Source organism: Phyllobates terribilis, unplaced genomic scaffold (assembly GCF_046119375.1).
Source record: "Phyllobates terribilis strain yellow unplaced genomic scaffold, ASM4611937v1 Scaffold_119__1_contigs__length_5224398, whole genome shotgun sequence".
In the NCBI taxonomy this organism is placed as follows: Eukaryota; Metazoa; Chordata; class Amphibia; order Anura; family Dendrobatidae; genus Phyllobates; species Phyllobates terribilis.
In genome coordinates this window covers 2,266,631-2,338,719 of record NW_027362879.1, presented here as the reverse complement: position 1 = coordinate 2,338,719, position 72,089 = coordinate 2,266,631, and the positions used below count along the sequence as shown (strand labels likewise).

The 72,089-nt window shown below is 47.2% G+C and overlaps 1 protein-coding gene across 1 annotated transcript; it reads left to right on the top strand.

Annotated features, from left to right (window-relative positions):
• The first annotated feature begins 44,421 nt into the window (after positions 1-44,421).
• Positions 44,422-71,261, top strand: LOC141201593 (uncharacterized). Its single transcript, XM_073663590.1, has 7 exons — positions 44,422-44,484; positions 60,456-60,605; positions 60,735-60,914; positions 60,998-61,121; positions 61,205-61,302; positions 61,501-61,591; positions 66,412-71,261. The coding sequence occupies exons 2-7, from the start codon at positions 60,528-60,530 to the stop codon at positions 67,800-67,802; spliced, it is 1,962 nt and encodes a 653-aa protein (XP_073519691.1). The 5' UTR covers positions 44,422-44,484; positions 60,456-60,527; the 3' UTR covers positions 67,803-71,261.
• Positions 71,262-72,089: the final 828 nt, after the last annotated feature.

Genomic DNA, 72,089 nt, shown 5'->3' with positions numbered 1-72,089 from the left:
ACTGGCTCTTGTACCTTCTGCTACCCATCCAGGTTCCAGTACCATCAGCTGGTTCTCGGCAGTTCCTCAGCCTACTTGTACCTTCTGCTACATTTCCAAGTTCAAGCTTTTTGAAATGGTACTTGGCAATCACACTGGATCTCCCTGATGAGGACCCTGAAGACCACCCCGAAGAAGACGAGGACCCTGAAGACCAACCCGAAGAAAACGAGGACCCCGAAGACGACGACCCTGAAGATGAGGACCCTGAAGACCACCCCGAAGAAGACAAGGACCCTGAAGAGATGAGAACCCTGAAGACGAGGACCCTGAAGACCACCCCAAACAAAACGAGGACCCCGAAGACGACGACCCTGAAGACCACCCCAAAGAAGACGAGAACCCTGAAGACGAGGACCCTGAAGACGAGGACCCTGAAGACCACCCCGAAGAAGACGAGGACCCTGAAGAGATGAGGACCCTGAAGACGAGGACCCTGAAGACCACCCCGAAGAAAACGAGGACCCTGAAGACGAGGACCCTGAAGACGACGACCCTGAAGACCACCCCAAAGAAGACGAGGACCCCGAAGACGAGGACCCTGAAGACGAGGACCCCGAAGACGACGACCCCGAAAACGACGACCCTGAAGACGACGACCCTGAAGACCACCCCGAAGAAGACCAAGAAGATGACCCTGAAGAAGTTGACCAAGAGGACAAAGAACAAGAAGACAACCACCAAGATACAGAAGAACAAGAGACAGAAAACCAAGAAGCAGAAGTACAAGAATCTGCAGAACAAAAAGCGGAAGAACATTAAGCATAAGACTAAAAATCAGAGAAAAAGATATTATCTAAATTATAAGCAGAAGATGACTAAGCAGTGTATGGGGATGAGTCCGTTCCTCCTCGTGGTGCCCCTGGAAAATACCTGCTGCTGCAGGCCAAACTGAACGCGGACAAATCCTGTTGTAAATCTTTTGTGACGGGCAGAACGAATGATGTAATGTTCAAACTTTTATAGATAACAACTACAGGAATGCCTGTCACAAATAAGAATATGATGAAGAAGAATATGAAGAAGAAGAAGAAGTAGAATATGAAGAAGAATAATAGTTGAATAAGAAGAATATGAAGAATGTAAAAAAAAAAATAATACGAAGAAGGTGAAGAAGAAGAAGATGAAGAAGGTGAAGAAGAAGTTAATGAAAAAGATGCTGATGCTGAGGATGATGAAGGAGAAAGTGAGGGAGAAGTAAAAAAGAAGGTGAAGAGCATGTGTAGCACCCCAGGGGTCTGGTTGCCACAGTAATAGAAATATTATGTCTGAGAGCAAGTGGGAGGTTTCTCTGGTCAGGAGACCTAAGCATGCAACACTGCCCGCCCAGACCTGGGAGGGAAGGAATCTGCCCTTATAAACTGGGTCTGGGGCGGGATTAGGTAGTGAAGTCCCAAACAGAGACGCAGTCGGGTCTGGAGGACAGCAGACACAGGGAAAGGAAGACCTAGGAGCTCTGTAGGAGCAGAAGCAGAAGACCAGTGGCTGTGAGCAGAGATATAGCTCATCCTGGCAGAAGAACTTAGTAACCGGACACCGGAGTCCGATGCTTTGGGGACTGATATATACCCAGCAGAAGAAACCAGCCGGCAGGGGATTCCAGGTCCTCTGGCCACAGAAGCCCGGAGGCTCAGTCACAAAGAAGAGACCAGCGCCGCCATCCAGGAGCGGAGGCTAACAGAAGGCCCCAAGTCACCAGCCATACGGGTGAGCACCACACGGTATACTCAGGGACGTGGGCTACTTGTAACCGCTGACAGCAAGGTAGCCAGGAAGAGTGCAGATAAACGGGGAGGCCTACAACTCCACCTGGCCAGGGGAACTCCTGCTTGCTCGCAGACTGACCAGGCCCCTTATACTAGCCAGTACTCCCGGGAGGGTCTGCCTTATAACACCAGTAAAGACCCTGAACTGCAACCACACGTCTCTGTGTTTCATCGCCGCACCAGCACCATTAGTATTGGGACGCTCACACCATCACTCCCATCATCCACACCAGCTGCCCTGAGGCAATACTTCTCCCGTGGGGAGTTATCCCATTCTTGGCTGCGCATACAACATCAGCCTCAGCGGTCTGCAGCGCAGCGGCGGTCCCCACTGACCGCAACCCACGGGTGGCGTAGTCGGACAATTACAATACAAATAGACTGCCACTGGTTTGACCACCCTGAGCCACGGAACGGGTCACCGCCACACGGAGACTACAACCCCCCAGCATCTTACAAAAGGCCCGGCTCCGGGTTCCCCACGGCCCAGGGGGCGAGTCAACTTTGGCGTAGTCGGCAGGATTTCGTGCCCGCAACCACCGGGTACTGCGTGCCTGAAAAAAAAGACTTTTGAATTTACCTGTGGCGAAGTTTCCCGCCGTCCGGAGTCGTTTTTCGCCATCGGACGCCATCTTGGACCGTTTCCCGCCATCTTCCCGCCATCCACAGCTGCTTCCCGCCTTCGGATGCCATCTTCAGGACGCCGCACGGGAAGAAGAGGGGCGTGGACGCCGAAAGCGCGCGAGATCCGAAGCTCCGCCCCACGCTCTGACGCTGCGCAAGGTCCTGGAAGGGAGGAAGAGCGACGCTGACGTCATCGGAGCGCGACGCCAGGTCCTCTACCCCGACGATTGACTGCGGAGCCGCGGCCTACGGAAGAAGAGCATCGCAAGGTAGGCCACGGTCCACTAGGGGGGAGGAGGATGTCGGATACCGAGGGGAGCTCCACCACCACAGTCACCGCCAGCACAAGCGCTGCAGCGGTCATGCCATTCACCATGCCCTATATCCCGGGGGCAACCTGGCTACCCCAGTACTCAGGGGAGTCACATACCCTCTATGACTTTAGGGAAAGACTGGATAGCCTCTTCCAGGTATATCCCCTCACGGAAGAGCAAAAAGTGAGCATCCTGGTGGCCCAATTAATCGGGGCAGCCCAAAGGGAGGTAAAGTCCTGGCCACCTAGGAGGAAGAGAACTGTCAGAGAAATACTAGCCCGGCTGAAAGACACATTTGACACCCGCACCTCAGCCGAAATAAAGCTCAGATTTTACGGGTGCAAACAGCGGGCACATGAAAGTATAAGAGACTATGCTCTAAACCTACAAGAGGCCCTGAGAGCCATTAAGCAGTCAGACCCTGACAGCGTGGGGAATGAAGACAAGCTGTTGACCGAACAATTTATTGAGGGTCTACTGTGCAATGCCCACCAAACCCAGTTGCTGGCAATGGCCTTACAGGACCCTGACCTGGACTTTGCACAGTTCAAGGACAGAGCCATCCGGGTGCTCCGAGAACCAGCACCAGGTGGCGCGGTGACCCACAGGCGCCCTGCTATCACTTACAACCAGGAGACGGCGCCTTTGTCTGCAGGGCCTGTGGGAGCTGATGCGCAGGCTTTAAACAGTGACCCGGCTACAGACCTGCACCATCAGGTCCAAGAGCTGACTAAGAGCGTTGCCGCGCTAACCAGAACTGTGCAGTCTTTACAGTTCTCTTCTCCAGGAAAGATCCAGCTGGCATCCGGACCGGAGGACGTCCCGTGGCGCCGACTGAGGAGGACCCCACCGGCCAGAGGAAGGCCCAGCGACAGGTACAACGAGGACGGACGACCCATCTGCCGCCGCTGCAATCAACCCGGACATATGGCAAGGTACTGTCATTTAAACGGGCACAACCTGGGGTAGAGGACCAACCCCCAGGCATAAGATCATCAGGCCCATCAAACTGGCATGATAAATACGTAGGGGGACGTCCAATCTTGCCTGTGGTACTGGATGGCATTCCTATGAGTGCCCTACTAGACACTGAGTCACAGGTGACCACCATCCCGTACGTGCTCTTTAAGCAGTACTGGAATGACTCGGACATAACCCGCTACCCAGATGACGACCTGAGTATCATCGCCAGCAATGGTCAGCCCGTGCCGCAGGTGGGATTCAAGGAGGTGACCATTAAGATCGGAAAAGTCGAACTGGTGGCACAAGGACTGATTATAGTGGACATAGACCGTCATGAGAGTCACCCTAGAATAACCTTGGGAGCTAATGTGATTGAAAATTGTCTTGCAGAGGTGATTCTCATTTTACAGCAGGTTGCCAAGAACGCCAGTTCCAGCCAGCAGCGTGTCCTCCAAAAGGAGATCCGGGCGCTGATGAAGCGGCAACAAGTGGAATTATCTGGTGGTGAGATAGGTAGCGTGAGAATGTGTGACCCGTTCCCTATTGCCATGCCCCCGAAAAGTGAGATGATGATTTGGTGTCGGGCAGCAATGGTAGAACCCGTCTACTCAGACAATAGGCCCACCATTTTGACAGCACGGGGGGTGGTCGATGTACGCCATGGGAGGGTGCCCGTTCGCATCATAAACATCGGGAAGAGAGAAGTACACCTGCCCCGGTATGCCACGCTAGCCAAATTGTTCACCATCAACCAGAGTTCTGTAAAGGCCGTGGAACCCTTACCTCCATCTCAACCAGAGGAAGGTAACGGCTCTAAGAAACCAATGGAGGACTGGTGTCAGCAACTGCATTTGGGTACTGACTCCACTCCCTCACACCAGAAACAGGGAGTCTATCGGGTGGTTCAAGAGTACAAGAGAGTGTTTAGTAAACACCCGCTAGACTTCGGGCGAGTAAAGGGGGTAGAACATCACATCCCCACGGGAGACCATCCTCCTATAAAGGAGAGATACCGGCCCGTACCCCCTGCACACTATCAACACGCCAAGGGGATGCTAAGAGACATGAAGGAGGCTGGGGTAATCAGGGACAGCTGTAGCCCCTGGGCAGCTCCACTAGTCTTAGTGAAAAAGAAAGACAACACCATGAGAATGTGTGTAGACTACAGGAAGGTCAACCGTATCACAGACAAAGATGCGTACCCGTTACCAAGGATAGAAGAGTCCTTAGCTGCATTAAAATCTCCTAACTTCTTCTCCACTTTGGATCTCACTAGCGGGTACTGGCAGGTTCCTGTAGCAGAGGCGGACCGGGAGAAGACCGCATTCACCACCCCAATGGGCCTCAGCGAATTTAACTGTATGCCGTTCAGGCTCTGCAACGCACCAGGAACCTTCCAACGGTTGATGGAATGCTGTCTGGGACACCGGAATTTCGAGACGGTCCTGTTATACCTGGACGATATCATCGTGTATTCCAAGACCTACGAGGACCACCTGAAACACCTGGCCGAAGTGTTTGAAGCTCTGGCAAATTACGGCTTAAAGGTGAAACCCTCCAAGTGTCACCTCCTGAAACCAAAGGTGCAATACCTGGGACACGTGGTGATTGCTGACGGAGTGGCTCCTGACCCCGATAAGATCACCGTGATTAAAGACTGGCCAAGACCCTCCAGCATAAAGGAAGTGCGGCAGTTCCTCGGATTGGTAGGCTACTACCGAAGATTCATTCCTGTTTTCACCAAACTGGCAGCCCCTATGCAAGACCTCCTGATAGGTCAATCACGGAAAGCCAAAAACCAGAAGCCGCCCTTCAGGTGGGAAAAGCTGGAAGAGGAGTCCTTCTGCCAGCTAAAGATGGCCCTCACGGGGGATGAAATCCTGGCATACCCTGATTACAGCCAGCCCTTTATCCTCCACACGGACGCAAGCAACATCAGGCTAGGAGCCGTACTGTCCCAGATCCAGCAGGGGAAAGAACGGGTAATCGCTTACGCCAGCCGAAAGCTACGGCCCATGGAGAGGAACCCTGAGAATTACAGCTTATTCAAACTGGAGTTCCTGGCAGTGGTGTGGGCAGTGACCGAGCGTTTCAAGCATTACCTTGCCTCTTCCAAGTTCACCGTGTACACGGATAACAACCTGTTGACACACCTGGACACTGCAAGGCTCGGTGCCCTGGAGCAGAGATGGATGGCCCGCCTGTCCAACTTTGAATTCACCATCAAATACCGGGCGGGACGCTCAAATGCCAACGCGGATGCCCTGTCTAGAATGCCGAACTTACCGGACGTAGGGGAAGATCCAGAAGATCTGGAAGAAGTCGAGCTTCCTGCGTTCCACCGTCATGGGATTACCCTGTATTCTCACCGTGTGAAGGACAGGCGCTCCGTGACGTTCAATCCCTTGCCCCACTACAACTGGGCGAAAACGCAAGACAGTGATCCCGCAGTCCGTTTGGTGAAGGAAATGCTGACCGAGGCCGATGCCTGTCTTGACCCAGACGCTCCGGAGGAGACCAAGCAACTGTGGAAGGAGAAAAGTAAGCTGTTCCTCTACAGGGAGAAGCTGTGCCGGAGAATGGTTAACTCTCGAACACATGAGTTGACCTGGCAGGTAGTGGTCCCAAGACGAGACGCGGCTATGGTTCTGGAGTCATACCACAACGGAGCAGGACACTTCGGATGGAAGAAGCTGGAGTTCTTGTTGCGTGAACGGTTCTACTGGGTAGGCATGAGAGGAGCCATCGAGAGGTGGTGCAGAGACTGTGGCCCGTGCAACCTAAGAAGAAAGGATCGTGCCAGCCAGAAGACTCCCCTGCAGCCCATCATCACCAGGCAGCCACTGGAACTGGTAGCCCTGGACCATGTGAAGCTGGCTTCAAGCAGATCTGGGTATGTCTACGCCCTCACAATTGTAGATCACTGCTTCCGGTTCCTGGTGGTAGTCCCTGTTAAGGACTTAACGACTCAAACAGCAGCTAGAGCCTTCCAGCAGCACTTCTGCCATCCACACGGGTATCCCGAGCAAGTGTTGACAGACCAAGGACCAGCCTTCGAAGCGGAGGTCTTCCAGGAGTTCTGTAGCCTGTATGGCTGCAAGAAGATAAGAACAATGCCCTATCACCCGCAGACCAACGGACTATGTGAGAAGATGAACCAGGTGGTGATAGACTTGTTAAAAATGTTGCCCCTGGAAGAACGCAGTCTGTGGCCTGAGAGACTGCCCGATTTGGTGGACTTGTACAATCACATCCCTGTAGGTTCCACCAACTGTACCCCGGCTTACCTAATGAGAGCAAGACCTGGTAAGCTGCCTATTGACCTGGATATGGGAGTCCTGACACCTGTGGACACCTCGCCAGAGGCAGACTGGGATACAGAACGGCAGCAGCAGTATCGGAAAGTACAGGAGAGCGTCGAGCGAAGTCTGTCTCAAGCTAGAGAAAGGCAAGAGAAGGCTTATAACCAGTATGCTCCCGCTGTTCCCCTGGTACCTGGAGAGCAGGTCTTGAAGAGGAAGAGGCGGCTCCACAAGTTGGACGACCAGTGGGAGAAGGACCCGTACACCGTACTGCCTTCAAGCCATGAGAACCCAAAAGTCTGCGTAATCAGTAAGGATGGAGGAGAGACCACAGCCATTGTCTCCAGAGACCACCTGAAGAAGTGTCCCGAGCAGCTGCAAAGCCCTGAAGAAGATCAAGAAAACCCTCAACCCGCAGAGGAAAGGGAAGAAATGATCAGTACCGTACTTGTAGACTTCCCCCGGTCTTGGACACAAGTAAACGGCGCTGTCGTGGTAACTGTCCTCACCTTTCTCCAGCCAGCCCCTCAAGTGCCTACAGAGGACCAGGTAGAGCAGGAAGAGCAGCCGGCCCAGGAGGCAGAAGAATCCATACCAGCAGCCCAGGAGAATCAACCCTCTGCTAGTAGTGAGCCTGCCGTGCCCCTAGTGAGCCAAAGAGTGCGCAGACAGCTGCCCAGCCTACCCATAACACCTCCTACACCCTGTAGTGCAGAACCAGTTAGTGAGCTCCGTAGGTCCACTAGAGTCACTAGAGGACAGATGCCCGCTCGCTGGAGAATTTAAACCAATGCACTGTGAATTCATCTGTTTAACTGTTTATGTTTTTTGTTGTTGCCTGTTATTAATTATGTTTCTCAGTTACCCTGCAGATTTCTTTGGACTGACAGGTTATGGACACTGGATAACCGGAACAGTTTTGTAGATAGTTGCACCTTGGTGCCTCTTGCGAAGATGGCCGCGGAAGAGAAAACCTGTCTGGCGTGGCCTCCTTGCAGCCCAAAGTAGTTAGTCTAGGCTTGCAGCCACGCCCAAGGCCAACGCAAGGGGTTTGCTGTGGACAGGTCCCCTACTTCGCTTAAAGTTTCACCTTGGGTGACATGGACACCCCCTTGTTTCACAAACTTCACCTTGGGTGATATGGACACCCGATTACGGACACGCCGTGACCTCTACAGACTAAAGCTTCTTGTATATATGTTATTGTGTTATTGTTATACCTTGCATTTATGTTTCTTTAAAAATGTGTTTAGTCCCGGAGTACTAAAATATACTAGGGGGGAATGTGGCACCCCAGGGGTCTGGTTGCCACAGTAATAGAAATATTATGTCTGAGAGCAAGTGGGAGGTTTCTCTGGTCAGGAGCCCTAAGCATGCAACACTGCCCGCCCAGACCTGGGAGGGAAGGAATCTGCCCTTATAAACTGGGTCTGGGGCGGGATTAGGTAGTGAAGTCCCAGACAGAGACGCAGTCGGGTCTGGAGGACAGCAGACACAGGGAAAGGAAGACCTAGGAGCTCTGTAGGAGAAGACGCAGAAGACCAGGGGCTGTGAGCAGAGATATAGCTCATCCTGGCAGAGGAACTTAGTAACCGGACACCGGAGTCCGAGGCTGTGGGGACTGATATATACCCAGCAGCAGAAACCAGCCGGCAGGGGATTCCAGGTCCTCTGGCCACAGAAGCCCGGAGGCTCAGTCACAAAGAAGGGACCAGCGCCGCCATCCAGGAGCGGAGGCTAACAGAAGGCCCCAAGTCACCAGCCATACGGGTGAGCACCACACGGTATACTCAGGGACGTGGGCTACTTGTAACCGCTAACAGCAAGGTAGCCAGGAAGAGTGCAGATAAACGGGGAGGCCTACAACTCCACCTGGCCAGGGGAACTCCTGCTTGCTCGCAGACTGACCAGGCCCCTTATACTAGCCAGTACTCCCGGGAGGTTCTGCCTTATAACACCAGTAAAAACCCTGAACTGCAACCACACGTTTCTGTGTTTCATCGCCGCACCAGCACTATTAGTATTGGGACGCTCACACCATCACTCCCATCATCCACACCAGCTGCCCTGAGGCAATATTTCTCCTGTGGGGAGTTATCCCATTCTAGGCTGCGCATACAACATCAGCCTCAGCGGTCTGCAGCGCAGCGGCGGTCCCCACTGACCGCAACCCACGGGTGGCGTAGTCGGACAATTACAATACAAATAGACTGCCACTGGTTTGACCACCCTGAGCCATGGACCGGGTCACCGCCACATGGAGACTACAACCCCCCAGCATCTTACAAAAGGCCCGGCTCCGGGTTCCCCACGGCCCAGGGGGCGAGTCACATAGAAGTAGTGAAACATAAATATCTGACAAAATATAAAAAAGCTTAACATAGTCAATATTTCCGCAACTCAGAATGTCTTAAAAAAAATATTAATTCCTGCTATTCCATTTGATTTGGCTAAACCTCTATGCCTTTATTGTCTCCCACACCTCCCCCAATACATTCTACATTATTCTTAGTTGCTTTCCTTCATGTAGAATTAACCTACAAGGAAAGAAAGGGTTTATTTTCATTCCGATATTTCTGTCCCATTGACTTGCATTGGTTTCCGGTATCGGAATCGGCGATATCCGATACTTTTTCGGTATCGGTCCGATCCAATCCGATCCGATATTTCCCGATATCGGAAGGTATCGCTCAACACTAGCCCTTAAATCAGAGAGATATGTCACACAAAATAGTTAATAAATAACATTTCCCACATGTCTACTTTACATCAGCACAATTTTGAAACCAAAATTTTTTTTTGTTAGGAAGCTATAAGGGTTAAAAGTTGACCAGCGATTTCTCATTTTTACAACAAAATTTACAAAAACATTTTTTTAGGGACCACATCTTATTTGAAGTGACTTTGAGGGGCCTTTATGACAGAAAATACCCAAAAGTGACACCATTCAAAAAACTGCACCCCTCAAGGTGCTCAAAACCATATTCAAGAAGTTTATTAACCCTTCAGGTGTTTCACGGGAATTTTTGGAACGTGGAAGAAAACAATGAACATTTAACTTTTTTTCACAAAAATGTTACTTTAGACCCAATTTTTTTTATTTTTACAAGGGTAACAGGAAAAAATGGAATATGCAATTTGTAGTGCAATTTCTCATGAGCGCGCTGATACCCCATATGTGAGGGAAAACCACTGTTTGGGCGCACTGCAGGGTTCGGAAGGGAAGGAGCGCCATTAGACTTTTTGAATGTAAAATTTGTTTGAATAATTAGCAGACGCCATGTTGCATTTGGAGAGCCCCTGATGTGCCTAAACAGTGGAAACCCCCCACAAGTGACACCATTTTGGAAACTAGACTCCGTAGGGAACTTATCTAGATGTGTGGTGAGCACCTTGAACCCCAAGGTGCTTCACAGAAGTTTATAATATTGAGCTGTAAAAATAAAATTTTCACATTTTTCCCACAAAAACGTTTTTCATCCCTTAATTTTGCATTATCATAAGGGTAATAGGATAAATTGCACCATGAAATTTGTTGTGCAATTTCTCGTGAACACGCTGATACCCCATATGTGGTGGCAAACCACTGTTTAGGCGCACGGCAGGGTTTGAAAGGGAAGGAGCAACATTTGACTTTTTGATTGTAAAATTTGTTTGAATAACTAGCGGACGCCATGTTGCATTTGGGGAGCCCCTGATGTTGCTAAACAGTGGAAACCCCCCACAAGTGACACCATTTTGGAAACTAGACCCCTTAGGGAACTTATCTAGGTCTGTGGTGAGCACCTTGAACCCCAAGGTGCTTCACAGAAGTTTATAATAATGAGCTGTAAAAATAAAATGTTCACATTTTTCCCACAAAAACGTTTTTCATCCCTTAATTTTGCATTATCATAAGGGTAATAGGATAAATTGCACCATGAAATTTGTTGTGTAATTTCTCCTGAACACGCTAATACCCCATATGTGGAAGCAAACCACTGTTTGGGCGCACGGCAGGGTTTGAAAGGGAAGGAGCGCCATTTGACTTTTTGAATGTAAAATTTGTTTGAATAATTAGCAGACACCATGTTGCATTTGGGGAGCCCCTAATGTGCCTAAACAGTGAAAAAAAACCACAAGTGCCACCATTTTGGAAACTAGACCCCTTAGGGAACTTATTTAGATGTGTGGTGAGCACCTTGCACCCCCAGCTGCTTCACAGACGTTTATAATATTGAGCTGTAAAAATAAAATTTTCACATTTTTCCCACAAAAAATGTTTTTCATTCCCTAATTTTGCATTATCATAAGGGTAACATGAGAAATTGCACCATGAAATTTGTTGTGCAATTTCTCCTGAGTACGTCGATACCCAATATGTGGGGGAAAACCACTGCTTCCGTGTACGGCAGGGTTCGGAAGAGAAAGGAGCGCTATGTTGGCTGGGATAGGTTGCAGACACCATGTCACATTTGAAGAGTTGATGACATGCCGAAACAGCAGAAACCCCCACAAGTGACCCCATTTTGTAAACTACACCTCTCAAGGAATTCATCTAGGGAAGTAGTGAGTATTTTTTAATTTTTAAATTTATACCATTGGGCAGTGAAAAAAGCATAATTATATTTTTACCACAAAAAAATGTTTTACCCTCAGATTTTACATTTTCACACAGGGCAATGGGTAAAAATGGTGCCGAAATGTGTCACACAATTTCTTCCAAAAGTGGCAATACCCCATATGTGGCTATATCATACGGCGAGATCTGGGGGGGATGGAGTGCTATTTGACAATTGGAGAACAAATTATTGTAGAATAGGCATTTGGATTTGAGAGCACAAAATTTTCTGAATTTCTTTTGGGGGGCAAGGGCCATTTCGCTTTTCCAGAGCCTTTCTGCTACCAGTAACTTGGAAGTCCCTTATATTTTTAACAGATGACGGACCTGAGTGGGGACTAGCTTTTTTGAGGATTGAGTTGAAGCTTTTACTGGGAACATTTTACGTAACATTTATCCGGCGCTCTAGGCTGAGCACTTACATCGGGGTTTCCATCTAAATTTCCAAGTGATGTAATTCAGATGAAACCCCTGCAGGATCCATTCACTGTAATGAGGCAGCAGAGTTACTCTGGACTCCGTCTGGCCTCTGTTTAGCGGTATCCTTTTTTTCAGAAGTGCACAAAACTGTGGCCAACCACACTTTTATGCACACCTAAAACAAATGACACCGTGGGATCACAGGCCAGACGGCATCCACAGTGGCCTATATCTGCCTCATTACAGGGAATCTTCCGTCATGGGTTCTGTCTGAATCACGTATTTCAGAGATTTACACGGAAACTCTGGTGTAAGTGCTCAGAGCAGAGCGCAGGATAAATGTGAGCAGAGCCTTACTGCGATCTTTGGGAGACATAATAAACAAATCAGTAGCAGGTGAAGAATTGGTTTTATTTATTTTTTACGCTGTTCCTCATGCAGCATAAGTGATGAGATTACTTTATTCTTCAGGTCGGTGCGATTACAGAGATACCAGATTTATATGGGGTTTTTATGACTGACAGCTGTCACACACTAAGAGACGCTTTTTTTTGCAAAAATCTAGTTTTTGCATCGCCATATTTTGAGAGCTATAATTTTTCCATATTTCGGCCGACAGAGTCATGTGATGGCTTGTTTTTTGCGGGACGAGTTGACATTTTTACTTGTACCATTTTTGGGTACGTGATATTTTTTGATCGCTTTCTATTCCATTTTTTGGCAGGTAAAGTTAACAAAAACCAACAATTCAGGAATTGTTTTTTGAGGTTTTTTTTATGCCGTTCTGCGTGTGGTAAAAGTGATAAGGCAGCATTATTTTTCAGGTCAGTACGTTTACAGCGATACTACACTTACTGTATATTTTTTTATGTTTTGGCGCTTTTACACAATAAAACAATTTTATAGAAAAAATATTTTTTTGCATCGCTTTATTCTGAGCGCTATAACTTTTTTATTTTTCGGCTGATGGAGCTGTATGGCAGATTTTTTTTTGCGGAACAAGATGACGTTTTCAGCGGTACAATTTTTATTTCCATTTTGCTTTTTTATCACATTTTTTTCCCCTTTTTGTTTGGCGATATGATGAAAAAGCATAGTTTTTGCTCCGCTTTTTATTTATTTTTATTACGGTGTGCACAGAAGGAGTTAATTCGTGTGACAGTTTTATAGATCGGGTTGTTTCGGACACGGCAATACCAAATATGTGTACTTTTTTTGTTTTTGCATAAATATACGGATTTATTGGTTTAAAATTTTATTTATTTATTTTTATTTATTTCGTGATTTTTTTTAACAGTTTAAAAACATTTTTTTTTTACTTTTTTTTTACATTTTTACTTAGTCCCTGTAAGGGACATTAATTTTTATTTTTCTAATCACTGATCTCATCCAATGTAATAGACATGTATTACATTGGATGAGATCTTTGCTGACTGTTTCACAGTCAGTGTGTCCTGCCAGGCTTCAGCGGCAGGCTGAGCCTAGCAGGACACCATATATGGCAGATCTGGAGGCGGTCATGTGACCTCCAGCTGCCATAACAATGGAAGGTCCTGGAAGCTATCAGGGGGCCGTCGGAGAGGTAAGTTGACGACCCCCTCTCCTCTCACTATATTCTATATGCCGCGATCACTATAGATTGCGGCATATAGAAGATAGCAAAGGCTTAACATCATTGGGACCTGATCCAATCAGGTCCCGATGATGTCCCCTGTCAGAGCTAACTCTCTGCACCGGAATCGCAGCACTTGCAGGACCCTGGGGGTCCTGAGCGCTGCGGGACCACCCACCGTTTTTAAACGTCGGCGCTGCACAGAGCCCAGGCAGCGCCGACGTTTATCTATAGTGGGCGGTCGGGAACAGGTTAAAAACATCTGGTGCTCTCATAATGGGCATTGAAAACAGTAAATGCATTGAGGATGATGACACTTTGTTATAATAAATATAAGAACATATGTAGGATGAGCGACAAATAATAATGGCGTGGTGAAGTGAGGCAAGGGTGTGCCACATAATGAAATGAGGCAGCATGGAGAGAGGGTGAGGGGAAGGGATATGCATGAGAGGCCACGTGAATTGCCAATGTGCATGATTGCCATGGCATGAGGGCAACCCTCTCACCATGCTGGATCCTTTTATTATCTGGTTCAGCATAGGCCGAAATCCAACTTCAATATGATCTCCTTATTTGTCTCTCCTCAGGTTTTTTATTATTTTTGGTAATTTTAATACATTATGTGGTTACATCCTGTTTTTTAGGTAACCCAAAATACATATTATGATGTTATTTTAATCTTGGTTGTAGACCATATTTTAGCACACACATTTGCATGTATGCTGTCATGGTTGTGTCGCCACGAAGATCGTCACGATTGCACAGCCTGACTTATCGCAGCTGAGTTTTTGGTGTTTTGTGCTTTTCGGCAGTGAGGGAGTTAACTCTCTCTCTCTGTGCTAGACAAGGTCCAGCCTCGCCCATCTGCAATCAATTCTGCAGTAGTGAGATTCCTTCATATGTCTGCTGCTCTGTTAGGGAAGTTGTCGGTGAAAGCATTTCATGCAGACTAACAGAGCGGATCGTGGTATTTGGAGTTTCAGAGCTAAGTGTATTTGGAGTGTTTTTTACCTTCCTCGCTTTATCATTTATCTCCTTTCCCATTGGTGTTCCCTCTGTTGTTGTTGTGTAGTTTTTGTATGCAAGGTGGTTTTGGTTTTACCCTTGTACTGTCTCGTTCGTCTAAGTACTGAGTGTGGGCATATTATTACCTGTCCCCTTTTGGTGTGATCGGGGTCCTTCTCAGGACTAGATTACTTAGGTGCAGGGATCCTCAGGAGGTAGGGGTTACGCTGGCGGCCTGGACCTCTGTACCTTTAACAGTACCTCCAGGTAGAGGGATTAGTCAGGGCCCCAGCTTAGGGTCAGCTTAGGCCCCCTACCTCCAGTACACAGAGACAGCGTGACATATGCTTACTGTACCACTGTTACCCCACAATTCTTAGGATTGTTGCTTATGTTGTCAGTGATAACACAAACTTGATGTACACAGTCTCTATACAACATCACACGCATTGTGTTGTGATTATCATTATACATGCGTATGCTCACTCTGGTCCCATGAATGTACCGTATTTCCTGGCATTAGGTGCAATGTCATGTAATCCGATGAGCATGTGAGTTGTTTGGCCACCCATGGAACGTTAATGAAACCTTATGTTTTATTAATAAAATGTTCTGGGTGTCATTATGTGAGCCATAAGCACAACACAAACACACTGTCATCGATGATATTTGAAGTTGAAAATGAGATTTTAGTTTCCTTGTTAATGTATGTATGAAAATAAAAAACAGCCATCTGAACACACAACCACCGTCTTTTATTACACATGTCATCCTCTTATTGGTGCAAGAAAATCAATAAATATATTTAAAAATAAATAAATAAATTTTGATAATTATTGACATTATTTATAAATCCACAAAATCTCCCTGACTCGACAATGATTCCTCTTTGGGGTTTGGTTGCTTCCCCATTCAGGGCTGGGTTTTTTTTTTGTCTCTTTGCCACAAGTCCAAGATCAATTCATCACACTCTCTGTTTTGATTATGCAAAATTCATTTATTTATACAGATAAGAAATAGACAAACCAAACGTGGGAGGCGACATTAATAGAAGACGTTTCGGCCTATTTTGGCCTTATTAATTTCTGTCGCTACTGTAAAGAAAGAACAAATCCATCAGTACATTGATAGTAGTATGGAACAAAATAAGTAAAACAAATATAGTGATTACCAATGGTTTACAGAGGAATATGACGGAGGAGGGGGCAGGAAAGTATGGTGGAAGAGGAGGGAGGCAGGGTAAGAGAGAAGAGGGAGAGGGAAAGGTAGAACAAAAGATCTATTTAAAATATACACATACAGTATATACATATGTACTGTGAATACCATAGATAAGTGTAAGTTCCTTACTTGTTGCCTGGTTTGTGTGCAAGTTAGGTTCAAGAGTGAAGGCAACGGAAGATCCACAACTCTGGGGGGCTGTAATGTAGGGAGAATGTAATGAGAATAAATCCTGTGTTTTAGAGGCGAGGGAGCAAAAGGTGTGGCACAAATACCTTACATGGGTCCCAGTGATGCGTAGGGTTGATCAAACCTATAACACAGATTAGGGGAAGTTAATAAATGGGGTAGTTATGTGGTCTGTGCAAGTGCATCAGCAGGTGTCCTATGTGGCCTGACATAGCTTCTCATGAAAGTGCTCCTGGGCTCGGCTGGGTGCCGGTATCCTGGTGCAGGAGTGAATAGAGCGGCGCTCCCGTACCTTGCTGCTTCGGCATGGGGTGTACTAGCGGGGAGAGGGCTTCTTAAGCTGTCCAGGCCGCTAGGCCGGAAGTGCGTCACTGAAGGGGGTGTGGCGCCGGAAGTGATGCTTCTTCACCACCATTAATTCTATTAGACCCGAGCTGCAATTTACTCTCTACCATGACCTAGAACGTATTTCATTCCTGGACACTGTTTATTTCTAAAAGTAATGATGGCCACTCGTTTTTCTTTACTTAGCTGCTTTTTTCTTGCCATAATACAAATTCTAACAGTCTATTCAGTAGGACTATCAGCTGTGTATCCACCAGACTTCTGCACAACACAACTGATGGTCCCAACCCCATTTATAAGGCAAGTAATCCCACTTATTAAACCTGACAGGGCACACCTGTGAAGTGAAAACCATTTCCGGTGACTACCTCTTGAAGCTCATCAAGAGAATGCAAAGAGTGTGCAAAGCAGTCATCAAAGCAAAAGGTGGCTACTTTGAAGAACCTAGAATATAAGACATATTTTCAGTTGTTTCGCACTTTTTTGTTAAGTATATAATTCCACATGTGTTAATTCATAGTTTTGATGCCTTCAGTGTGAATGTACAATTTTCAAAGTCATGAAAATACAGAAAAATCTTTAAATGAGAAGGTGTGTCCAAACTTTTGGTCTGTACTGTATATGTGTGTACATTTTATATAGATCTTTTGTTTTACCTTTCCCTCTCCCTCTTCTCTCTTACCCTGCCCCCCTCCTCTTCCACCACACTTTCCTGCCGCCTCCTCCGTCATATTCCTCTGTAAAACATTGGGAATCACTATATTTGTTTTACTTATTTTGTTCCGTACTATTATCAATGTTCTGATGGATTTGTTCTTTTCTTTATAGTAGCGACAGAAATGAGTAAGGCCAAAATAGGCCGAAACGTCTTCTATTAATGTTGCCTTCCACGTTTGGTTTGTCTATTTCTTATGTGTGTAAATGAATTTTGCATAATCAAAACAGAGAGTGCGATGAATTGATCTTGGCCTTGTGGCAAAGAGGCAAAAAACCTTGTTTGTTCTGTTGTTTGTGTGTGATGTCTGAAATTTTGTTTGGCTGCGTATTGGTGAGCTGGCACACCAGCTTGTGGGTAATTTTTTGGTGCTGTAATCTGGCTGACATATGTTTGTGATGGATTATTTTATTGGGATCTTGCCAGAGGATTGTGATGGCCAAATTGTTGTGTCCCAGGTATCTGATGCCTTGCAGACATAGCGTAGGGCTGAGGCTCACAAAATGTTGGCCCACCAGTATCCCTCATAGACATGAGGGTAGACATATGTGGATATTGTTGGTTGGATGGTGGTGTTGGACGGACAGAAGAAGGGCCAGGCATGTGTTGATAATGATGGCTGTAGGCAGGGTTTTGAGGAACAGAAGAGGGACCGGGCATGTGCTGATAAAGATGGGTGTATCCGGGGTTTTGTGGGACAACAGATGGTGCAGGCATGTGCTGATAGGATTGTGCTGCAGTTTGATATACCGGCACAAAAGACAGTGTAACAACATTATGACTATGTGTAAGGATCTGAATCATGTACCTGTGCTGCCTTTATCCAAGATGGAGCTGCATGTACCTGTTCTGTTTGGTTCTGCCCTTATCCAAAATGGAGTTGACAGCCTCGGGGGCCATCTTGTTTCCTGTCTGATATCTCCTGTTTCCTGTTTGCTATATATATAAAGAGACTCTGGCCAACTATACTTTGCTTGTGTATCTTGTATCTTACCTGCTGCCAAGCTTGAAGGACTTGCCTCGTGCCTGTTGCTTCTCTACATTGGGATTCCCCACCTGTTACTTGCCTGCCGTTTATCCGGACTTTCATCTGTGTGCAAAGACCCGCTCTGCATCCACCTGCAGTTCAGCCTGCTCTCTGCAAGGAGCCTGGTCCGGGCTCAGGATCTCGTGGACTGTGCGTCTCTGGACCTGGGACATCTATCGGTTGGTACTGACATCACAACCATTTCCAGAGACTGTGTACTGATCACTTATTGCCTATACCTGCCTGCTATAATATATGCTTGTCTGCTTCAATATATCCTGTTAATACGATATATCGTGTTTGTCTTCACTCTGACCCACGCTATCGATCTCCTTAAGTATAAACTATATAGTTGACAGAATACACAAGCCTCAAAAGAATGGAGTTCGCTGGGTCAGATACTGTGGAGGTGCGTCTAAAGAAAATATGCACATATATCACAGGACTTCATGGGGACCTGCAGGCTACTAAAACAAAACTAGCGGCATTAGAGACTCAAATTCATCATAATGCTAATGTGGCTGACTCGTCCATTCACGCATTAGCAAATCGCCTGTGAACTCAAGAGACTACAGCCGCAGCTCCGGTTCCAGTATCAATGCCAACTCCGGCTCCGACTTTTCCTAAACTCCCGCCATTCAGGTTTGGTGGAGAAAGAGAAAAATTCCGTGGGTTTTTGAATCAGTGTCAACTTTTTTTTTCTACACAGGCAGCTCACTTCCCAACTGAACGAGCGAAAGTATTAACCATGATAATGCTGTTAACTAACAAAGCTCTTGCCTGGGCAAATCCTCTGATTGAAACCAATGATACGTGTTTAAATTCACTGAAAGACTGTAACATACCTGGCGACGTCCTTGCATAGTGGTCCATCTCCCACTGTGCAAGAGCGCGCACTTGATCTCCAGTCCAGTCTGCTAGCCTGGCTTCCCTCCATACTGTCTGTTTGCCTCTACTGCTTAAGGGCGGCGCCCGATCACTTCCTGTTTTTTGTACCTGCTGCAGGCACACCCCTTGTGTGTCCTCAGCCTATTGCTGTCTGTCACCTGGTATTTAAACCAGCTGCTCCAATTAACCCATGCCTGAGCATTGTGTTCTGTCAGTTGGCTTCTGTCACTGATATGCCAGGTCCCGTTTATGTTTCCTGCCTTCGGTATCAGTTCCTGTGTCTGAACTGTGTCCTGTCTGTATTATCTTCTAGCCTGTTGTCTTCTGCCTATCCTGGAGGCTGTATTTCCAGGCCTGTGTGAACACGCTTCTGCCTGTTCGTTCCGCCTTCTAGGGGCCGCATACCTAGACCAGCTCCTGTATCTTGCTGCTGTGTCTGTTCTTGTCTGAATACTCTCCTAGCCTGTTTTGTTTTTCTCTATGTCCGTACCTTCCCTTTTTCTGCAGAGTCTGAACTCGTACCTAACTCCTGCTCGTTGTCACTGTACTTCCGTTTGTGAGTTTGTGGTCCACTCGCTACTTCTCTGCAAGTACCCTGTGGGTATCTGGTTCTGCCTTTTCCTTCCTGTCTGTTCTGTGTGAACAGAGCCCTGTCCCCTCCGCTCTGCCTTGCTTGCCGCTTCGGCGGTTCTTGCCTGCTCAGCTCTGTCCACCGCGTCTGCGGTTTCGCTTTGCTCAGCCCTGTCCACCACGTCTGCGGTATCGCTTTGCTCAGCCCTGTCCACCGCGTCTGCAGTTTCGCTTTGCTCAGCCCTGTCCACCGCGTCTGCAGTTTCGCTTTGCTCAGCCCTGTCCACCGCGTCTGCGGTTTCGCTTTGCTCAGCCCTGTCCACCGCGTCTGCAGTTTCGCTTTGCTCAGCCCTGTCCACCGCGTCTGCAGTTTCGCTTTGCTCAGCCCTGTCAACCGCGTCTGCGGTTTCGCTTTGCTCAGCCCTGTCCACCGCGTCTGCGGTTTCGAATTTGTCTCCCAGTCTGTACTGGACCCTACCCAGCCTGTGCTCTATTCTGCCTGTTCCTGTATTCCCCGGTGTGGGTCAACAGCCGTGTCCGAAGTCTGACCTGGAGAAGACCCTGGTCCCTCTGCTCGGTTCCTCCCTGGTGCACTGGCGTCGTATGCCGTCGTGCGACCTTGGTCGGATCGGGCAGATACTTAGCTACGCCCCTCCAGGCATTCTCCGGTTCATGGCACAGTGGAATCACTACATACACACGCACACACCACTGAGCCCGGGCGTGTGCATTACAGCATGCTCAGGCCATGGTTCCCGTTAAGCCCCACGGCCTTCGCTCTCTGAGACGTTTTCCAGCGAATACGTGCATTAAAAATAATAATAAAAAAAAAATATATATATATATATATATATATATATATATATATATATATATATATATATATATTTTTTTTTTTCTTTAGCTAAGTTCCAGGCGAATTACGCATCCGTCCAGATGGATTTATCAGCACTCGTTCCTGCGGATCCGCCACGGTACTATGGGGATCCAAGACTGTGTCGTGCATTTGTGGAGCAATGCATGCTACACTTCCAGGTCTACACTCTCTATTTTCCTTCCGATTGGGCTAAAGTGGCCTTTATGATTGACTACCTAGCGGGTGATGCCTTGAAATGGGTCACCCCCCTATGGGAAGCATGGGATCCTGTCGTCCTTGACCTGCAGTCCTTCCTTGTGGCCTTTCGTATGGTCTTCGAGGACCCTAACCCTGAAGCCCCTGCTGAAGCTTCACTTCCTAATATCCCGGAGCAGCCCCGACGGGTAATGTGTGTGGGTAGCGCACTAGTCCTCCTGCCCGAAGAGACTACTACCCACCCAGAATCCACACAGGATGACTACGCTCTCTGGAATACTTCTCACGACCTCAAGAGGCAGTCCAGACGTGCTAGGCATAGAGGCAAGCCGTCACGCCTGGGTCTGTCCTCCCAAAGACCTCCTGATCCCAACCTTGAATTCCCTGCTGAAACTTCATTTCCCTGTATCCCGGAGCAGCCCCTATGGGTAATATGCGTGGGTAGCGCACCTGTTCTCCTGCCCGAAGAGACTTCTGCCCACCTAGAATCTTCCGGGATACCACCTGATGACAAATGGAGAGAGACTTCCCTACACCCGGTACCCGATACTTCGTCCGCTCCGTCCTGTGAGCCTGACAATGGGTACCTCAAAGCGGTAGTTAACCCTGAGTCTCTACACCCCTCCGACCAGGCGGAGGACCTCCAGTTGTCTCCAGAACCCTTCGGGGTGCTACCTGATAGCGAATGGACAGAGACTCTCCTATACTCGGTACCTGATACCTCGCTCGCTTCGTCCAGTGAGTCCAACCTAGTGTACTCCGAAGCAGAGGTTACTCCCGAGTCTCTACACCCCTCCAACCAGGCGGAGGACCTCCAGTTGTCTCCAGAACCCTTCGGGGTGCCACCTGGTGGTGAATGGACAGAGACTTTCCTATATCCTGGATCTGATACCTCGCTCGCTTCTCCTAGTGAGTCTAACCTAGTGTACTCCGAAGCAGAGGTTATTCCCGAGTCTCTACACTCCTCCGACCAGGCCGAGGACCTCCAGTTGTCTCCAGAACCCTTCGGGGTGCTACTTGATAGCGAATGGACAGAGACTCTCCTATACTCGGTACCTGATACCTCGCCTGCTTCATCCAGTGAGTCTGAACAAGTGTGCTCCGAAGCGGAGGTTACCCCCGAGTCTCTGCCCCCCTCCAACCCGGCGGAGGACTTCCAGTTGTCTTCTGTACCCTCTGGGGTGCCACCTGAAAATATGTGGAGAGAGACTTCCTTGTGTGCTGTTCCTGGTACTCCACCCATTTCGTCTGTTCCTGAGGATGGCTGGATAGGAGGTAGCATCCTAGCTAACCTGATGAGACCAGTTTTTCCTGTGGACAGTGGAAGTGATCGCCTCGAAGTGAAGGATTGGTCCTCAAATTCCCTGCTGAACATTCTGGCAGGCCTGAAGAAGAGGGGGCGTAAGGGGGGGGTACTGTAACATACCTGGCGGCGTCCTTGCATAGTGGTCCATCTCCCACTGTGCAAGAGCGCGCACTTGATCTCCAGTCCAGTCTGCTAGCCTGGCTTCCCTCCATGCTGTCTGTTTGCCTCTACTTCTGCTGCTTAAGGGCGGCGCCCGATCACTTCATGTCTTTTGTACCTGCTGCAGGCACACCCCTTGTGTGTCCTCAGCCTATTGCTGTCTGTCACCTGGTATTTAAACCAGCTGCTCCAATTAACCCATGCCTGAGCATTGTGTTCTGTCAGTTGGCTTCTGTCACTGATATGCCAGGTCCCGTTTATGTTTCCTGCCTTCGGTATCATTTCCCGTGTCTGAACTGTGTCCTGTCTGTATTATCTTCTAGCCTGTTGTCTTCTGCCTATCCTGGAGGCTGTATTTCCAGGCCTGTGTGAACACGCTTCTGCCTGTTCGTTCCGCCTTCTAGGGGCCGCATACCTAGACCCGCTCCTGTATCTTGCTGCTGTGTCTGTTCTTGTCTGAATGCTCTCCTAGCCTGTTTTGTTTTTCTCTATGTCCGTACCTTCCCTTTTTCTGCAGAGTCTGAACTCGTACCTAACTCCTGCTCGTTGTCACTGTACTTCCGTTTGTGAGTTTGTGGTCCACTCGCTACTTCTCTGCAAGTACCCTGTGGGTATCTGGTTCTGCCTTTTCCTTCCTGTCTGTTCCGTGTGAACAGAGCCCTGTCCCCTCTGCCCTGCCTTGCTTGCCACTTCGGCGGTTCTTGCCTGCTCAGCTCTGTCCACCGCGTCTGCGGTTTCGCTTTGCTCAGCTCTGTCCACCGCGTCTGCGGTTTCGCTTTGCTCAGCCCTGTCCACCGCGTCTGCGGTTTCGCTTTGCTCAGCCCTGTCCACCGCGTCTGCGTTTTCGCTTTGCTCTGCTCTGTCCACCGCGTCTGCGGTTTCGCTTTGCTCTGCTCTGTCCACCGTGTCTGCGGTTTCGCTTTGCTCAGCCCTGTCCACCGCGTCTGCGGTTTCGCTTTGCTCGGCCCTGTCCACCGCGTCTGCGGTTTCGCTTTGCTCAGCCCTGTCCACCGCGTCTGCGGTTTCGCTTTGCTCAGCCCTGTCCACCGCGTCTGCGGTTTCGCTTTGCTCTGCTCTGTCCTCCGCGTCTGCGGTTTCGCTTTACTCAGCCCTGTCCACCGCGTCTGCGGTTTCGCTTTGCTCAGCCCTGTCCACCGCGTCTGCGGTTTCGCTTTGCTCAGCCCTGTCCACCGCGTCTGCGGTTTCGCTTTGCTCAGCCCTGTCCACCACGTCTGCGGTTTCGCTTTGCTCAGCCCTGTCCACCGTGTCTGCGGTTTCGCTTTGCTCAGCCCTGTCCACCACGTCTGTACTGGACCCTACCCAGCCTGCGCTCTATTCTGCCTGTTAATGTATTCCCCGGTGTGGGTCAACAGCCGTGTCCGAAGTCTGACCTGGAGTAGACCCTGGTCCCTCTGCTCGGTTCCTCCCTGGTGCACTGGCGTCGTATGCCGTCGTGCGACCTTGGTCGGATAAGGCAGATACTTAGTTACGCCCCTCCAGGCATTCTCCGGTTCATGGCACAGTGGAATCACTACATACACACGCACACGCCACTCAGCCCAGGCGTGTGCATTACAAAGACTTTATTTCTGCAATGGGCCAAATGTTTGGTGACCCCAATCGGAGTGCCACAGCAGAAGCCGCACTATTGACACTCCAACAGGGAAAGCGCTCTGTTGTAGAATATGCAATGGAGTTTCGGAGGTGGGTGCTGGACACTACGTGGTGCGATTCGGCAAGACATGCAGTGTTTAGGAGGGGTTTATCTGCCGTAATTAAGGATGACCTGGCACGAGGGGAGTCACCTGTTGCCCTGGGAGACTTTATCAACCATTGTGTTCGGATAGATGTTCGTCTCACAGAACATCGGCAAGAGAGATGGGCAGATGCTAATCGTAACAACTTGCTATCTTTTTCTCCTCCCTCCAGAGAAACTCAGGATAAGTCCTCTCTTCAGGTGGAGTCAGAACCTATGCAGGTGGATGCAATTCAAAGAACTCGCCCTGATGCACGCAAGGAACATTGTTTCAGAGAAAATTTATGTTTCTATTGCGGAAAATCTGGTCACTATATTTCAAATTGTCCCAGTAAAATTCGCAGGACTACGGCTGCAGTGATCGAATACGACGTCTCAGACGAAGCCTCAGTAATTTCTCATCAAATTCCTCCTCGGGATAAAGAAACCGACCAGGATTACGATTTTTCCGACTCTGCTTCAGAAATATCTTCACCCGTGAATGCAGCCGTTCTTTCAGTAGGCTCCACTACTTCGGCCTCGGAGAGCTCAAAGAAAAATTCACACTGCTACATTCCTCTCAAGATAAAGATTCAGTCCGGCTGGGTTACTAGTTCTGCTATGGTTGACTCTGGAGCCAGTGGTAATTTTATGGACATCGCATTCGCTAAAAAACACGGTATACGTCCACAGAGGAGAATCGCACCGGTATTAATGGAGACCGTGGATGAGTCCCCATTAGCATCCGGGCCTGTTGACCTTGAAACAGCAGCATTGAAGGTTCGTATGGGGGCGGACCATGCAGAAAGACTGTCGTTTTTGCTGATCTCTTCTCCCCAATTTCCTGTAATCTTAGGCTTACCGTGGCTACAATTACAAAACCCTACTGTCAACTGGGCAACAAAGGAATTGCAGTTTCCAGAACGGCAGATGTCTTCCAGGGAATCAGCTTTAATCGGGTCAGCATGTGTAAGTGATCTAAAACTACCAATGGAATATCAAGATTTTGCAGATGTATGTGATAAAAAGAACGCGGACAAGCTGCCACCACACCGGCAGTATGATTGCCCCATAGAACTCTTACCTGGCGCCGCGATTCCGTTCAGTAGCATTTATCCTCTGGCCGGACCTGAACTAAAAGCTCTCAAAGAGTATATCGATGAGAATTTAGCTAAGGGGTTTATATGACCATCTTCCTCTCCAGCCGATGCCCCAATCTTCTTCGTGAAAAAGAAGGATGGCTCACTTCGACCATGTATTGATTATCGTGAGCTCAACAAAATTAAGGTTAGAAATTCTTACCCACTTCCACTAATTCCTGAATTACTTGAGAGGATACGACATGCCAAAATCTTCACAAAATTAGACCTTCGTGGAGCATACAATTTAGTACGGATTCGCCCTGGTGACGAATGGAAAACAGCTTTCCGGTCACGTTACGGACATTTTGAGTACCTTGTTATGCCTTTCGGACTTCGTAACGCACCGGCTACCTTTCAATACTTGGCAAATGATATATTTAGAGACATACTCGATATTTTTGTTGTCGTTTATTTGGATGACATTTTAATTTTTTTCCAGCAACTTTGAGGATCATCAGCGGCATGTGAGAATGGTGTTGGATCGTCTACGGCAAAATCAGTTGTACATCAAGTTGGAGAAATGCGAGTTTCACAAGTCGGAAATTCAATTTTTGGGGTATGTTATTTCTCCCCAGGGTCTCAGCATGGATACAAGCAAGACTCAAGCCATTCAGGAGTGGCCAATTCCCAACACACTAAAGGAGGTGCAAAGATTTATTGGATTCGCCAATTTCTACAGACGGTTCATTAAAAATTTCTCGGAGATTGTCTCACCCATTACCCAATTGACACGGAAAAAGACGCCGTTGGTCTGGTCGCCACAAGCGCAGACAGCATTTGACAGGTTGAAGTCTAAATTCACGTCAGCTCCCATTCTCATACATCCGGACCCGGATCGGGCCTTCATAGTGGAAGTGGATGCCTTGGACTGTGCTATAGGGGCTATATTTTCGCAGCGAACAGGTGAGAAAGATCTTTTGCATCCCTGTGCTTTTCTTTCACAGAAGTTATCACCTGCAGAAAGGAACTACGACGTTGGAAACAAAGAATTGTTGGCCATTATAACAGCATTCAAAGAATGGAGACACTTACTACAGGGGGCATCCCAACAAGTTGTCGTACTTGCGGACCATCGTAACCTTGAATTCATGAGGTCGGCTAGGTGTCTAAAACCCAGACAGGCTCGGTGGAGTCTTTTTCTTAATCAGTTTGATTTTGTTATCTCCTTTAGGCCGGGTTCTCGTAATGGGAAAGCAGATGCATTATCCAGAATTTATTCGGTTGATATAAACCCGGCTGCACCTCCAAGAACCATACTGTCGGAAAACAACTTTATAGGTCTGTTACACAATTAAGATCTTTTAACGGCTATCAGGGAGGCATACGCTGCAGACCCGTTCCTGATTCAACCGTCCAGCCTGGTAAATCTAACCTTGAAAAATAGACTTTGGTTCCAGGGACAACGCCTGTATATTCCGGAAATGGTTACATTAAGGGTGCTAAAATTAATGCATGACTCTAAGATCACTGGTTATAGAGGAGTTCAGAAGACTCAGGAATTCTTATCTCGCTTCTTCTGGTGGCCAACTTATCGGAAAGACGTTCAGCAGTACGTTTCATCTAGTGAGGTATGTGCAAGATCAAAGGTTCCTCGCTCCTCACCTACCGGACTGTAGCAACCCCTTTCTATTCCATCCCGTCCCTGGGGGTCTATTTCTATGGATTTTATTGTTGAGTTGCCTATGTCAAAAGGAAAGAACACTATCCTAGTAGTAGTTGACCGCTTAACCAAGGCAGCTCATTTCATTCCCTGTACCGGCTTACCAACAGCAAAACAGACAGCTGATCTTATTGTACAAGAGGTTTTTCGCCTACATGGAGTTCCTGATGAAGTGATATCAGATCGAGGGGTCCAATTTACTTCAAGATTTTGGCGAAGCGTTTGTGCTGCTCTGGATATTAAGGTAAAGCCGTCATCTGCTTTTCATCCGCAGTCTAACGGCCAAACCGAACGGACAAACCAGACTTTGGAGCAGTACCTGCATTGTTGCGTGTGTCATTTGCAGGATGATTGGGTAAACTTACTTCCGTTGGCTGAATTCACGTATAATAATTCGCAGAGTGCGTCCACCAAACAGTCTCAGTTCTTTGCTAACAAGGGGTATCATCCCAGCATTCTTCCACGGTTTCCAATAGATACATCCGTACCCGCAGTAGCCAATCGGATTACCCTGCTTCAAAAGAATCTAGAGGTCTTTAAAAGAAACTCTGGCCACAGCTCAAGAAAGATATAAGAAGGCGGTAGATAGGTTCCGCAAGCCAGCACCAACATACAAGGTAGGAGACATGGTTTGGCTTTTAACAAAGAACTTAAAACTAAGAACTCCAACGTCTAAATTAGCGCAGAAGTATGTTGGGCCATACAAAATGGGCAAATTGGTAAGCCCTGTAGCCTGCCAACTCAAGTTGCCAAAATCCTTGAAAGTACACCCTGTTTTTCATGTCTCTCTGCTCAAACCGGTAGTACCAAATCCTTTTCCCAGACGCATACCTGTTCCACCCGATCCAGTTCTTATTGACGGGCAAGAGGAATTCATTGTGGAGGGGATCATCAATTCTCGGATTCATAGAGGACGGCTCCAGTACCTGGTGAAATGGCAAGGCTATCCATCGGAGGAGAATTCTTGGGAACCTCGGGAGAACATCCACCCTGCTCGTTTGATTGAACTGTTCCACAGCAGATACCCAAACAAACCAGCTCCAAGGTTGTCTGGAGGACACCCTTTAAGGGGGGAGTAATGTAAGGATCTGAATCATGTACCTGTACTGCCTTTATCCAAGATGGAGCTGCATGTACCTGTTCTGTTTGGTTCTGCCCTTATCCAAAATGGAGTTGACAGCCTCGGGGGCCATCTTGTTTCCTGTCTGATATCTCCTGTTTCCTGTTTGCTATATATATAAAGAGACTCTGGCCAACTATAATTTGCTTGTGTATCTTGTATCTTACCTGCTGCCAAGCTTGAAGGACTTGCCTCGTGCCTGTTGCTTCTCTACATTGGGATTCCCCACCTGTTACTTGCCTGCCGTTTATCCGGACTTTCATCTGTGTGCAAAGACCCGCTCTGCATCCACCTGCAGTTCAGCCTGCTCTCTGCAAGGAGCCTGGTCCGGGCTCAGGATCTCGTGGACTGTGCGTCTCTGGACCTGGGACATCTATCGGTTGGTACTGACATCACAACCATTTCCAGAGACTGTGTACTGATCACTTATTGCCTATACCTGCCTGCTATAATATATGCTTGCCTGCTTCAATATATCCTGTTAATACGATATATCGTGTGTAACGGGTCTGGGAGGCGGAACCTCTGAGCTACTATACAAGGGGGCGGTCCTTGTAAGGGAGCAGGTGGCGACCAGGCAGGCAGTCACAGCAGGTGACCGGGACAGTCTCTGGAAGAACGGGCAGGAGATCACGACAAGTGACTGGGGCAGTCTCTGGGTGAACGGGCAGATGGTCACGGCAAGTGACCGGGACAGTCTCTGGAAGAACGGGCAGGAGATCACGGCAAGTGACTGGAGCAGTCTCTGGGTGAACGGGCAGATGGTCACGGCAAGTGACCGGGACAGTCTCTGGAAGAACGGGCAGATGGTCACGGCAAGTGACCGGGGCAGTCTCTGGGTAAAGGGTTGGTACGACCTGTGGCGGCTGATGGTAGACTTGAGCTCCCAGGTGAGCAGGCGAGAGTCTCTGGATAAACGGGTGGTCACAGCATGTGACGGCGGAGCCTCCAGGAAGACCAACAGACAGGCGGTAGATGAGCGCTCCCAGATGAGCGGGCGAGAGTCTCTGGATAAGCGGGTGGTCACAGCACGTGACGGCAGAGCCTCCAGGTAGGCTAACGGACAGGCAGCAGATGAGCGCTCCCAGGTGAGCGGACAGGAGTCACTGGACAGGCAGGTGGTCACAGCACGTGACGGCGGAGCCTCCAGGTAGGCTAGCAGACAGGTAGCAGATGTGCGCTCCCAGGTGTGCGGGCAAGCTGGTCCATAGACAGACTGACAGGAGTTGGAAGGCAGACCGTCGGACCTCAGGCAAGCAGGCAGGTAGCTGAAGTGCGCTCCCAGGTGAGCGGGCAAGCTGGTCCTTAGACAGACTGACAGGAGTTGTAAAGCAGACCGTCGGACCTCAGGCTAGCAGGCAGGTAGCGGAATATCAGGCAGGAATAAGACAGCAAGCTGGCAGGAATCTGGCAGGTATCTGGCAGGTAACTGGCAGGTAACTGGCAACGGGACCTGAGGGCTGAAGCAGAGTAGTGAACAGTGCAACAACATTGCTCGGGCACCTCCATTTTGGAGGAGGTGCCTTATATATGGTGAAGTCCTCCGGCCATTGGCCGGGGACTCCTTAGGACGGCGCGCGCGGCCCCTTTAAGAGGGAGGGAGAGCGCGCGCGCCCTAAGCACAGTGGCTGGGAAGGAGCGCGCGCTGCCAGCAGAGCGGGAGGAGGATGCCGGGCACGGAGCAGGGAGGTGAGGGGAACAGCGTCCCTGCCTAGCAGAGGGCAGGGACGCCGGCGCTACATCGTGTTTGTCTTCACTCCGACCCATGCTATCGATTTCCTTAAGTATAAACTATATAGTTGGCACTATGTGTATTTGACGTGGCAGATGGTAGCTGAGTTTCATGGTGGCCAGCTCGCCATTGTTCATTTGGTGCAAGAACCTGGTTTGGCTCCTGCGGTCCCTGGCTTGCATCAATGAGTGTCAGTATTGTAGCCCATACCCATTCCTGTCATTCCTCTGGAACTTTTACAAGACGGAGAAAGTGACCTACAAAAGCAGACAACTGATGTTTCTGGTTTGAGGGTATTGATGATCGCAAGATCCCAAGCATCAATCACCTCTGGCAGCATACGGAGGTCTTCCTGTCTCCTGGTTCTTCTTCCTCGGACATTAGTGGCAATGATCCTTGGACGAATTGTGAATGATGCCTGTGTTTCTGGTGCATTTTGTGTTTGGGCTGATGGTTGAGAACTTTCTTGTGTGCTTACTGGAGCAGGATCAGTGGAGGCTTCAGCAGCATCAGACACATCTTCAGCCTATGCTTGGGTATTAGGGTCAGCTGGGGGGTCTGTCTCGGATGCTGATGTACATGTTGCGGATGGTTCTGCTCTTGTCGGTTCATCTGAGTTCTCCAGGTTGTCATCAGTTCTATGAGAAAAAACATTGACACAATATTATCTGTTATAAAAGACCTTTAAAACTACCTAAGTGTTGCCATCTTTTAAATGTTAACAACATATGAAGCTAAAGCATCTGTGTAAAGGCCTTTTCCATGAAGAAAATCAAAAATTGACTATGTGCCATTCTAAGTTAAGACATATGTATTTCATTAGGCTCATAATCTGTATATCTGTTTAGTATGTAGATAATAAACATTTAGGGAACTACCAACTTAACATATCATATTATCAGATTATGGTATGCCTAAATTAATAAAAGCCATACACAGTCACTTACTGGTTGAGTTCCATTATTGGCTTCAGAAAAGCTAAATTCTTGTAGTAGACATATCGCCTTTTTTGGTGGCACCTGATGTCGTGGGTAGTGGAAGAAATTCTCACCTGAACTGATCCCTCGCTGAGCGCCATCGCCGCTTTACAAAATTAACTGAAAGACAATAGTGAAACAAATATGAGTGTAAATGTTTAAAGTTGTTCAAAACACTTGCCTAATATACTATTTTGAAAATGTAAAAAAAAATTAGTTTTTCACAGATAATTTAATTGATAAGTGAACAATCATGAAATTAAAAATAATAATCCTTTAAAATTGTAATGTCAGCATTCAATTCTGTTTGTGGATACATTCATAAATCTAAAGGTATTTTTATTGGTTTTAGAGCAAACTTGGTTGAGGGACTCAGGGTATGTAGGCCAACATTTAAATAGTGGGTGCATTAACGCATTATATGTGTGGGCTTGGCAGGGGCAATAAATGGTCAGTGTTTACTGAAACAGTGGAGATAACACACAAAAAAAACATTCACACAAAGGGGTAGTATTGGGTAAGGCTGAGTGCCCACTATGCGTTTTTCAAGCGTTTTTGCCGTGGAATTTCCGCAGCGAAAACACTTAAAAAATGCTTGGTAATACATCCCCCATGATCCCCAATGATAATCCGCATGTGCTGTGCACATGCTGCGGAAATTTCCACTGTGGATTATCATTGCGGAAAAATACGCAGCATGTGCATTCATTTTGCGGACACGCAGCGTAATTGCCGCCATTGACTTTCATTGAAACGCATACAATCCGTATGCATACATGTATACATGCGGATGGTAATGCGGATCAATGTGCGGATGGTACCTGGGTTTGGAGAAGAGGAGACTCTTCCAGACCTGGGTACCATGGTACCTGTTAAAAAAAAGAATTTAAAATAAAAAATAAAGATTATCCTCACCTTCCGATGTCCCCTGGTGTTTTCTCCGCTCTGTCTGGTCTGCTGTATGGGTCGCTGTGGTGTGAAGGACCGGCCATGTCGTCATTGAGTCATGTGACAGGTCACGCGACCGCTGATGTCGGCGGTCGCATGACCTGTCACATGACGTCATCGCAGCTCCTTCACACCACCACGACCGATACAACACACCGGACGCAGCGGAGAAAACACCGGGGGACATAGGAAAGTGAGTATAATCTTTATTTTTTATTTTTTACCATCTCTATTCTTTTTTTTTAACTATTACTCGGTCACACCTTATAAATCCATGCCGGTTGCATGGAATTATATAGTGTGACCAATTGTCAAGCACTTTTCCAAGTGATGCTAAAACCGCTTGGAAAAGCGCTTGATAACCCGCATGCGGAAATGCATGCAAAAACGCTTGACAAACGCTTCTACCTGGCAGGAAAAAAGCATGTAAAATCCACATGCGTTTTTCCTGCCAGGGAGAAGCGGAAAAAATATGCAGCATTTCTGCATCGTGGGCACATAGCCTAAACTTTGCCATATGCATGGAGAACAATACCAGCCATCACATGGCCACCTAATGGTTGATACATGTAATGTTTAATTTTGGCACAGATATTATGGATCCAAAACCCAAAAAGTCAAGAAAACTTACACTCGCCTTGCAGAAATTCAAAGGTATCAAATTCACTATACATATGGTGCAATACAAGAAGCAGAAATAAAATAAATGCTAGCAGAAAGTTACAAGGCCATGGAAGGGAAATCCAAACAATTATATGGAGAAAAGCACAGGCCATAAAAACTATGCACACCCGCAATGTTATAAAAAATAACAAGAAATTTTTATTGAATCTTCAGACAAGACCATTACCACAGTACAAAGAATAAAAACATTAAAAAATAGGCAAACATTGCTCTATGTAGTATCAAGAAAGGGGATGAGAATATCAATATATTCATACAAATAAACCCCCTTAAAGCCGCAGGTAAACAGTAAACTACTTATCACATCCCACAGTATAAAACATGGTCAAATCCAAACAATATTGCACTTTGTTTTGGTGAAAAAATTTAAAGGGATCTGGCCAAACAAATAACCACACATCCTGGATGTACACATGGCAGCTCATTTATTTCATTTTAAAAAAATCAACTAACACGTTAATGTGTTCTAGGAAAAGACTGGAAATAACACTGGCCTGATAAGACGCCTAAATACAAGCTCCAAAATCAGGCCACAGACACACACTGCATGTTTAATACATGTTTAAGCTAGGTTGGTTACTAACAACCAAACTTTAAACTAAAAATATGGGTATGAAAAAGAGTTCACACAGTAATATATTAATATTTAAGTACATAGGCTATTTTGAGCAAAGTAAAATCAATCTAAACATGTCTGCTAATGTCTGTGATGTTTAGGCCTTTCTAATTACAAACCACACAGCACAATGACCAGTCTATGCATTTATAAAGTACATTTTGTTATGTTAAAGGAACAGCCATCAGATAACTTACTAAACTTTGCCTGCTTAGCTGGTGAATATGTGGCCCAACCTGGTCTTGGGAAGAGCTGTTCATCTACAACGAGCCAAACTCACTCTATTGTCAGCATGTCATGGTATCAGGGGCGGGTTAGGCCAAGGGGCAGAGAGGTAAATGCCCCCCAGGCCGGTCCTCCAGCAGAGGTTTTGGGCTGCCCGGCCGTCAGCCATCACCTCAATACTGCCGTGGCCACTCTCCACTGCACGCGCCCTCCCATCAGGGTGCGCGGCCTGATGGGAGAGCGCGCGACCTGATGGGAGGGCGCGCGACCTGATGGGAGGGCACGCTGCCTGATGGGAGGGCGCGCGACCTGATGGGAGGGCATGCGCAGAGGAGAGTGGCCGCGGCACTATTGAAAGGGGGATGGCCCGTGGGCCCACAGGGAGGTAGTGATCTACGTTGGAATGGCAGAGGTGAGTATTTATTTTTTTTAATCTGGAGCCATGTATACTGTGTGGAGCACCATGTGGGGCCATGTATACTGTGTGGAGCACCATGTGGGGCCATGTATACTTTGTGGAGCACCCTGTGGGGCCATGTATACTGCATGGACCATCATGTGGGGCTGTGTATACTGCTTGGAGCACCATGTGGGGCCATATATACTGTGTGGAGCACCATGTGGGGCCATGTATACAGTACGGAGCACTGTGCAGGGCCATGTATACAGCATGGAATACTATGCAGGGTTATGTATACTGTGTGGAGCACTATGCGGGGCCATGTATACAGTACGGAGCACTATGCGGGGCCGTGTATACAGTACGGAGCACTATGCAGGGCCGTGTATACAGTACGGAGCACTATGCGGGGCCATGTATACAGTGTGGAGCATTATGCGGGGCCGTGTATACAGTACGGAGCACTATGCGGGGCCATGTATACAGTGTGGAGCATTATGCGGGGCCGTGTATACAGTACGGAGCACTATGCGGGGCCATGTATACAGTGTGGAGCATTATGCGGGGCCGTGTATACAGTACGGAGCACTATGCGGGGCTGTGTATACAGTACGGAGCACTATGCGGGGCTGTGTATACAGTATGAAGCACTATGCGGGGCCCATTATACTGTATGGAGGACTATGTGGGGCCCATTATTCTGTATGGAGGACTATGTGGGGCCCATTATACTGTATGAGGACTATGTTGGGTACATTATACTGTATGGAGGACTATGTGGGGCCCATTATTCTATATGGAGGACTCTTTGTGGCCATTATACTGTTAGGAGGGCTGTGTGGGGATTACAGTTGGAGAATGATACTATGATGGGGTCACCATACTTTGTTGGGGAGATTGAGAGAGAGGAGTACAGTAGGGTCATCATACTGTGAGTGTGGAGGAATTCACAGTGGGTGTAGTGCGGCGGTGTTCACACTGTGCAGTAATGAGGCAGTGACCCAAGGAAAGTCCTACTTAAACGGCTTTATTCAGCAAAAACTCACACAGTGAAGGCAGCATTATCCTCCGGATCGCAGCCCGGTTGTCCACAATAGTCCATACAACAACAACCGTTGCTGGGGGTGACTGCACCGCTGTTTCACTCCAAGGTGTTTCAGAAGCTTGGCCGTCCCTTCACACAGGCCTCTATAGCACAGAGCCTCCTGCTCTGCAGTCTGCAGAACCAAAAACTGACACACCTAAACCTTTGCTGCAGGTTTTAAACAGGAATCTGGGGCCATGAGCCACCTGTAAGACCCGGGCTGGACGGAGTGGACCGCCCCACTGCCATTCCTGTAGTCCACTCCAAGAATAAAAGCCCATGCTGGGTTTTACCAAATCTGCCTTGGACAACTAGTTTGACCAAGTCCAAACTTACTTTTATCCTGCACTGCAATCACAGCTATCTCTGTGACTGCAATGCACTCCAGCAGGTTTAATATGCCTCTATGCACATTCTAGGAGAAACATACCGTTCCTCGCATATGATTCCCGTCACTGCCTCACATATCCCCCCCTCTGTTCAAACTTGTGGGGTTGAACACTTATCACCATACAGGGTGTCCTTGACAGGGCATCTGCATTTCTCTGCGACTTCCCAGCCCGATGTTCCACCAAAAAACTAAAGTTTTGTAGGGACAGGAACCATCTGGTGACCCGGGCATTCCTCTCCTTTGCGTTTCTCATCCAGACAAGGGGCGAATGGTCCATAACTAAGCGAAACTGTCGCTCGAGCAAATAATAGCGTAGGGACTCCAAGGCCCACTTAATTGCCAAGCACTCCTTCACTACGCTATAATTTTTCTCTGCCAGGGTAAGTTTTCTGCTCAAGTGGGTGACCAGATGTTCTTCTCCTCTTGCAACAGTACTGCACCTAGGCCTACCTCGAAGGCATCAGTTTGTACGATGAAGGTTTTCTTGAAGTTGGGGCTGATGAGCACCGGCTGTCCACACAACGCCAACTTCATGGACTGGAACGCTTCCTCTGCTTGAGGGTTCCACCAAATCATTACCGACTTCTTACCTTTTAACGGATCGGTCAGGTGTGCCGTTCTCCCACCAAAGTTAGGTATAAATCGTCGGTAGTACCCAACGATGCCGAGGAACGCTCTCACTTGTTTAGTACTCACAGGCTTGGGCCAATTTTGAATGGCCTTGATCTTGTTTATTTAGGCAGTTTGACAACCCCACGGACAATCACGTACCCCAAGTACCGGGCTTCCTTGAGACCTATCGCACATTTTTTTGGGTTCGCTGTCAGGCCCGCTACTCTGAGTGAATCCACTAGTGCTTGTACCTGGGGCAAGTGGGTCTGCCAATCAGTACTAAATGTTACAGATCCGGGTGGTGGAACCTCTGTGCTGCGGTGCAAGGAGGGACCCAGAGGGGCGTAACTAGGTATCAACTCGGAGCGACCAAGGTCATACAGCGGCTCAATCGACACCGTGACCAGGGAGGGTCCGAGCAGAGGGACCAGATGCTACTCTGGGGACAACCTTGTAAGGGAGCAGGTGACTCCCACGGTACAGATGGCAGGGACTGACAGGTATTGCAGATGGGCATAGCAGGCAGGCTGACAGGCGATCCGGGTAGATGGACTGGAAGACACGGCAGGTAACAAGCAGGAACCTCCAGGTAGGCTGACGGGTAGGCACGGCAAGAGACGGGCGGGAGCCTCTAGGTAGGCTGTCAGGTGGTCACAGCAAGTGACGGCAGGAGCCTCTAGGTATGCTGTCAGGTGGTCACGGCAAGTGACGGCAGGAGCCTCTAGGTAGGCTGTCAGGTGGTCACGGCAAGTGACGGGCAGGAGCCTCCAGGTAGGCACGGCAGGAAACAGGCAGGTGCTTCCAGGTAAGCAGGCGGGCAGAGCCCATAGACAGACTGGCGGACAGAGCGAAAGACAGACTGTCGGGCTGGAGTGAAGTCAGGCTGGCGGACTGGACTGGTAGTCAGGCTGGCGGACAGGACTAGTAGTCAGGCTAGCAGCGGGACCTGAGGGCTGAAGCAGAGGTGAGTACACTATGCTTACAACTTTGCTCGGGCACCTCCATTTTGGAAGAGGAGCCTTATATATGGGACGACCTCCGGCTATTGGCCGGGGACTCCTTAGGATGGCGCGCGTGGCCCCTTTAAGAGGGAGGGAGCGCGCGCGCGCCCCAAGCACAGTGCCCGAGAAGCTGCGCATGCCGGCAGCTGCAGGAAGAGGAGCGCCGGAGGATGCCGGGCGGGGAGCGCGGCGGTGAGAGTGAAGGCGTCTCTGCCTGGAAGGGGGCAGAGACGCCGATGCTACAGTACCCCCCCCCCCTTTACGCCACCTCTTTTTTAGGCCAGAAATAAATTTTTTAAGGAGAAGCGGGCCATGAATGTTCTCCCTGGGTTCCCATGTTCTCTCCTCTGGGCCAAACCCCTTCCAATCCACCAGAAAAAAGTTTTTTCCTCTTACCCTCTTAGTGGCCAGAATGTTCTCTACCTCAAAAACGTCCTCAGTGGAAACCGGATCAGGGGGAGTACCTGGATTGTTGGAAAAAGAATTAAACACAACTGGTTTAAGGAGAGATACGTGGAAGGAGTTGGGAATCCGCAAGGTGGCCGGGAGTTTTAACTTGTAGGCCACGGGGTTGATTTGTTTGAGGACTTCAAATGGACCGATGAACCGAGGACCCAACTTATAGGAGGGTATTTTGAGACGAACATGTTTGGAGGAGATCCAAACCTTGTCTCCCGGACGGAATTGAGGCGGATCCAGACGTCTCTTGTCAGCATGTTTCTTCATCCACTCAGAGGACTGAAGAAGTGCGAACCTAGTATTTTCCCAAACGGCGGAGAATTCACTGACCAGAGACTCCGCGGCAGGGTTGTCCACAGAGGCAGAGACGGGAAACGGAATCCGGGGATGTTGACCGTAGACCACAAAGAACGGGGATTTGGAAGTAGATTCGCTCTCATGGTTGTTGTAGGAGAACTCGGCCCAAGGTAGGAGCTCCACCCAAACGGTATGGTGAGCGTTAACAAAGTGCCGGAGGTAGCTGTTAAGGTTAATACGCTCCACTTGGCCATTGGACTGTGGATGGTAAGCGGAGGAGAAATCCAGGGTGACATCCAGCAGCTTACATGTAGCTCCCCAGAAGCGCAAAGTGAACTGGACCCCTCGATCAGATACAATGTGGAGGGGTAGGCCATGGAGACGGAAGATGTGATGGATGAAGTCTTTCGCCAGTACAGATTCAGACTGGAGACCAGGCAGAGGGATGAAGTGGGCCATTTTAGAAAAGCGGTCAGCAACCACCCAAATGACCGTACAACCGGCAGAAACAGGGAGATCTGTAATAAAGTCCATAGCAATCTGTTGCCACGGGGCAGCAGGTACGGGAAGAGGCAGGAGGCGACCGGCTGGAAGATGTCTGGGAGCTTTGTTGCGGGCACAGGACGAACAGGCCGAGACGAAGTCTACCACATCCTTGCGCAGGGTAGGCCACCAGTAATGCCGGGTAATGAGCAGGAAGGTCTTCTTCTGACTGGCATGGCCGGCTAGTTTAGATGAATGACCCCAGTGAAGAACCTTCTCACGATCCGGAACCAATACAAACGTCTTACCGGGTGGGAGACGAGTCAAATCCAAGGGAGCCACATTCATCACTTTGGAGGGGTCGATGATGTGCATAGACTCCTCCTCTTGATCGGAGGACAGGAAGGATCGGGACAAGGCGTCAGCTTTAACGTTCTTGTCCGTCGGGCGGTAATGTAGGATAAAGTCGAAGCGAGCGAAGAACAAAGACCACCGGGCCTGACGCGGATTGAGTCTTTGGGCATTCTGGAGCAAGTAATGCCATTCCTACAGCGCCAATTTGATGGCTAGCAGTTCTTGGTCTCCTATAGAGTAGTTGCGCTCAGACGAGGAGAAGAGTTTGGAGAAGTAGCCGCAGGTTACCATTCTCCTGGAAGAAGATTTTTGGGTGAGCACCACTCCGGCTCCGGCGGAGGACGCATTAACTTCTAGGAAGAACTGTTTGTTGCAATCCGGACGGTGTAGCACTGGGGCAGAGGAGAAGGCTTGTTTTAAGGAAAGGAAGGCCTCCTCAGCTTCGGGCGGTAATTCCTTAGGATTTGCTCCCTTGCAGGTGAGCGCAGAGATGGGAGCAGTCCGGGAAGAGAAGTGCGGGATGAAGAGACGATAGTAGTTGGCGAAGCCCAGGAATCGCTTTCAACCCCTCCGGACGGGACCACTTTAAGACAGCAGAGAGCTTCTTGGGGTCCATTTGTAGACCTGTCTGGGAGATAATATAGCCCAGGAACGGAAGAGAGGTCTGCTCGAAGAGGCACTTCTCTTGCCTGAGCCTAAGCAGGACCTGACGAACATCCCTCCGGTGTGTGGGAAGATCCGGAGAGAAGACCAAGATGTCGTCCAGGTACACCACCACGCAAGAATATAGAAGATCACGGAAGATGTCGTTGACTAATTCTTGGAAGACGGCGGGAGCATTGCAGAGACCGAAGGGTACCACACGGTATTCATAATGACCGTCCCGGGTATTGAATGCCGTCTTCCACTCGTCTCCTTGACGGATCCAGACCAGGTTATACACCCCACGTAGATCCAGCTTGGTAAAGATCTAAGCGCCCTTAAGGCGGTCAAACAACTCAGAGATGAGCGGCAGGGGGTATTTGTTTTTGACCGTGATTTGGTTGAGTCCTCTATAGTCAATACATGGACGTAGCGAACCGTCTTTCTTCCTGACGAAGAAAAATCTGTCTCCAGCCGGGGAGGTAGATTTCCAGATGAATCCCCTGGCCAGATTTTTCTCGATGTACTCCGACATGGCCCGGGTTTCGGCCGACGACAACAGGTAAATACACCCATCGGGTGGAGTGGCACCGGGTTGCAGGTCGATAGGGCAATCATATGGCCTATGAGGTGGCAGTGTCTCTGCCTCCTTTTTGTCTAAGACATCTGCATAGGACCAGTAAGGAGCCAATAGACAGGGTAGATTAGCCGAGGTAGGTGGAGGACGAGCCGGAACCAGGCAGGTCTTATGGCAATCCTGCCCCCAACGGAGCACCTCACCGGATTGCCAATTCAGAACGGGTTCATGTCTCTGTAGCCAGGGTAGACCTATCAATAAGGAGTGAGAGAGTCCGGAAAGCACATGGAAGGAGATCCCGCTGGTATTTTCTATAATTTACCTCCCCTACCTTCTCCCGGACTTCATATGGCCCTTGCCATTTGGCCAAGAGCTTACTCTCTGCAGTGGGCAGTAATACCAATACCCGATCCCCTTCTTTAAAGGACCTGACTGTGGCCCTTTTATTATACAGTACAGACCAAAAGTTTGGACATACCTTCTCATTTAAAGATTTTTCTGTATTTTCATGACTATGAAAATTGTACATTCACACTGAAGGCATCAAAACTATGAATTAACACATGTGGAATTATAGCAGCTATTTTACCAAGAAGGCCTGCTGCACAAAGTCTCCTCTTAACAGTTGTTGAAGAGATGTGTCTGCTGCTAGAACTCTGTGTGGCATTGACCTGGTCTCTAATCTGAGCTGCTGTTAACCTGCGATTTCTGAGGCTTGTGGCTCAGATAAAATTATCCTCAGAAGCAGAGGTGACTCTTGGTCTTGCTTTCCTGGGCGGTCCTCATGTGAGACAGTTTCTTTGTAGCGCTTGATGGTTTTTGCAACTGCACTTGGGGACACTTTCAAAGTTTTCCCAATTTTTCGGACTGACTGACCTTAATTTCTTAAAGTAATGATGGCCACTCGTTTTTCTTTACTTAGCTGCTTTTTTCTTGCCATAATACAAATTCTAACAGTCTATTCAGTAGGACTATCAGCTGTTTATCCACCTGACTTCTGGACAACACAACTGATGGTCCCAACCCCATTTACAAGGCAAGATATCCCACTTATTAAACCTGACAGGGCACACCTGTGAAGTGAAAACCATTTCTGGTGACTACCTCTTGAAGCTCATCAAGAGAATGCCAAGAGTGTGCAAAGCAGTCATCAAAGCAAAAGGTGGTTACTTTGAAGAACCTAGAATATAAGACATATTTTCAGTTGTTTCACACTTTTTTGTTAAGTATATAATTCCACATGTGTTAATTCATAGTTTTGATGCCTTCAGTGTGAATGTATAATTTTCATAGTTATGAAAATACAGAAAAATCTTTAAAGGAGGTGTGTCCAAACTTTTGGTCTGTACTGTATGTTCGACTCTGTGCTGCCTGGGCATCTATTAGATGCTCTTTTACTATAGACATGACCTCCGCGATCCGATCCTGCATATTTCCCACGTGTTCAATTACACTCATATGCGGAGTCGGCTACTGTTCCCATGTCTCTTTGGCTACGTCGAGCAGACCCCTGGGATGCCTGCCGTACAGTAGCTCAAAGGGTGAGAACCCTGTGGAAGTCTGTGGTACCTCACGGATGGCAAACATTAAATAGGGCAGTGACATGTTGCAATCCCTCCCAACCTTGGAAACCACCTTTTTTAACATGGACTTGAGGGTTTTATTGAATTGCTTGACTAGCCCGTCGGTCTGTGGATGGTACACCGACATGCGCACCTGTTTTATTTTCAGCAGGTCACATAGTTCCTTTGTCACCTTGGACATAAAAGGAGTCCCCTGATCTGTAAGGTTCTCCTTAGGCAGCCCAAGGCAACAGAACATGACAAACAGCTCCTGTGCAATAAATTTAGCCGAGGTGTGGCGTAGTGGAATGGCTTCTGGGTAACGGGTTGCATAATCGACGACCACAAGTATGTGTTAGTGGCCACGAGTGGACTTTACAATGGGCCGCAGCAAATCCATCACAATCCGTTCAAAAGGTACCTCTATAACCGGCAGAGGTACCAATGGGCTACGGAAGCTTGCTGTTGGTGTGGTCAGCTGACATTCCGTGCACGACTCACAATACCTCTGTACATCAGTGTAAATCCCAGGCCAAAAGAACCGCTGCAAGAAGTGCTCTTGTGTTTTTTTAACCCCTAGATGTCCCCCCAGCAGGTGTGTGTGGGCCCGACGGTGTGACTGTGGCACTACTAGTTGTTCCATGACCTCGTCCCGGTTCTTGTTAACCCTATAGAGTAAATCTTGGTTGACCACCATGTATGGAAAGACAGTCTCTGCACCCGGTTGCGGAGCCACCTCATTTACCTCTATTACCCTTTCCCGTGCCCGGGTAGGATCCTGTAGCAGAGCTGTCCCAAATGCTCCCCGGGACACTTCCAGCTCTGGGATCGATAGGGTCTCCTCGACCTCTCCTGCCAATATCTCTAGGGGGAAACCTATCGGGTTCTCTAGGTTGGCGAACCCTACGGCAGGTATCCCTGACTCGGGATCTTCAGGTTCCGCACCCGGACACACTTTTATTCTGGGAGGGTTAATCTTACATTCCCACAAGGACCAAAACAGTGGCAAATCTCTTCCCAGAACAGTCCCGTAAGGAAGAGTCTTTAGCACGCCAGCCACATGTTTAACCTCTCCGCACGGAGTGGAAGAGGTAACCTCCGCCGTCGGATACTCGCGGAGTTCACCATGAATGCATATGACCCCCACTTTCCCCCCAGTGGGTTCCAACCCAGAGATCAATAACCCATGGACGAGGGTAACTAGGCTCCCTGAGTCCAAGCGAGCCTCTGCTCGATGTCCATTAACACCCACAGATGGAGTTCCCCTGTTGTTCCGACGGGGTCCACGGTGCAGACGGTCCCAGCATACATAGACAACCTGCGGTTAAACCCGCAGTCCATGGGTTCAACAGTCGGGGCAGTTGGCAGCCATATGTCCTGGCCCTTGGCATCCCCGGCACCTAATAGCGGTGGCACCGCCAGTCCTCGAGACCGATTAAGGGGAACTGGCCTTCGGCCACCCTCACTCTGGGGTACCCCCTTAGTGTGGGCTTGGTTCTTACTGTCCCCAGCAGAGGAACATGACCCTTTCCCAGGCTCCGGAGCTTACAGGGGCCGGCGTGCCATTTGCATTGGGGAAGAGTCCCGTACAAAGTCCTGTGTGGCTGTATACTGCTCAATCAGGCTAACCACCTGGTCGAGATTACCTGGGTCCCCTTACCTCACCCAACACTGTATGGCTGCTGGCAGAGTTCGCACCAGCCGGTCCACCACCACCCTCTCTACCATTTGGGCTGGGCTCAAGGTCTCAGGCTGGAGCCACTTTTTGACCAACTGTAACAAGTCATATGCCTGAGACCGAGCAGGTCGGGACTTCGCAAAGGACCACTGGTACATGCATTGGGCTCGCACATAAGTATTAACCCCCAGTCAGGCAAGGACCTCATCTTTTAGTTTCTTGTAGTCCTGAGCATCCTCCCGACTGAGGTCAAAGTAGGCCTTCTGAGCGTTGCTCATCAGAAACGGAGCCATCACTTCAGCCCACTGATCGGCTGGCAGGCACTCCCGCTCTGCTGTGCGTTTGAAAACTTTGAGGAAGGCTTCCATGTTGTCCTCAAGATCCATCTTCCTCAACGCTGCTCTTACTTTATCTGGGGCCTCACGTCGAATCGGTATCGGCATTGGGGCCGTTTCTTGCAGGGCAGCAATCTGTTGCAGAATCAGTTCATTAGTATTTTGCTGCTGCTGGTACAGTAGCTGCTGATGATGATTGTGCTACTGATCCCGCTCCTGTTGTTGCCGCTGGAGATTCTGTTGCTGCTCCTGCTGTTTCGCTGGGCGAGTACCAACTGCTTTAGTAGCTCCTCCATTTTGTCTGTGGTCCCGGGCTGCAAGGTGGCAGGCCTAATAACAGACATGCAGCTGGCGTTGGGGTATGCCTCAGTTCACATTGCCCACATTATTCGCCATACTGTAGTGCGGCGGTGTTCACACTGTGCAATAATGAGGCCGTGACCCAAGGAAAGTCCTACTTAAACGGCTTTATTCAGCAAAAGCTCACACAGTGAAGGCAGCTTTATCCTCCGGATCGCAAACGGGTTGTCCACAATAGTCCATACAACAACAACCGTTGCCGGGGGCGACTGCACCGCTGTTTCACTCCAAGGTGTGTCAGAGGCTTGGCCATCCTGGGCTCTCTGTGTTCCCTTCACACAGGCCTCCATAGCACAGAGCCTCCTGCTCTGCAGCCTGCAAAGCCAAAGATTGACACACCCAAACCTTTGCTGCAGGTTTTAAACAAGAATCTGTGGCCAGGGACGGAGCAAACACAGACAGTCACTGCTGGCATCGCCCACGTATTTGAATATTGCTCCCGGCAAGCGCTGATATTATTGTGGGGCGCATGACATTTCTACATGTTCGGCGCTGGACCCGCGCCTGAGCAGTGAGGCTGTGCCGCTGCTTATGGGCCACTGCTGTATGCTTGCCCCCTAGGCCAAAATTTGTCAGCCAACAACCTGCATGGTATCCCTCTGTTCTGGTGTCCCAAAGTTCAGGGTGCTGCTCCACAAGAGATATTAGCTGTGCTGTGTCCACACTGGGGGCCATTCTGTAGAGTAATCTCACCACACTTCCAAAACACCACCACTCTCATACTACTGCAACTTCACCTCTCACAAAATGCTGCCAAGATTAGCCAAAACTTTTCAAGAAAACAAGGTCTAGACACCTGGCTGATATTGAAACAAATTGTTTCTATATTAACCCTATAACCATTACAAACGCACGCGGATGGCACACCGATGTCATCTGTGTGCGGTACGTGTTTACACAGACCCATTGACTTGAATGGGTCTGTGTGATCAGTACTGTCGTAAAAAAATGGACACACGGTCCATTAAAGCACACGGAGATATGCACAGACCCATAGATTTGAATGGGTCTGCGTGTCAGTGTCTCCAGTATGTGTGGAAACTGTCACCACTCATACCGGAGATACTGACCTGTGAAAGAGGCCTCAATCCCTCCTGACCCCACACATAAACCTCAGCTCATCCAGCACCATGACAACCAGCACAGCAGAGTCCTGCATCCACTGAGGCCCCTGATCATGTGACCCCTGACTCCTCCCCTCCTGTGACCTCATCACAGGTCCTGTGCGCACAGAACAGCCATATATGTGGAGGCGGCTCTGCAGGTGGAGGTATGTGGAGACCCCATTACTGGGCGCAGGGGGCATTAACCCCTTCAGCACGGAGACTCTTTTGGGGTCTTGTGTTGTCCCTTTATAAGAATCATAAGGTTTTTGTTCTGTTTCCTGTAATAGATACATACGACCCAACTATGGAGACAGGAAGGGAGGAAACGTATTGTTCTCATAGTACAGGACCTCTTTACTGGCCCCACAGTGTAATGCCCCCATTATGCCCCTTATACAGTATGTATGATGCCCCCCACAGTATAGTGCCCCCATTATGCCCCTTATGCAGTATGTATGATGCCCCCACACAGTGTAATGCCCCCATTATGCCCCTTATGCAGTATGTATGATGCCCCCACACAGTGTAATGCCCCCATTATGCCCCTTATACAGTATGTATGATGCCCCCACACAGTATAATGTTCCCACTGTACCACCACCCCCCCACATACAGTTTAATGATCCCACAGTACCGCTATCCCTCCCCACACAGTATAATATTGCCACAGTACCGCTAACCCCCATACACAGTATAATGTCCCCACAGAACTGCCATCCCCCCACATACAGTATAATGTTCCCACAGCACCGCCTGAGTTCCTGCAGTTAGAATAAGTCCTGAAGTTTAAGGGTACTTGCCCATGATCCGGACTAGCAGCGTTTTGGACGAAGCTCACCTGCGCTGCGTCCAAAATGCTACATTCTACAGTAGAAGTAGAGTGGATGGAATTTCTATAAATCCCATGCCCACTGTGCTTCTATTAGACTATGTGCAAACCGACCTGCGGCACGGGTCTACGAGCCGCAGCATGTCAATTTCTGCTGCAGAGATGCCAGTCTCCGCAACAGAAATTTCCACAATACATTGTATAGGATGCATGAAATCTACATGGTTCAGTGAACAAATGCGTATTGAAGTGCTTGATTAGAACTCAGTGCTTTGGACGCAGCCAAATAACGCTGCATCCAAAGCGCTGCTGGTTCCTGATCATGAGAACATAGCCTTACAGTTGGAAAAATCCCTCTAGAAAATGTTTTTACCTTTGCCTGCACCCCTACATGTATACCCTCGAGCATGTACACATTCATGTAGGGTGACGCGCCCCCTGGGCCTGTGTTGTGCAGGGGAACCCGGAACCCGGCCTGTTGTAGAATGCTGGGGGTTGTAGTCTCCGTGTGGCGGTGTCCCGGTCCGTGTCCAGGGTGGTCAAGCCAGTGGCAGTCTATTTGTATTGTAATAAGTGTCCGACTACGCCACCCGTGGATTGCGGTCAGTGGGGACCGCCGCTGCGCTGCCGACCGCTGAGGCTGATGTTGGTTGCGCAGCCGAGTATGGGATAACTCCCCACGGGAGGAGTATTGCCTCAGGGCAGCTAATGTGAGAGAGATGATGGGAGTGCTGGTGTGAGCGTCCCAGTACTTATGGTGCTGGTGCGGCGAGGAATCACAGAGACGTGCAGTTGCAGTTTTCAAAGCTTTACTCACGGTTGTTATTCTGGTCACTTGTGCACATGAGGGACCGCCTGAGCCGTGCTGCGTTCACCAGGCAAGGGACTCGGTCAACTCCCAGGCAATTCCAGAGTGTGGTTCAGAGCTCCCCTCTCTTCCTTTCTACTGGCCGTCCCCACCAGGGACCCACCTTTGTCCAGCTTCCTCGGGCCTTCTGTTGGCGAAACCTCTCTCCGGTTTCCCTGACCCTATACGGTATGCCTTTCTGGTGGATGTAGTGAGGGGTCGCACCAAGATGTGGTCACAACCTCCGGTTTTGGCTGAGGATTAGTCGCCTCCACCAATTCGGGTTCCGGTACCCTGCTCTGCCAACCCTTCACCCTGTATCTCCTGGGCATATGGGGTTCCTTCTGCCTTCGTGTCTCTGGGCCTTTCTCTGTGTTCCTTGCTTCCTTTCTCCTCTGTTCCAGTTCCTTTCCTACTTTCCTTTCTCTTCCTTCTTCTCTCTCTCTCTCTCTCTCAGGCTCCAGCCTCCTGACAAGGCCTGCCTGCAGAGCAGAGCCCATGCAGGGGCTCTGCTTCCCGTCTTCTCCTCAGACTGTCTCCACTGAACTGAACTGGACTGGACTCAACCCTGTTCTAAGATGGTGCCCACCTTATATACCTCCTTCTGACACCCGAGCCCAGGTGACTAGCAACCAATGGGCTCCTACCTATGCCCAGAGACCCACCCCTATCTGCTCCTACACCACTGGATATTCCACCCCCTCCCCACTCCAGCCAGGGACAGATGCTGTCGTGCCTGCACTTCTATCTTGTGGGAGCACCGTTGAGCTGTCCCTCGGAAATGGGGTGTGTGTGGTGCATGCAGCTTACTGAGCCCTAGTCCACACTCCATCCTTACCCGGGAGTGGAATATCACACCTCTGGACTGAGGTGCATTACCCCTGTAGCATCCGAGCCCTCGGGGTGCTACAAGGGGAGCAGGCCTTACTAGATATCGAGGCTTTGTACAGTAATATACTGCCTGAGGATGGTGTCAAAGGAGTAAGATCAATAAAGTGTAGCAAACAATGACTTCATGGTGGGTCTTCTAAAATTCACTCTTACTCATAACTTCTTTCTTTTTGACAGGAAGTACTTCCACCAGCTCAGGGGTACTGCGATGGGGAGCCCCTGTGCCCCCTTGTATACAAACCTATTCCTGGGCTGGTGGGAGGAAACCACAATATTCAGGGATGATCATAAGTGGTGACATCCATATATTGGGGTGTGGTATAGATATATTGACATTTTTATCATCTGGTCGGGAACGAGTGAACAATTTCTTGAATTTGTCAGGGAACTCAACATCAATAGAGCGGGCGTTAGATTTACATCGGAGTTTTAATTATAACCAGTTGCCTTTCTTGGATGTACTAATCAAGAAAGAACAGGATGGGACCCTATGGACAGTCATCAACCATAAACCTACAAGCACTATTAAACTATTGAAGTGGGATAGTCACCACCCCATCCCACTAAAAAAAGGAATACCCAAGGGCCAGTGACGTACCGCTAATGGCGGCAGGCCACGCCACTGCTATGGGGCCCGTGACCGGAAGGGGGCCCTTGAGCCGAGAGGCCCCAAACAGCGTGGGAACCAGGAGGATAGGTGACTATTGGGGGGGGGAGGTTGCGGCGGTGGAGGAGCGAGCACACGCGGTAGCCGCTGCTGCAGCTACCGCGTGTGTCCGCTGCTAAAGGGAAATGAATATTCCCTCTTCTCCACTCCCATGGGCGTGGAGAAGAATGAATATTCATTCTCTTAAGTAGCGGCCAAGGAGGAGCGCTGAGCCGCAGCTCCTGCTGTCAGTGCCCGCTGCTAAAGAGAAAGCATATTCACGCTTCTCCACCCACATAGTCCCGGCATGGAGAAGCGTGAATGTGCCGGCAGCAGCAGCAGCTCACCTCGGCTTCTGAGAGCGCGCGCTACTCAGATGCCGACATGAACTACAGCAGACAGGACTCAGCTCTGCAGGAGAGGTGAGGAAGGAAGGTGAGTATAAGTGTTTATTATTTTATGTGTGCAGTGATTGGGGCCATACATAGTAGGATTGGGGAATGAGGAGGCCACACATACCAGGATTGGGGGGTATTGGGGAGGCCACACATACCAGGATTGGGGGAGATTGGGGAGGCCACACATACCAGGATTGGGGGGGGATTATGGAGGCCACACATACCAGGATTGGGGGACTGGGAAGGCCACAGATACCAGGATTGGGGGATTTGGGAGGCCACACATACTAGGATTGGGGGGGATTGGGGAGGCCACACATACTAGGATTGGGGGGATTGGGGAGGCCACACATACCAGGATTGGGGGGGATTGGGGAGGCCACACATACCAGGATTGGGGGGGATTGGGGAGGCCACACATACCAGGATTGGGGGGGGATTGGGGAGGCCACACATACCAGGATTGGGGGGGGATTGGGGAGGCCACACATACCAGGATTGGGGGGGGATTGGGGAGGCCACACATACCAGGATTGGGGGGGATTGGGGAGGCCACACATACCAGGATTGGGGGGATTGGGGAGGCCACACATATCAGGATTGGGGGGTATTGGGGAGGCCACACATACCAGGATTGGGGGACTGGGAAGGCCACATATACCAGGAATGGGGAATTGGGGAGGCCACACACACCAGGATTGGGGGACTGGGAAGGCCACACATACCGGGTTTGGGGAGCCCACACATACCAGGATTGGGAGACTGGGAAGGCCACACATACCAGGATTGGGGGATTTTGGGAGGCCACACATATCAGGATTGGTGGGTATTGGGGAGGCCACACATACCAGGATTGGGGGAGATTGGGGAGGCCACACATACCAGGATTGGGGGGGATTATGGAGGCCACACATACCAGGATTGGGGGACTGGGAAGGCCACAGATACCAGGATTGGGGGATTTGGGAGGCCACACATACTAGGATTGGGGGGGATTGGGGAGGCCACACATACTAGGATTGGGGGGGATTGGGGAGGCCACACATACTAGGATTGGGGGGGATTGGGGAGGCCACACATACCAGGATTGGGGGGGATTGGGGAGGCCACACATACCAGGATTGGGGGGGATTGGGGAGGCCACACATACCAGGATTGGGGGGGATTGGGGAGGCCACACATACCAGGATTGGGGGGGATTGGGGAGGCCACACATACCAGGATTGGGGGGGATTGGGGAGGCCACAAATACCAGGATTGGGGGGATTTGGGAGGCCACACATATCAGGATTGGGGGGTATTGGGGAGGCCACACATACCAGGATTGGGGGACTGGGAAGGCCACATATACCAGGAATGGGGAATTGGGGAGGCCACACATACCAGGATTGGGGGACTGGGAAGGCCACACATACCGGGTTTGGGGAGCCCACACATACCAGGATTGGGAGACTGGGAAGGCCACACATACCAGGATTGGGGGATTTTGGGAGGCCACACATATCAGGATTGGGCGGTATTGGGGAGGCCACACATACCAGGATTGGGGGAGATTGGGGAGGCCACACATACCAGGATTGGGGGGGATTATGGAGGCCACACATACCAGGATTGGGGGACTGGGAAGGCCACAGATTCCAGGATTGGGGGATTTGGGAGGCCACACATACTAGGATTGGGGGGGATTGGGGAGGCCACACATACCAGGATTGGGGGGATTGGGGAGGCCACACATACCAGGATTGGGGGGGATTGGGGAGGCCACACATACCAGGATTGGGGGGGATTGGGGAGGCCACACATACCAGGATTGGGGGGGATTGGGGAGGCCACACATACCAGGATTGGGGGGGATTGGGGAGGCCACAAATACCAGGATTGGGGGGGATTGGGGAGGCCACAAATACCAGGATTGGGGGGATTGGGGAGGCCACACATATCAGGATTGGGGGGTATTGGGGAGGCCACACATACCAGGTTTGGGGGACTGGGAAGGCCACATATACCAGGGTTGGGGAATTGGGGAGGCCACACATACCAGGATTGGAGGACTGGGAAGGCCACACATACCGGGTTTGAGGAGCCCACACATACCAGGATTGGGAGACTGGGAAGGCCACACATACCAGGATTGGGGGATTTTGGGAGGCCACACATATCAGGATTGGGGGGTATTGGGGAGGCCACACATACCAGGATTGGGGGAGATTGGGGAGGCCACACATACCAGGATTGGGGGGGATTATGGAGGCCACACATACCAGGATTGGGGGACTGGGAAGGCCACAGATGCCAGGATTGGGGGATTTGGGAGGCCACACATACTAGGATTGGGGGGGGATTGGGGAGGCCACACATACTAGGATTGGGGGGATTGGGGAGGCCACACATACCAGGATTGGGGGGGATTGGGGAGGCCACACATATCAGGATTGGGGGGGATTGGGGAGGCCACAAATACCAGGATTGGGGGGATTGGGGAGGCCACACATATCAGGATTGGGGGGGATTGGGGAGGCCACACATACCAGGATTGGGGGGTATTGGGGAGGCCACATATACCAGGATTGGGGAATTGGGGAGGCCACACATACCAGGATTGGGGGACTAGGAAGGCCACACATACCGGGTTTGGGGAGCCCACACATACCAGGATTGGGAGACTGGGAAGGCCACACATACCAGGATTGGGGGATTTTGGGAGGTCACACATATCAGGATTGGGGGGTATTGGGGAGGCCACACATACCAGGATTGGGGGAGATTGGGGAGGCCACACATACCAGGATTGGGGGGGATTATGGAGGCCACACATACCAGGATTGGGGGACTGGGAAGGCCACAGATGCCAGGATTGGGTGATTTGGGAGGCCACACATACTAGGATTGGGGGGATTGGGGAGGCCACACATACTAGGATTGGGGGGATTGGGGAGGCCACACATACCAGGATTGGGGGGGATTGGGGAGGCCACACATACCAGGATTGGGGGGGATTGGGGAGGCCACAAATACCAGGATTGGGGGGATTGGGGAGGCCACACATATCAGGATTGGGGGGGGTATTGGGGAGGCCACACATACCAGGATTGGGGGACTGGGAAGGCCACATATACCAGGATTGGGGAATTGGGGAGGCCACACATACCAGGATTGGGGGACTGGGAAGGCCACACATACCGGGTTTGGGGAGCCCACATATACCAGGATTGGGAGACTGGGAAGGCCACGCATACCAGGATTGGGGGATTTTGGGAGGCCACACATATCAGGATTGGGGGATTGGGGAGGCCACACATACCAGGGTTGGGGGATGAGGGGGTGCCACACATACCATGATGGGGAAATTTAGCAATAGCTGCTGCATTTCTCACCCTAGGCTTATACTCAAGTCAATATGTTTTCCCAGTTTTTTGTGGTAAAATTAGGGGCCTCGGCTTATACTCTGGTCGGCTTATTTAAAATATATGGTATTTTAAAATCAGTGAGTACGTGGTGCCCATAATAGTGCAGGACTGTGGGGTGCATTATACTATATGAGGGCTGCATTTTACCCTATGGGGTGTGTAATATACTGTATGGAGGACTATGGGGAGTGCATTATATTCTATGGAGGACCATGGGAAGTTCATTATACTATATGGAGGATTATGGGGGGCACATTATACTATATGGAGGATTATCGGTGGTGTATTATACTCTATGGAAGGCTGTGGAGCCATTAGAATATTTTGAGGGCTATGTGGGGGGCCATTATACTGTATGAAAGCAATTATACAGTGTGAAGGATTGTGTGGGGTCCATTATACTGTTTGGAGGGCTCGTGCGGGCCATTATAGTGTATGTAGGCACATTATAGTGTATGGAGAGCTTTGGGGGTCACAGTTGGGGAATCATACTGTGTTAGGGTCACCATACTTTGCCTTGGGAGTTGAAGTTGGGTACAATAGTGTCATTATACTGTGCATATGGAGGCAAATGTGGAGGAATGCACCATGGGGGTATCATACTGTGTTTGGGGGGCACTTTTGTTGGAATCACACTTTATGGGGCAATGAAAGAGGAATCTAGGACGTCAGCAGGAGGAAAATTACTATGTAAAGGCTGGAAAGGTGTGAGATCTGCTCTTCTGCGACACAGACAAATATGTATTTATTTTTTGTGGGGGGGGGGGGGAATTAGAGCTTCTGCTATGGGGCCCCATGATTTCTATGTACGCCCCAGCCAAGGGCCAATTTTTACAGTTGAGAAGGAACTGTTCTTATGTCACAGATTCTAATATACAGGCAATAGACATGAACACCAGATTCAGGGAAGAAGGGACCTACAGTACATTTTAGATTCCACACGATTGTTTACAAAAAAACGGGAGACACAGACATTCCTCCATGTCTAACCAAGAGACCAAGAAAAGATGGGATAACACGAGTAATAGGAACTGACGACAATAGAGTGACCTTATCTTTAATATACTCCAGAAAAAACTACGATATAATTGTGGCCAACACGGACTTGAGTGGTTCATGAGAAGTAGCGCAGGTGCAGTACATTATTGTAGACTGACTCCATTCTATATGTCCTGTGTCAATTCACCTATGGTAATGGGTCTCCTAGTCTGGGAGGGGTTTTTGAATGAAGTGGGATATTTAAACATGGGCAACTGGCTATTAGGCACACTATGCTGAACATCATGAATTAACATCCTTGTATCAAGCCTCCTGATGAAGCTGTTGGAGAACCACGTCAAAGCGGATTATTTAACCCCTTTACTACCCAAGGTGGTTTTTACTTTAATGACCAGGCCAATTTTTACAATTCTGACCACTGTCACTTTATGAGGTAATTACTCTGTAACACTTCAAGGGATCCCCCTGATTCTGAGAATGTTTTTTCATGACATATTGTACTTCATGATTGTGGTAAAATTTATTCGATATCACTTGTGTTTATTTGTGAAAAAGCGGAAATTTGGTAAAAATGTTGAAAATTCAGCAATTTTCAAAATTTGAATTTTTATGCTCTTAAATCAGAGAGATATGTCACAAAAAATAGTTACAGTGGTGGCCAAAAGTATTGGCACCCCTGCAATTCTGTCAGATAATACTCAGTTTCTTCCTGAAAATGATTGCAGTCACAAATTCTTTGGTATTATTATCTTCATTTAATTTGTCTTCAATGAAAAAACACAAAAAGAATTGTCCTAAAGCCAAATTGGATATAATTCCACACCAAACCTAAAAAAGGGGGTGGACAAAAGTATTGGCACTGTTTGAAAAATCATGTGATGCTTCTCTAATTCGTGTAATTAACAGCACCTGTAACTTACCTGTGGCACCTAACAGGTGTTGGCAATAATTAAATCACGCTTGCAGCCAGTTAACATGGATTAAAGTGGACTCAACCTCTGTCCTGTGTCCTTGTGTGTACCACATTGAGCATGGAGAAAAGAAAGAAGACCAAAGAACTGTCTGAGGACTTGAGAAACCAAATTGTGAGGAAGCATGAGCAATCTCAAGGCTACAAGTCCATCTCCAAAGACCTGAATGTTCCTGTGTCTTCCGTGCGCAGTGTCATCAAGAAGTTTAAAGCCCATGGCACTGTGGCTTCCCTAGATGTGGACGGAAAAGAAAAATTGCCGAGAGATTTCAACGCAAGATTGTGCGGATGGTGGATAAAGAACCTCGACTAACATCCAAACAAGTTCAAGCTGCCCTGCAGTCCGAGGGTACAACAGTGTCAACCCGTACTATCCGTCGGCGTCTGAATGAAAAGGGACTGCATGGTAGGATACCCAGGAAGACCCCACTTCTTACCCCGAGACATAAAAAAGCCAGGCTGTAGTTTGCCAAAACTTACCTGAGAAAGCCTAAAACGTTTTGGAAGAATGTTCTCTGGTCAGATGAGACAAAAATAGAGCTTTTTGGGAAAAAGCATCAACATAGAGTGTACAGGAATAAAAAAAGGCATTCAAAGAAAAGAACACGGTCCCTACAGTGAAACATGGTGGAGGTTTCCTGATGTTTTGGGGTTGCTTTGCTACCTCTGGCACTGGACTGCTTGACCGTGCATGGCATTATGAAGTCTGAAGACTACCAACAAATTTTGCAGCATAATGTAGGGCCCAGTGTGAGAAAGCTGGGTCTCCCTCAGAGGTCATGGGTCTTCCAGCAGGACAATGACCCAAAACACACTTCCAAAAGCACTATAAAATGGTTTAAGAGAAAGCACTAGAGACTTCTAAGGTGGCCAGCAATGAGTCCAGACCTGAATCCCATAGAACACCTGTGGAGAGATCTCAAAATGGCAGTTTGGAGAAGGCACCCTTCAAATATCAGGGACCTGGAGCAGTTTGCCAAAGAAGAATGGTTTACAATTCCAGCAGAGCATTGTAAGAAACTCATTGATGGTTACCGGAAGCGGTTGTTCGCAGTTATTTTGGCTAAATGTTGTGCAACCAAGTATTAGGCTGAGGGTGCCAATACTTTTGTCTGGGCCATTTTTGGAGTTTTGTGTGAAATGATCAATGATTTGATTTTTGCTTCATTCTCTTTTGTGTTTTTTCCTTGCAAGCAAATTAAATGAAGATAATAATACCAAAGAATTTGTGATTGCAATCATTTTCAGGAAGAAACTGAGTATTATCTGACAGAATTGCAGGGGTGCCAATACTTTTGGCCACCACTGTAATAAATAACATTTCCCACATGTCTAATTTACATCAGCACAATTTTGGGACCAATTTTTTTTATTATTAGGGAGCTATAAGGGTTAAAAGTTGACCAGCGATTTCTCATTTTTCCAACAAAATTTACAAACCAACTATTTTTAGGGAACGCTTCACATTTGAAGTCACCTTGAGGGGTCTTTATGACAGAAAATACCCAAAAGTGACACCATTCTAAAAATTGCACCCTTCAAGGTGCTCAAAACCACATTCAAGAACTTTATTAACCCTTCAGGTGCTTCACAGGAATTTTTGGAATGTGGAAGAAAAAAATGAACATTTAACTTTTTTATTCACGAATATGTTACTTTAGACCCAATTTTTTTTTATTTTTGCAGGGGTAACAGGAAAAAAAGGACCCCAAAATTTGTTGTACAATTTCCCCTGAGCACGCAGATACCCCATATGTGGGGAAAAACCACTGCTTGGGCGCACGGCAGGGTTCAGAAGGGAAGAAGCACCATTTAACTTTTTGAATGTAAAATTTGCTTGAATAATTAGCGGACACCATGTTGCGTTTGAGGAGCCCCTGATGTGCCCCACAAGTGACACCATTTTAGAAACTAGACCCTCAGGGAACTTATCTAGATGTGTGGTGAACACCTTGAACCCCAAGGTGCTTCACAGAAGTTTATAACATTGTGCTGTAAAATTAAATTTTCACATTTTCCCCCAAAAATGTTTTTTAGCTCCCAATTTTGCATTTTCATAAGGTTAACAGGAGAAATTTCACCATGCAGCTTGTTGTTCAATTGCTCCTGAGTAAGCAGATACCCCATATGTGGGGCAAAACCACTGTCTTGGCGCACAGCAGGGTTCGGAAGAGAAGCAGCGCCATTTGACTTTTTGAATGTAAAATTTGCTTGAATAATTAGCGGACGCCATGTTGCGTTTGGAGAGCTCATGATGTGCCTAAACAGTGGAAACCCCCCACAAGTAACACCATTTTGGAAACTAGACCTCTCAAGGAACTTATCTAGATAGTGGTGAGCACCTTGAACCCCCAGGTACTTTACAGAAGTTTATAACATGGAGTCGTGAAAATAAAAAAATCTAACTTTTCCACAAAAATGATCTTTTAGTCCCAATTTTTTTATTTTCACAAGGGTAAGGGGAGAAAATGGACCCCAAAAACTTTTTTGCTATTTCTCTTGAGTACTCCAATACCCCATATGTGGGGAAAATACAGTGTTTGGGCGCATGGCAGAGTTCAGAAGGGAAGGAGCACTGTGTGACTTTTTGAATGCAAAATTTGTTGGAATTGAGAGCGGACGCCATGTCGCGTTTGGAGAGCCCCTGATGTGCCTAAATAGTGGAAACCCCCCACAAGTGACCCCATTTTGGAAACTACACCCCTCAAGTATTTTATCAAGGGGTATAGTGAACATTTTGAACCCAGAGGTACGACACAGAATTTGATAACATTAGGTCATCATATTGAATAAGTTGTCATTAGTCTTGAGTGCAAGTGATCGCTACTTGAGTTTGCATCGGGTACTCAGGTATTCACCATGTATCAAGGGTGCTCGAGTGACATGCTCGAGTCTCCGCACACATGTTTCACGGTTATTAGACACCCGAAAAAAAACATGTGGGGATCGCTCATGCATGGCAGGAAATCCCCGCAAGTTTTTTTTGGCCACGAAGCATATGGGGCGGAGACTCGAGCATGTCACTCGAGCACCCGCGATACTCAGTGCATACCCAAGCACCTGATGCAAATTCAAGTAGTGAGCACTTGCACTCAACGCTAGTCGCCATATCGTCATCTTTTTTTTTTTTACTTTTGAAAAAAATCCCAACACAACCCTAACCCTAACACAACCCCAACCCTAACCCTAGCCCAACCCTAACCCTAACCCTAACCCTAGAATTTATTTTTTACGCCATTCCTCGTGCGGTATAAGTGATTAGACAACTTTATTCTTTGGGTCAGTGCGATTACAGCGATACCAGAATCATATGGGGTTTTTATGATTGACAACTGTCACACACTAAAAGACGCATTTTTTTGCAAAATCTAGTTTTTGCATCGCCATATTTTGAGAGCTATAATTTTTCCATATTTTGGCCGACAGTCATGTGATGGCTTGATTTTTGCGGGATGAGTTGACGTTTTTATTGGTGCCATTTTCAGGCACGTGACATTTTTTGATCGCTTTCTTTTCCGATTTTTGGGAGGCAGAATAAACAAAAACCAGCAATTCCAGAATTTTTTTAATGTTTTTTTTTATGCTGTTCCGCGTGTGGTAAAATTGATAAGGTAGCTTTATTCTTCGGGTCAGTACCTTTACAGCGGTACCACATTTATATAGTTTTTTTATGTTTTGGCGCTTTTACACAATAAAAGCTATTTTATAGAAAAAAATATTTTTTTTCATCGCTTTTATCTGAGAGCTATACCTTTTTTATTTTTTGACTGATGGAGCTGTATGGTGGCTTGTTTTTTTGTGGGACAAGATTAAGTTTTCAGCGGTACCATTTTTACTTATATTTGTCTTTTTGATCGCGTGTTATTTCATTTTTTGTTTGGCGGTATGATGATAAAGCATTGTTTTTTGCTTTGTTTTTTATTTTATTTTTTTACCGTGTTCACTAAAGGGGTTAACTAGTGGGACAGTTTATAGGTCAGGTCGTTCCGGATGCGGCGATACAAAATATGTGTACTTTTATTGTTTTTTTTGTTTTTTTTTTCATAATAATATTTATTGATGGGTACATTATATTTTTATTTTTGGTGGATTATTTTTTTTATCTTTTTAAATATTTTTACATTTTTTTTTTTCATTTTTTAACACTTTGTGGACTTTTATTCTGTGTCCAACTCTGGGACTTTCACTTTTTTATTCTGATCGCCTGTATAGCACAGGAATGCAGCACCATCCCTGTGCCATGCAGATAGTCAGCGCTGGACAGGGAGAAGATAGTTTTGTCATGCACTGCGCATGACCAAAGAATATTCCTGCTGTCTGGTGACCCGGATGTTGTGATGACGACATCGGGTCGTCATGATCACATCGGGTCGTCATGGCAACATCCGGGAAGCCGCGACAGACAGCTCTGGAGGCTGGAAGAGGAGGTGAGTATTCCGATCACCTCCCCTTGCTACCGCAATGCTGCGATCGACTTCTATTACAGCATTGCGGGTGTTAATGTGCCGGGAGCGGCACATAGTACCGGGTGTCAGCTGTGACTTTCAGCTGACACCCGGCGGCGATCGCCCCGCACCGCTTGTGTGCGGGCGCGATTGCCATATGACCTAATAGTACGTCATTGGTCCAATCGGCCCAGGTCACCAAAACGTACTATTAGGTCATACATCAGAAAGGGGTTAAGGTTGGTGGGGCCCAATTAGAGATATTGCTGTAGGACTTGTGATTTCTATCTACGCCACTGTGTATAGGATAATAGAGTATAATAAAGTTGTTATGGACGTGACTTAACATTGTGTAGTGAGTCTGTTGTGCCAATAGTGACGGATATTTCTTGTTGCCAAAACTGTGATAGTAACATAGTTTGTAAAGCCGAATAAAGACTTGCGTCCATCAAGTTCGACCTGTTAGTTCTGTAATTGCTAAAGTTGATCCAGAGGAGGGCAAAAACCCCAAATGATTTAGCCAATCTTCACCTGAGGAAAAATTCCCTCCCGACTCTGAAACCAGCAGTCAGAATAAATCCCTGTATCAACCTACTATTTTATTTTATTTTTAAGTATACGCTGAAATCTGCCTGGTATCTAGAAATGCATCCAGTCCCCGCTTGAACTGGTGTAGTGAATCCGACATTACCGTCTCCTCACTCAGTGAATTCCATATTCTCACTGCTCTTACCGTAAAGAACCCCTTCCTATGCTGGTGCTGAAACCTTTTCTCTTCCAGTCTTAGTGAATGCCCTCTTGTTACCGTAATATCCCTCCTTTTGAACAAATCCCGGGCAAGATCTCTATACTGTCCCCTAACATATTTGTACACATTTATTATGTCCCCCCTCAACCTTCTCTTTTCCAGGCTGAATAGTCCTAGTTTTGCCAACCTCTCTGGGTATTGCAGTCCCTCCATTCCCTTTATTAATTTTGTTGCCCTCCCTTGTACCTTTTCAAGCTCGTTTATATCCTTTCTATATATTGGGGCCCATAACTGAGCACAGTATTCCAAGTGTGGTCTGACCAGAGCTTTGTACAGTGGAAGAACAATGTTCTCATCCTTTGCAGCTATACCTCTTCTGATACATCCCATTACCCTGTTTGCCCTTACAGCAGCGGCCTGACTTTGGGCACTCCAATTTAGTTTGCTATCAGTCAAGATGCCCAAGTCCTTCTCCATCTCTGAATTCCCCAATGATTTCCCATTCAGTGAGTACTGGTGACTTCCATTTTTCCTTCCCATATGTATGACCTTACATTTCTCCTCGTTAAACCTCATTTGCCATTTAATGCTCCACCTACCCAGTTTATCCAAATCCCTCTGTAGGTCTGCACTGTCCTCTTTTGTATTAATTGTTTTACATAACTTTGTGTCATCTGCAAATATTGATATTTTACTATTTATCCCGTTGACTATGTCGTTAATAAAGATATTAAATAACATTGGGCCTAGTACAGACCCCTGTGGTACCCCACTAGTGACGCTTACCCAATCTGAGTATATTCCATTTATAACCACCCTCTGCCTTCTATCCCTTAGCCAGTTAGCTACCCACTTGCAAACATTGATATTTTTATTCACGTTAAATCTTTGCTAACCAACTGTCATTAGTGCAATCATACAACATACAAGCCTCTGATTGCTCAGGTGATGCACTGTACTACTGTGTTATCCCTTGACTGTCAGTGTAATACTAACGGCCCTATACACATGATAGATATTGGCCGAACGGTCATTTGGCAGACTGCTATCTCTCCCATATACACAAATATTCCAGCTTTCCTGTGGTCTGTATGAGAGAGTCGCCTCCAGACTCCTCTAGTGGAGGATTATCTACAGGAAGAACAAACGGATTAACCTCTGTAATTCAGGCCCCCAAATACATTATATAGTCAACCAAATCCCCCAAAATCTGTGCTTTCATGCAACTTTAGTCTAATGCGTATGAGGGTGTTAAAAGGCAACTTATTGGACACTCCCTTTGGCCCGACATAGTAGACATTCGTACATTGCAGGCCCAGACACCATTATTAGGCATTTAAATATCGTAGTAACTAGTCAGCCCCATACTATCGAGTACTTGGGGGAGAAGGGGCATTGAGCCGAACTCTGTCAAACCTTCTTAGATGCCATCTGTGCTTTTGACAGCAGTAAGTGGTTAAACTGCCAGGGTTTTTGTTGCAGCCGCACTTGTGCCAACCCTGCAGTGTACATCTATGTTTTGATGCCCAAAAGACTTAAAATTCATATAGACGGCCGGGGATGATGTAGTCAGTGACTGACTTTGACCAAATATGTTCCCGAGCCATAGTAGAAGATAAAGATGTCATCCACTTCATGAAGTAGTTATTTCTCATGTTACGTGTAATGAATATCTCCTGCGGTATTGCTAATGCCTATTCCAGTGTCAGTAAATGATTAGAGAATTCACTTTATGGAAGATAAGTTTATGAGAAACGTATTCAGCTGCAGACTCCAAGGAAGAAACTGCTTGTTGTCTGTGGCCTAAAATATATAGGTTTTATTAGTAGATGTAAAGAATAAAACTAAATACTGTAAAATAATAAATCTCCTCATATGTTTCTCTTATTATCTCCAGTAATTGGATTATTACACAGGATTTTTATGATGTTACATCGGCTCATATTCTTATTCAGGTCTCTACAATATCAGATCCTCTCAGTGAATATCTACTATATAAGAGAATTTTCCTGATTTACCCATCAAAGATGGATATGGACAGAGACAAGATGGCGGAGAGGATATTACACCTCACCCTAGAGATCCTCTTCCGGCTTACTGGAGAGGTGAGAGATTCTGATGACGTCACATTACATCATTCTTATCTATGGGAATAACAGATGGACAGAACTGGAGAGGTGAGGACTCTGGAAATGTCTGTAGTGAGATTTATGAATGTGTCTCTCCATAACCAGGATTACACAGTAGTGAAGAAGACCTCTAGTGAGCGCTGTCAGGACCCTGTGTCTGAGAGATGGGGAAGACCCCTGAGCCCAATCACAGGGCCTCCACCTCAACCCCTGATACATGAGGACATCAATGACCAGAAGATCCTAGAACTCACCTACAAGATGATTGAGCTGCTGACTGGAGAGGTGACACTGCTGGGAATGCTGGGACATTATACAGTAACGCTATGAAGGGATCGGGGGGATGACGGTATCATTGTATGTGTCAGGTTCCTATAAGGTGTCAGGATGTCGCTGTCTATTTCTCCATGGATGAGTGGGAGTATTTAGAAGGACACAAAGATTTGTACAAAGACGTCATGATGGAGGTTCCCCAGCCCCTCACATCACCAGGTAATAGACAGGACTAAATACACACAGCCTATAATTATCTGTATGTAAAGAATGAATTCAGTCCCTGTATGTGTTTCCTCCAGATCTATACAGTAAGAGGACAACACCAGACAGATGTCCCCGTCCTCTTCTTCCACAGGACTGTAAACAAGAAGATCCCAATGTTCCTCAGGATCATCAGGTAGATGGAGAGAAGGTGTCATGAGATCTCTCCTATGATGTGTAGATGGCTGTGAAGGTCTTGTGTTCAGTCTTGTTTTATCCACAAGTATTATATGTTTTATACTTGTGTAATGAGAAGGGTGGAGATGGCAGGATTAGAGCTGATCATAGATGTGACTTCTCATCTGTCTGTGACTTTTACAATATTTGTTTTCAGGGTGAAGATCTGACCCATATTAATACTACAGAGACATATGTGAGGGGTGATGAGTGGTGTAAAGAGGAGATTCCTACAGATAACCTCCCAGGTGAGTAGTAACCACTAAATGCTGAGAAGTCACAGATCCTTCTCCGTCGCTGTCTGTTTCTGCTTTATCGGTGGTGTAATCCGGCCGTATTACAATCGTGTGATCACCATTTTACCCCTAGACCACAATATTCTGCTCCACCAAAAACTGTTCAAATGACTTTGGGCATTAAAAGCCATTTTCTCTAGAACTTACAACCTGGAGGATACACCTTCTAACTGAAATTAGAAGTCGCTGACCCTTACCTGCCCAGATCTATAAACTGAAAAGCCAAATGACAGCGTACGTAGAATGTGCTGACAATTTAGAAAATCACTTGAAGAAAAATATTATTACAGAAAGTGGAGGGTAATGATGCTGTTGGCTTCCTAGAACCCTGATATCTTATTGGATGAATCTACCTTCTCTCCCTTCTGTGTTGCTGAATGTCCTCATATGGTCCCTACAAGACCAGGTCCAGTCTTTCTGGCCAAACTTCACTTTTTGTGATTGATAACATTAAATGTGCAGTGAGGCCAAGTGTGAATTTCTGTACAATAACAATAGAATTTACCTTTATCTTAAATTTTCAATTTCTTTTAAAACCAACTAACTTCAAACAGGAATGTGATAAACTACATAAAAAACATTACACCTGTGCCATGATATATCTCTAAGCTGTGCGTGGCTGATGGCTGTAATATACATTTATTCCCGCCTGCAGGAGATGTGTTGGCTCGAGCCCTGGTTTCATGGATTCACTCCACGTCATAGATTCCATTATGTTTTCAATCCTAAGGAATTCAGATTACTGCACAATCTCTCCTGAAATGGGGGCGCTAATACTTTCTCTACTCTTCTGGTCAGGACTCGTAGTAGCTCCAATGGTCCACCATAAATGAGTGCGACTCCAGTTTAGTGTTGGAGCTCTCCCCTCATACATATGTTGATGTTGGGAATGTAACATTTTTTTTTATTTTATGTCTATTTTTTATAGGTTCATTCTGTGTAATAGTTTGATTGTGATGGGATCAGCCGGCCTCACTTATGTGACTCTGTAGCTCCCTTGTAGTCTTTCAAAAAGGTCTCCATTGCCTCTTCCAAATGCCTTAGATCTAAATTTAAGACCCCTCAGCTCTGCACTATTATAAAAAGGTCTCCTTGAATGTCTAATATTTCTTCATGAAACTCATCTGATAGATAATATTGTCCCTTACGATGGTTTAGATTGCCAAGAGCCACCGAGCCCCATACTCTAATTACGCCAGGGAGGTTTCACCACTAGTTACTCATCTTTTATTGATGAAGACTGTTCAGTTTGATCATTTTAGTAGATGTGTTATTGTCTATACCCACAATTTTTGACTAGGCAAAAAAATGGAAGCTGGCACGTTTAGGCAGGCTGCGCTGCAGGAATGAAGAGGCTTGGGATTCCAAGACGGCTTTTATTAATACCAACACGTTTCTGTGCCGGATCGGCGCCTTTCTCAAAGTATAAAAACCAAATGCCTCAATTTTTGACTACAGTAGTTAATGCCCAAAATACTCTGATTTAACCACTTCCTGCAGCCAGTTTTGTGTTCCTAATTAGGCCCCAATTTTCACATCTGATGTGTGACACTTTATGTGCTGAGAACTTTGGAATTCTTCACAAAGGATAATAGAAACAAATGGACTTTTACAAATTATTTTCCAACTTTTCTTGAATTTGACAATACCCTATATACGGTTGTACACTACTGTCTGGACACATGGCAGGTTAAGAAAGGAAGGATTTAGCTATTTGAATGCAGATCTTGCTGGAATAGTTTGCAGACACAATGTATTAGGGCACTTTTCGTGGTCACCTGGCAGCTCAAAAGATGGCTCCTACGAACAGGCTTGGCACTATCCACCCCGTTTTCCAGATCTCAGGAATTTTCTAGTTCATCACCCTTTAAACATTAAAGGGTGATGAACAAGGACTTACACAGAGACCGCTAAGCTTGGGCCACGGTGTTACCTGCTATTCTCTGTGATGTGACTTGGCAAGAAGAATAGTCAGGTAGCCGAGTCAGAATCAGGAGGGCAGAGAAAATACAAAATCAGATGACACAAGAGTGGTCAGTAAATGGGCCGGGGTCACAACAGGAAACAAATACACAAGCTGTGAGATGAGTACAGAGGACTGAACCAGAGGAGAACAAGGCTGTATCTGGCAGCTTCCAGCAATATGCTCTGAGCTTTACTAGGGTGTGGTGCTTTCCAGCTGGCTAAAGCAGGAAGCTGATTACTCAAGCTGGACAGCACACACACCCATACTGCCAGACTGGATGGTACTATACAGTGGTGGCCAAAAGTATTGGCACCCCTGCAATTCTGTCAGATAATACTCAGTTTCTTCCTGAAAATGATTGCAATCACAAATTCTTCGGTATTATTATCTTCATTTAATTTGTCTTCAATGAAAAAACACAAAAAGAATTGTCCTAAAGCCAAATTGGATATAATTCCACACCAAACCTAAAAAAGGGGGTGGACAAAAGTATTGGCACTGTTTGAAAAATCACGTGATGCTTCTTTAATTCGTGTAATTAACAGCACCTGTAACTTACCTGTGGCACCTAACAGGTGTTGGCAATAACTAAATCACACTTGCAGCCAGTTAACATGGATTAAAGTTGACTCAACCTCTGTCCTGTGTCCTTGTGTGTACCACATTGAGCATGGAGAAAAGAAAGAAGACCAAAGAACTGTCTGAGGACTTGAGAAACCAAATTGTGAGGAAGCATGAGCAATCTCAAGGCTACAAGTCCATCTCCAAAGACCTGAATGTTCCTGTGTCTTCCGTGCGCAGTGTCATCAAGAAGTTTAAAGCCCATGGCCCTGTGGCTAACCTCCCTAGATGTGGATGGAAAAGAAAAATTGACGAGAGATTTCAATGCAAGATTGTGCGGATGGTGGATAAAGAACCTCGACTAACATCCAAACAAGTTCAAGCTGCCCTGCAGTCCGAGGGTACAACAGTGTCAACCCGTACTATCCGTCGGCGTCTGAATGAAAAGGGACTGTATGGTAGGGTACCCAGGAAGACCCCACTTCTTACCCCGAGACATAAAAAAGCCAGGCTGGAGTTTGCCAAAACTTACCTGAGAAAGCCTAAAACGTTTTGGAAGAAAGCTCTCTGGTCAGATGAGACAAAAGTATAGGTTTTTGGGAAAAAGCATCAACATAGAGTGTACAGGAAAAAAAAGAGGCATTCAAAGAAAAGAACACGGTCCCTACAGTCAAACATGGCGGAGGTTCCCTGATGTTTTGTGGTTGCTTTGCTGCCTCTGGCACTGGACTGCTTGACCGTGTGCATGGCATTACGAAGTCTGAAGACTACCAACAAATTTTGCAGCATAATGTAGGGCCCAGTGTGAGAAAGCTGGGTCTCCCTCAGAGGTCATGGGTCTTCCAGCAGGACAATGACCCAAAACACACTTCCAAAAGCACTATAAAATGGTTTGAGAGAAAGCACTGGAGACTTCTAAGGTGGCCAGCAATGAGTCCAGACTTGAATCCCATAGAACACCTGTGGAGAGATCTCAAAATGGCAGTTTGGAGAAGGCACCCTTCAAATATCAGGGACCTGGAGCAGTTTGCCAAAGAAGAATGGTCTACAATTCCAGCAGAGAATTGTAAGAAACTCATTGATGGTTACCGGAAGCGGTTGTTCGCAGTTATTTTGGCTAAAGGTTCTGCAACCAAGTATTAGGCTGAGGGTGCCAATACTTTTGTCCGGCTCTTTTTTGGAGTTTTGTGTGAAATGATCAATGATTTGATTTTTGCTTCATTCTCTTTTGTGATTTTTCCTTGCAAGCAAATTAAATGAAGATAATAATACCAAAGAATTTGTGATTGCAATCATTTTCAGGAAGAAACTGAGTATTATCTGACAGAATTGCAGGGGTGCCAATACCTTTGGCCACCACTGTAGGTCTCAGGCACCCTAATCTTAGTGGCTGGGCAGAGCCTGGGCCGCCTAGAGCTTCTTGCTCCGACACCTTCATTACTAGTACCACCTGCAGAATGAATAAGACAGCGCCTGGTGACAGAAGCAGATGTCTCAGGAGCAGGTCACAAAGGAGATGGGACACCCCTTTTGAAGAAGCCCTAATATGACAAAATGACAGAAAACCAGAGCAGTAGAAATCCCCTAGGAGTAGTGACTATTTTGACTCCACAGGCTCTTTCTAGAAATTAGCATGTAGTGGATGTTGGAGAGTGAAAATTGCTAAATAGTATTTTATTGCCCAACACATATTACCCAGATTGTGCTCCAGGAGACACACACCATCAATTAAGTGGGTTCTTCTCACTATAGTAATGTCAAATACATGGATGCTAAATGTGGCTTGGGCACACTGCAAGGCTCAGAAGTGAGGGGGAGATTTGACTTTGGGAGAGCGGATCCTGCTGGATTGGTTTATGGAAGCCATGTTTCTTTTTAAGAGCCTTTTAGTCACTAATAATGTGGAAACCTCTGTTTTTCCATTGACAGGTGATGGACCTGAGTGGGGACTTGTTTTTGGTGAGATCAGTAGAAGTTGTTATTGCTATAATTTTCACCTACATAACATTGTTTGGTGGCTTTTTATTCCCTATTTGGGAAGCAGAATGAAAAAACAGTTGAACACCACGCTCTACTGGTTCATCCTATGAGGTTTTATATTAGACTGTGAACTGTCATTGTCTTTGTGAATAATTCTATATTTTTACATAACTGGCCGTTTTTACAGACAGTTCAAGTAGAAATGTTGAACAATATAAAATTCAAGGATATTTTATTCAAAAATAATTGGTTTTATTCTTGGCAGATGACTGTACCAGGAGATCAGAGGGACAGATGACATCTTCAAATTTTAAATCAAATGATCTCGATATCCCACAGGATACAATTGAAGTGAATGCCATTACTCCAGACATACTATCATCCCTTCACAGCAAAGATCTGTCATCTGATGCTTTGAAACAGGTCTCATCTTCTGATTCATTACCGACTGCTAAGGAAAATGAAAGTAAAAAAATAAGAATTAAAAAACAAATTGCTCCTAAAGCAAAGAAGCCATTTTCACATTCAGAATCTGGAAATAATATTCACTTCGAAAAGCCTTTTCTTAAACATCAAAAAATTCACACTGTGGAGAAAAGATTTTCTTGTTCCAAATGTGGGAAATATTTTAACCAGAAATCAGATCTTGCTAGACACCAGAGAACTCACACAGGTGAGAAGGCATACTCCTGTTCAGAATGTGAGAAATGTTTTAACCGGAAATCAAATTTGTTTAAGCACCAGAAAACTCACACTGGGGAGAAGCCTTTTTGCTGTTCAGAATGTGGGAAATGTTTTAACCAGAAATCAGATGTGATTAAGCACCAGAGAACCCACACAGGGCAGAAACAATTTTCCTGTTCAGAATGTGGGAAATATTTTATGCAGAAATGGAATCTTGTTATACACCAGAGAGCTCACACAGGGGAGAAGCCTTTTTCCTGTTCAGAATGTGGGAAATATTTTATCCAGAAATGGAATCTTGTTATACACCAGAGAAGTCACACAGGGGAGAAGCCTTTTTCCTGTTCAGAATGTGGGAAATGTTTTAACTATAAATCACATTTTGTTAACCACCAGAGAACCCACACAGGGGAGAAGCCTTTTTCATGTTTAGAATGTGGGAAATGTTTTGGGAATAAATCATCTCTTCTTAGTCACCAAAGAGCTCACACAGGGGAGAAGCCTTTTTCATGTTCAAAATGTGGAAAATGTTTTGGGAAAAAATCAATTCTTCTTGGTCACCAGAGAACTCACACAGGGGAGAAGCCTTATTCATGTTCAGAATGTGGGAAATATTTTAACCGAAAATCAAATCTTTATAGCCACAAGAGAATCCACACAGGGGAGAAGCCTTTTTCATGTTCAGAATGTGGGAAATATTTTAACCGGAAATCATATCTTTATAGGCACCAGAGAATCCACACAGGGGAGAAGCCTTTTTTATGTTCAGAATGTGGGAAATATTTTATCCAGAAATCTGATTTGATTAAGCACCAGAGAACCCACACAGGGGAGAAGCCTTTTTCATGTTCAGAATGTGGGAAATATTTTAACCAGAAATCGCATCTTGATAGACACCAGAGAATCCACACAGGGAAAAGCCTTTTTCATGTTCAGAATGTGGGAAATGTTTTAACCAGAAATCAGGTTTAGTTATGTACCAGAGAACCCACATAGGGAGACACCTTTTTCATGCTCAGAATGTGGGAAATATTTTGTGAAGAAATCGTCTCTTCTTAGTCACCAAAGAGTTCACACAGGGGAGAAGCCTTTTTCATGTTTTTAATGTGGGAAATGTTTTACACGGAAATCAACTATTAAAAAACATCAGAGAAGGCACACAAGGGAGAAGCCTTTTTCATATTCAGAATGTTGGAAATGTTTTAATCGAAAATTGTACTTTCTTAAAGGGGTTGTCCACGATTAGGGAAATCCCTTGTCATTCCTCATATTTGGCTCGTTAAAATAAAAACACTCATATTCACCATTCCAGCTTTGTCGGCAATCGCATTCCCGGGGCTCATGTGAGGTTGTTACATCACATGAGTCCTGTGCCCAATCAGCGACGGCTTCACTATCCCTGCCTTCGGATGCATTGAACATCAACAGGAAGCCAGGGCTGCGGCTGCTCTCTGACTTCTTGATGTTCAATTTGTCTGAAGATGGGGACAATCACGCCAGCACTAATTGGCTGAAGAACTCACGTGACATAACAACCTCACATGAGCCCCGGGAACGCAAGTGATGACACCGCTTGAACGACGCCTCCATGGGAGGTTTGTATCAGTGCTTTTATTTTAACACGACCAAACATGAGGATTGAGAAGGGGTTGTCCATGTAGTGGACCACACTTTAAAAGTAAAAAATCTCACACAGAGAAGCCATTGTCATACCTAGAGTGTGAAAAATGAATTACTGGAAAATTGTATTTTGTTGACCATCAAAAATAATTCAGACTTAGATAAACTATATGTGTTATTGACACATTGTACAAAGAGATTTAACAGACATTGTATTAATAAATGAGAAAGGGAAATCACTTTAGAACGTATCATATTTCTTGGCCTATAAGACATTTTTATCATGAAAATATCTTGTTAATAAGTGTGTCTTATAAACTGGAGGCAGCATCTCATGACAGAGGAGAATGCTGAGACAGTGTCTTTCCTGATCACTGAGAGTACTGCTCTCTCTCCTCCAGCCCCACCTGTATATAACTGATTGGTGCTGAGCAGGAGGGGAAGGTACCAGGACCGGTACAGAGGCTGCACGTCCTGAGTGAGCAGCTAAAAAACCTTCCACCTGACTAGCTCAAGGACCTTTCCGATCATGTAATCATTCACATGACCTGGAAGGAACTGCAAAATGGGGAAATGTGTACACAGTGTTTTTGTATGCAAATTTGCATATAATAATAATAATAATCTTTATTCTTATATAGTGCTAACATATTCCACAGCATTTTACAGACATTATCATATGTAGCAGAGCTGTGTATGTATGTAAATGTGCATATGTAGTAGAGCTGTGTGTATGTAAATTTGTCTCACAAAGAAAAATCTCCATTAAAATGTATATACTTTATTTATACCTTATTAAAAAGGAACTACTACATATGTTCCCGTTCAAATTTTACAAATTGGCACTATAGAAATGAAAAAAATGTATGTAATTCCGAGGCCATATAAATTAAATCAGGGGTTAAAGGCAGGTAGGGGAGGTGGGGATGGAGCCTCAATCCTTTCCCTATTTGTTATCCCTCATTATTTACCCTTCCTTTCCGCTGAGGTTTACACCCTAAAAGAGCGCAAGTTGTGGCACCCCCACTTTCTGTCGTATCACCCTAATTATCCCTAGATGATCCTAGGTACTACAACCACTCACAGGAGGAAAAAATTAAACCAAACATAGTTTTGGCAAATAGTTATCAGCCAAGATATCCATAAATAAAGTCACAATGCGTGAACCAACAGTATAGCTTATACTACATTAAGAGGCTCCTTCAATATCTGCAGAGGTATACCGGATTTTTCGGACTATAAGACGCACTTTTTTCCTCTAAAATTTTTAGAGGAAAGTGGGTGGTGCGTCTTAAAGTCCGAACATATGTTCTGTGGCTGGTGGGGGGCTGGGGGTGAGCGACAGCGGGGCACAGGAGGTAGCAGCCACCTGCTGCAGCCTACGCTGTGCCTGCTGCTAAAGAAAATGAATATTCCCTGCTCCCCACGCCCATGGGCGTGGGGAGCAGGGAATATTCATTCTCCTTAATAGCGTGCCCACTGTAACCATAGCTCGGCTCCTGCTGCAGCCGGCGGTCTGTGTGCCCACTATTAAAGCTCATGAATATTCGCTACAACCCACTCCCATGGGTTGTAGTGAATATTCATGGTCTTTAATAGCGTGCACACTGACCGCCGAGCGCAGCAGGAGCAGCACTGCAGCTACAGTGTGCACGCTGTGTGAGGGTGCATGGCAGGGACGCCATGCAAACCCTGCTATGCGCGGCTCACAGTGAGTGTCAGCAGCAGAGCGGAACGCAGCACTGAAGGAGAGAGGAGGGGAGTATGATTCTTTATTTTTTTTTGTGGGCAGAGTGATGGGGGCTCAAGGGGTGCCATGCATACCAGGATTAAGGGGTGCCATGCATACCAGGATGGGGGATCAAGGGGTGCCATACATACCAGGATAGGAGATCAATTGGCGCCATGCATACCAGGATGGGGGATCAAGGGGTGCCATTCATACCAGGATGGGGGAACAAGGGGTGCCATGCATACCAGGTTGGGGGAATCGGGGTGCCATGCATACCAGGATCAAGGTGTGCCATGCATACCAGGAAGAGGGGTGCCATGCATACAAGGATGGGTGATCAAGGGGTGCCATGCATACCAGGATGGGGGATCAAGGGGTGCCATGCATGCCAGGATGGGGGGATCAAGGGGTGCCATGCATACCAGGATAGGGATGAGGGCCATGTATACCAGGATGGGGATGAGGGCCACGTATACCAGGAAGGAGGGACCATACATACAAGGATGGAGGATATTAACAGAATTGGGGGACATTATCCCAATACCAGTGTCAGCAGCAGACCCCCTCCCCCATAAAAATGACCACATTTTTTGCTTACATCTTTTTTTCTATTTTCCTCCTCTAAAACCTAGGTGCGTCTTATGGTCCCGTGTGTCTTATAGTCTGAAAAATACGGTAATTCAAATATGAAGACATGAGACTAAATAATAGTGTCCATGCCTCTTAAAAAGATGCCAATAGTGCTACAGTGTTGTCACAGGCAAATAAAATGACCATGCATGAAATTCACACATAGCTTATATTACATATAAAGCTCCTTCTACAGAGGTAGAATTCAAATGTTCATGAAACAAATTAATACATTTTCCGTGCCTCTAATAAGGTGCCAATAGTGCTACAATTTTGTCACAGACAAAATACCTCTACATGTTGTAAATAGCGATTCCATTCAAAATGTAGTAGATCCCAGCTTGTCACAGAACTATATATATAGAAACCCCACATAGCTACCATTGTAATGTGACCCCAACACGTTTCCCCATTCCTGTTCAAGGTTCATCAGGAGGCATTTTAGAAATAACCTTTTTGGGAAGTGTAGGATCACTTGTGGTTTCAAAAATTCATGTCATTCGTCTCTCAGCAGGTCATAATCCCATGTACAGCACCCTTAAATATGAGCTGTGTGTATGTAAATGTGCGCATGTAGAACAGCTGTGTGTGTGTATGTATAAATCTGTACATGTAGCAGAGCTGAGTGTGTGTGCACTGTCCACATAGAAGTGTTGTGTGTCTATATGTGCACTGTAAACTGTTCAATAATGTTCGTACTGGAAGAGGAAAAAATTGCTTGCACCAACTACCTTGGTGTTCTTATATCCAATCAAATACTGGACTTCAGCAATCAAGCCTGATGGTACCGGTTGCTCACATAAATAAGTACATAAAGGTGAAAAAAAGTGGCACTCATCGGTCCTGTAAAATCCAATATCTTTATTTAACAAAATATTAAAACTGGAACAGAGCTCATGGAAAGGATGACTGCCGTTTTGTGCTAGTCTGTGCTTCAACGGGTCCTTGGGAAACATTTAATTTCCAGAACCCGTTGAAGCGCAGGCTAGCGCAAAATGGGCGTCATCCTTTCCATGTGCTTTGTCCCTCTCAGCAGCCAGTTATAATCTTGTGTTAAATAAATACATTGGATTTTACAGAACCAGTGAGTGCTACTATTATTATTATTTATTATTATAGCGCCATTCATTCCATGGCGCTTTACATGTGAAAGGGATATACATAGCACAAACAATTGCAATAAATTTTGAACAATACAAGTCGGCGGCTGGTACAGGAGATAAGAGGGGAGTAGAGAAGGAGATCTTGTGAGAATTGGAGGTTGCGTGTAGGTAAGT

What these genes read in the sequence shown, in the direction of transcription:
- LOC141201593 (XM_073663590.1), top strand. Translation starts at nt 60,528, where the DNA reads ATGGATATGGACAGAGACAAGATGGCGGAGAGGATATTACACCTCACC. An exon ending in TTGAGCTGCTGACTGGAGAG is followed by an intron (nt 60,915 to 60,997) that starts GTGACACTGCTG and finishes TGTATGTGTCAG; the next exon opens with GTTCCTATAAGGTGTCAGGA. An exon ending in TCCTACAGATAACCTCCCAG is followed by an intron (nt 61,592 to 66,411) that starts GTGAGTAGTAAC and finishes TATTCTTGGCAG; the next exon opens with ATGACTGTACCAGGAGATCA.